Consider the following 72,089-nt stretch of genomic DNA (forward strand, 5'->3'; position numbering starts at 1 on the left):
GTCCAATCCTCTATCTCGTTATCAAAAGCATCAATATTGCCAGACTTAGGCATCCTAGAAATAAATTGGTGCTTCCCGCGCTTTTCTTTCTTTTCTGCAGAAAAGATATGGCGCTTCCCGTGCTTCCCCGCCACTGCTGCCGATGACAATGCTGTTTCCCGTGGTTTCCGTTCTTTTTATTTATTTATTTACATTTGGAGACTCGTTCATGCCAGACTCTCTCTCTAGGTCTGAACGCCGACCTGCTTGCAGCGCCGGCCGTCTCCCGAGTGCTCCCTCCCCGTCTGTTACTGCTTGCCTCCGCTTTTGCTGCTTGGCCTAGCTGTGGAGCCAGCCGCTGGAGCCCCAGCCCGACGCCCAGGAAGGATTATTTAGTACCTGCCACCAGCTTGGCTAGCTGGTGAAACCACAGCTTTTTCTTTTACTTGATTTTTCTTCAACTCTGGACGCCAGAGGAATCGATGTCCTTGAGGTGCTGCCGAATTGCAGGTAAGTCCGTTTCCAATTCGTCACCACTGTTGTGTCTGTGTGTTGATAGAGACACTGAAGACAGGAGTTGGTTTCATAGGTGTTTACTAAACAAAGTCTGGAGGGGAACTAACTGATACAACACAATATACAGGCTTATATAGCCCGAGTGGCCATTGCCGGCATTACAGTACACCTGGGGCTCTTAAAGGCACATACACTACAGTATTGTTAAATTCCATGGGTGCAAAAACTTATGGCTTACTGCGAAACCTAATAACCCCAGAGAAGCCAGTGGATAAGAATTTTGAAAGCATAGTGGAAATCCTACAGGACCACTTAAACCCCACACCGCTGCTGATAGCAGAAAGATTTAAGTTCCCCAAAAGGAACCAGCATAAAGATGAAAGTAATGCTGAGTACTTAACGGAACTGCGCAAGCTATTGAAACACTGCCAGTTTGGATTGGGACTAGCAGATACGTTAAGGGACAAGTTTGTGTGTGGGCTTCAAAGTGAAGGAACCCAGAAACGGCTTCTATCAGAAAAGGATCTTACGCTGGACAAGGCTTTCAGCATGGCAGTATCACACGAAGCAGCAGCACGGGGCGCTGCAGAGATACAATGGAGACCACAAGAATATGGCACCAATGAAATGTCATATGGAGCAGGGAAGTGTTATCGCTGCGGCAGAACAACACACGACCAGAAGGATTGTTGGTTCAAGGACCAAGTGTGCAGACAGTGTGGAAAAGCAGGACACATAGCAAGAGTCTGCAGGTCAGGGAAGAAAACCAGCAGCAAGAAATCTCCACAAGAGAAGTACAAATGGTACACAAGGTGATGGCCAGTAGTTCAGACGAACAGAAAAGTGATACAGACTCCGGAAGCAAGGAGCTGGGGTGTCTGAAACTACATAAGGTAATCAAAATGGAGGATCACCAGACTATCTGGGTCACGCTCAAGATACACGGAGTCCAAGTGAAAATGGAATTGGACACAGGATCAGCCCTAACAGTCATAAACCAAAGGGACTACAAGCGGCTATTTTCACATATACCCTTGAAAGCTACGGAGATTGACTTGAAGACGTACACGGGGCAAAAAGTCTACCCCAAAGGAAAAATAAGGGTGAACGTGATATACAAAGGCCAGGAAATACCTAAAATGGACCTATATGTATTGCCAGATGGAGGACCACTACTACTAGGACGTGAATGGATCCGGAAGATACAATTAGATTGGCATTCCATACAGGCACTGAAGGTTGAGGCCAAAAAGGATGACGACGTTACACCTGGACGACTGTCAAAAATGCTAACTGATGCACAAGAAGTGTTCCAGGAGGGACTCGGAACACTAAAAGTCATAACAGCGACGATTAAAATAGAGGAAAATGCAAGCCCAAAGTTTTTAAGGCTAGAGCGGTGCCTTATGCGATCCGACCAGCCGTCGAAGCAGAGCTGGAAGGTTTGGAACGTTCAGGAGTACTGTCCAAAGTAGACTGGAGCGAGTGGGCTACACCCATCACTCCTGTAATGAAGAGGTCGTTGAGTAATACACCTGGGGAACCAAAGAAGGTCCGCATTTGTGGGGATTTTAAGGTGACAGTGAACCCAGTCCTTCACACGGTACAATATCCGCTTCCACGTATTGAGGATATTTTCGCCTCGCTATCTGGAGGTAAACGCTTCACCAAAATTGATCTGGCCCAGGCGTACTTGCAAATGGAGGTATAAGAAGCCTCGAAACAATCCCTCACGATCAACACTCATAAAGGTCTCTACCAATACAACCGGCTGGTGTTCGGGGTAGCATCGGCTCCGGCTATTTGGCAAAGGACAATGGATCAAGTCCTGCAAGGGATTCCAGGGACCCAGTGTTATTTGGACGACATCCTGGTCACGGGAGAAAATGACAGTGATCACCTCGCCAACCTGGAGAAGGTGCTCACTAGATTAAAGGAATATGGGCTCCGAGCTAATCGCCACAAGTGCGAGTTTTTCCAGAAGCAGATCTCGTAATGTGGCCACGTTATTGATGAAGAGGGGTTACATAAGTCCCCTGAAAAGATTGAGGCAGTAGTCAAGGCTCCAGCACCGGAAAATGTGTCACCAACTGAGGTCGTTCCTTGGGCTGGTGAACTACTACCATAAGTTCTTACCAAATTTGTCTACAGTATTACACCCACTGAACACCCTACTGCAAACGGGGGTACCATGGTAATGGAATGACGAATGTAAACGAGCTTTCCAGAAGTGCAAAGAATTGATCACATCAAAAGAGGTGTTGGCCCATTTCAACCCAGCACTACCAATTCGGTTGGCATGTGATGCATCACCCTATGGTATTGGAGCGGTGCTGTCGCACAAATTCCCAGACGGGTTGGAGAGGCCAGTAGCCTTTGCGTCTCGGTCACTAACCTCAGCCGAGCGCAACTATGCCCAGATCGACAGGGAGTAAAAAAATTCAACCACTATCTGCATGGGCAGAAGTTCACCTTGCTGACTGACCACCAACCACTTGTCTCCATCTTTAATCCAAAGAAGGGTGTTCCGGTGATGACTGCACAACGGCTACAAAGATGGTCACTTTTTCTAGGGGCGAACCAATATGAAATAGAGTATAAGGGCACGAAACAGCATGGAAACGCTGATGGGCTATCACGCCTGCCATTGCCTACGGTGGAGGAAGCACCAGCAGTGGACCCTATCGAAATATTTTATTCGTCGATAATTGAACGATTGCCAGTAACTAACATGGATATAGAGAAGGAGACCCGCAATGATCCGACACTGCCTCGGGTATATGATTTGACGGTGAAGGGATGGCCAACACATGGCGACTCACTGTTGCCAGCATTCTCATCCAGAAGAGGACAGCTGTCAGTATGCCAGGGGACAGTGATGTGTGGATCCCGAGTGGTAATTCCACCCAAGTTAAGGGACAGAGTGCTCATTGAGCTTCACGAAGGTGATCTGGGAGGGGTGAAAATGAAAAGCCTTGTTAGGGCTTATGTGTGGTGGCCGGGGATCGATCAACAAATCGAGGACCTAACAAAGAGTTGCTCAGGATGCCAGAAGGTCCAAAATGCACCACCACATGCCCCTCTACACCCATGGGAGTGGCCCTCCTCTCCATGGCAACGGGTACATATTGATTTTGCTGGTCCATTCATGGACTCAATGTTCTTAATAGCAGTGGATGCGCACTCGAAATGGCCTGAGGTGATCAAAATGTCCTCAACCACTACAGAGAAAACGATTGCAGTCCTACGGACCATATTTGCCAGGAACGGCTTGCCAGAGCAGATTTGCTCTGATAACAGACCACAGTTTGTGTCCGAAGAGTTTCGGAAATTTATGAGAAGGAATGGGGTAAGGCATTGCACATCCGCCCCGTATCATCCAGCCACAAATGGATTGGCTGAGAGGTTCGTACAAACCTTTAAAAAGGCGATAAGGGCCATGTGCAATGATGAAATTCCACTACAGCATAAGGTGGACAATTTCCTGTTAGCCTACAGAAATGCGACACATGCAGTTACCAACCAGACCCCGGCCATGATGTTCTTTAACCGAAGGTTGAGATCTCGTCTGGATTTGCTCAGACCAAATGTGCGAAGAAATGTTGAGGATAAGCAATTCCAGCACATCAATGAGAAGCCAACAAGGAGCTTCAATGTAGGACAACCAGTCTTGGCCCGCGACAACCGAACAGAGAAATGGCAACCCGGAACGATATGCACACGGCAGGGGCCATTAATGTACACAGTGGATGTCGGGGAGAACATTGTGAGACGCCACGTCGACCAGATCCTAGCGTCACAGGAACGAGTCAACCCCATGTCTCGCGTACCTGGGGATGAACCCGACATACCGGTAGCATCTACCTCAGAAACAGTAGCAGCGGAAACTGATGAACTAACCGACGAAAGGGGGCCAGAATCGCCTCCGCACCAAGAACAAGAACCTCAGGAAAGGCGCTATCCAGAAAGGATCAGGAAGCCGCCCCAAAGACTGAATCTATAAATGGACTATTTCAGTTTAATGTGCATGTTAACGTGTTAACTGTTATTTGAATGTTATGGGTACTGTTAATCTAAAAGGGGAGGAATTGTAGTGTATGTACCTTTAAGAGAGAACTACTTTTACAGCTCCTGTATACTGTAGTACCGGCAGTGACCACACCTGTATATAAGCCTTGAGCATGCCTCTGTACTGTTAGTCTTTAGACTACCCTCCTCCAGTAAACTCTTGTTGATTGTTAACTTACAGCCTCCGTCTAGTTATTGGAAAACATCATACTTAAAGAATCACAGATTCAACAGCATCAATCTCAAAATACTTGTCATTTTCAAATCCCTCCATTGCCACACCCCTACCCATCTCTTTAACCTTCTGTCTCTTGCTCCAGTGCACCCCCTTTCTGCACCCCATTCCCCGTCCCTTTAGCTCTATCTTCAGTAGTGGATTCTTCAGTCATCCTGGCCCCACACTTTGGAAATCTCTTCCTAAACCACATTCCCATCTACTCCTTCAAATACCTCCTCTAGACCTATCACTTTGGATGGGCCTTCAGTCGCCTTTCCTACTCTTCTTCTACCACTTCTCATCATCTGTGTAATGTGCTCAACACACGGACATGGGATGTATTCCTTCAGCCATCAACACGAGGCTTCTTTATTCATTTCCTTTCTCTGTTTACTCTCCATCGCCCCCTACCGGGGTGGAGGGTAACTATCACCACATTTCCCTTTCTAAACAGACTTTGAATACTATTCCTTTACTATTAACATTTCAAATGATCTTCTTTCAAATCATTACTTTTTTACTGTGCTTAAGAAATAACAAACTCTAACAAACATAACATCTCTAATGCACAATGTATCTCTTCTATTTTTTTTAGAGAAACACGAATAATGCAAGCAGAGTAAGCTTGGAGGGACAAGGTGACTGCCTGAACCCTCCACCAAGTACCTCGGGTATTATTCTGACCCAATGAGGTGTCTTGGTTCTTAAGCTATTCATGTTGCAAAGTCCTGGAGGTATGAAGGAGGATTGCGGACCCTTTTAGGGTATCGTCTGGAACCCGATGGAGGTGGGGTATCCCCTGTGGGTGGAGGAGACGGAGGTGGGGTATCCCCTGTGTGTGGAGGAGTTCCAGGACCCGCATCCCCATTGTAGTCATCGGAATGGAAGGCTCATCAGCAGCGTCTGGGGGCTGCTGGGTAAGTGCGAGGTGTCTGCGGTTCCTCCGAACAATCTGGCCCTGGATATCAACCAGATATGATCTTGGGGTGTTGGCCTGTCCTTGCACAATGCCTCTTTTGCAGGAGTCACGTATCTACACATAGTCACCTGGAAGGAGTGGACACAAGGGCTTAGCTCTGTGGCGACTGTTAAAGTTGGCCTGTTGTCTTAGTTTAGATTGTTTGTCCTTGTCTGTAAAATTCTGGAGGTCGGGCCAGCCTGGGGTCAGGAGTGATGGCATAGTATAGTTGGCACGGTTGTACGAAGTTTTCTGCCTTGTAGCAACTCAGCAGGGCTGAATCTGCTAGAAAGCGGTGTGGAGCGGTATGCAAGGAGTGCCCGGTATGGGTCAGGTGACTTTTTTAAAAGCTGTTTGGCTGTCTGGACAGCACGCTCGGCAGCCCCATTGCTTTGAGGATACAGAGGACTGGATGTGACATGGGTGAAGTCCCAGCTGTTGGCAAATGAGCGAAAGGTGTCCGAGGCAAATTGGGGGCCATTATCTGTTCGGACCAGCAGGGGGACCCCTAGGCGGGCAAAGCAGGATTTCATACATTCAACGACTGCATGTGAGGTGGTGGAGAGGAGCTTGATAACTTCAATGAACTTAGAGAAGTAGTCAAACATGACCAGGTGAATTGAGTTATCCAAATGAAATAGATCAGCCCCAACCTTCTGCCATGGGCCCTCAGGGGTGTCATCTGGAATCAATGGCTCTGGTGGTTGTTGTCTCATTTGGGCACAGCTTGGGCATTGTTGTACTTTACGTTGTAGTTGACTGCTTAATCCAGGCTACCAGACAGAACACTTGGCTCGTGCTCTGCATTTTGTGATCTCTTGATGGCCATCATGCAGTTTGTCCAGAATGTCTTTCTGCATTGATGCTGGAATGACCAACCGGCACCCTTGTAGCAGCAATCCTTGTGCAACAGTGAGGTCACCTGAAACGGCCGCGTAAGGTCTAAGAGAGTTGTCAAGTTTCGCATGATCTGGCCAGCCCTCACGGCAGTATGCAAAGACCTGACGAAGTACTTCATCCGTTTCCTGTTCTTGACGAAGCGCAGCCAGGCGTTTCTCGGTAATGGGCAGTGCAGTGAGTATTGAGTGTACATAATTCTCTATGCACTGCACCTCAGGGGAATCATCCACCGGCGGCTGATAGGGAGCCCTGGAGAGGACGTCGGCAGTTGCTAGGCTCTTCCCTGGCACATGTGATATAGTGAAGTGAAAGTGCATGAGTCGCATCCGAAAGCGCTGAATGCGGGGGGACAACTCGTCCAGGTTTTTAGATCCCAATAGTGTAAGGAGGGGCTTGTGATCTGTTTTGACCTGGAATGTCATGCCTATTACAGGAAACTTTGGTTTATCCGGAGCTTGTATGTCCGGAAACCTCGATCCACCGGCAGAAATCAGGAGCCGTTTCGTTAGGTTTTTTTTCTTCTCGTGGCTTTTTTTTCAACAGTCAGGCTCTGGAAAGTCTCTCTGAAGCTGTTGCTAAGCTACAGAGACGCTTCCAAGGTACGGGCCGACTGTTTAGAAGCTGTTGCTAAGCAACAGTGTTTGTTGTCAGATACAGAGATGAAAACCTTCGTATCCTTCAGAATTAGCGCTGGTTTGTCCGGCAGTTTTGATAGATCGGCAACAGCTCGGTCCCGTCGGTGCCGGATATCACAAAGTTTCCTGTAGGAAGTCTCTATAGCGCTCACACGCCCATGTAATGGCCAGGGCCTCTTTTTCAATCTGCGCATAGCGCTGCTCTGTTTTTGAAAGGGCTCGTGAAGCATAGGCTACAGGGCGCCAGTCAGTGTCAGGTCTCTTTTGTAAAAGGACTGCACCCAAGCCAAACGATGAGGCATCAGCTGACACTTTAGTGAGTGTATTGGGGTCATACAGTGCAAGGCCTGGCGGGGTGCTTAGCTCCGTCTTTATCTCAGTGAAAGCTTGGGACTGCTGGGGTCCCCAATACCATGAGGTCTGCCGGTTGAGGAGATCCCGGAGTGGCTTGGTTTTATCAGCTAGATGGGGTATGTATTTGCCCAAGTGATTGACCAGGCCCATGAAGCGGCATATTTCAGATACATTCCTTGGCGCGGCCATGTGTGCGAGGGCCTTGACTTTGTCAGGATCTGCTCTGACACCGGTCCCATCGATGACCTGGCCGAGAAATTTCACCTGCGTTTTGGCGAATTCACATTTTGGAGTTAAGAGTAAGTCCAGCTTGCTGTAGTTTACTGAGAATTGCAAAAAGTCACTGATCGTGCTGTTCTTGGGTTGTGCCAAAACATCAACACATCATCCATTTGGCATAAGACACCATCAAGTCCCTCAAGGAGGCGGGACATGCGGCACTGGAAATGCTCAGGGGCAGAGGATATTCCAAAGGGCAGTCTGTGGAAACAGTAACGTCCGAATGGCGTGATGAACGTGGTGAGACGTTTTGACTCCTCTGTCAAGGGTATTTGCCAGAAACCAGATTGAGCGTCAAGCTTTGTAAAAACCTTTGCATCTTTCAGCTGCCCCAGAGTGTGCTCTACGCAGGGTAAGAGATGCAGCTCTCTACAGACACTTTCATTGAGTTTTGTTAGGTCTACGCAGATTCTGATTTTTTCATTGGGTTTTGGGACTACAACCATTCCAGAGCACCAGGCTGTGGGTTCCTCAACTCTTGCAATTATCCCCAGTTGCTCCATGTGGGTGAGTTCCTCCTTAACTTTGGACATAAGGGGGAGCGAGACACGTCGGGGTGTAGAGAGAGCAAAAGGTTTAGCATCCAGCTTGAGGCGAATGTGATACTCCTCTTGCAGTCGCCCAATGCCTTGAAACAGTCTGGGGAACCGCTGTCTGACCTCCCGTTCGAGGTCCGTAGATACTGTCTCTGCTACTTGTGGGTCCAACCTGGACACCAGACGCAGGGAAATGATGGCGGGGCGACCGAGGAACGCTGTTCGTAGACCGCGTACCACATACACGTCCTGTTTTGTAGACCATGGACCACGGGTCAGGGTAGCTGAAAATTTTCCTCTGACATTCAACGGGACTTGACCAGGCCCCTGAAGAATCTTAGTGGTGCTCTGAAGAGCCTTTTGACCTAGGTCATTGTAGAGGCACTCCGGGATGACAGTGACATCAGCCCTTGTATCAATTTTGAATTCAGTCATGTGACCACACAGGCTTAGGGTGATGGCCCACAGCTGGTCCTGCCCATCTCCAATTGACCCCAGGAACGCTATCTCATTGTCGTCGTCCTCTGATATTTCAGCAACCGCAGGTGTGGATCGGCAAACTGCAGCAAAATGTTCCTTTTTCTGGCAATTCCTGCAGCTAACATCTTTGGCTGGACAGATTTGTCTATTGTGTGTACTCCGGCCACACCATCTGCAACTCTGCTTTTGTGGTTGGAAATGTGTTCCAGTTTGAGTTCCAGTGTGAGGCCTCTGTACATATTCTTGTGAGTCAGTTTGTCTTGATTTGGTAGAAAAATGTTTTTGGGGGGCTGATTGTCGGGGGGCACTTATGGTTTCAATGGACTCCTACTCCTCATTACTATCTTTCTGAAGCATTGATTGCTGTTTCTTTATTGCTTCACTTTGGAAAGCCTGTGTTTTTGTTTTGCCAACTGTGAGGTCTGGATCCATCTGTAATTTTTCAGAGAGTTTAAGATCCCTTAGTCCAACAACCAATCTGTCACGAATTACTTCGTCCCGCATAGCTCCATATTCACAGTGTTCTATGAGCTCATATAGCGCTTTGATGAAGCTATCACCCGATTCCCCTCTCTCCTGCACGCGCCTGTGGAATCATGCGTGTTCGAATATCAAATTCCTCCACGGGATGAAATGATTAGACAACTCCGTTTTAACTGTGGCATAGCTTTTCAGTTGATCAGCCGTAATATTCCTACACCGGACGATCGCTTCAGCCTCCGCTCCCATGGAATGTAATAGCGTGTTGACCTGTTTTTCCTGTGACTGCTTATGAAGGCCTGAAGCGTTCAAATCTGCTGCGCCACAACGGCCACTCTTCCGGCCGTGTAAAATCAAATTCGGAGGGGGGAGAAATCTGAAAGAATGCAGGACTTTGAGTGGCCATGATAGTAAGCAACGTGGGGTAAGTACACTTTTTTTTTCTCAGTCTCTCTTGTTTATCTCCGTCCTGGCTTAACTAGCTACTATGCTACACCCATATCGTAAACTTTCACTCATCGGGAGCTGACTGGCTTCACCGGGAAAGTTAGTTCCATTGACGCGGACAGTCTTTAACATGGGTATTTCGGGTACTTGCCACTTCTGTCACCATGTAATGTGCTCAACACACGGACACGGGATGTATTCCTTCAGCCATCAACACGAGGCTTCTTTATTCATTTCCTTTCTCTGTTTACTCTCCGTCACCCCCTACTGGGGCGGAGGGTAACTATCACCACAATCTGTATTCACCATGTAAAGAGATGTAGGATCATAGTGGTACTGTGTAAATACAAGTTGTTTATGAATAATTGGCCAGCATTTCAACAGACCTTTAAAATATTAAAAGTTGAGATGCAAGTTTAGTCAAGCTATGAAATGGATGTTTTCAAAACTTAAAAGAAACCGACCTCATCTCCATCACCACTGAAACACAGTCATGTTGTCTTCACCTTCGAGCTCTACATTTCTCACCCTCCCAAAACTGCAACTCGCTCAGCCTCCCTTGGCAGTATCCTATCCTGTACAATGTGCTACTCATTTATTAGCCGGGTCCTCACTGACCTCTGCTCAGACCTCCACTTTGTCTTAGTTTGTCCCGGCTGTGTGGTATCTACAAGTAATTGGCACAAAGGAAAATGAGCTGCAAATAAACTCTTTAATAAGATGAGGGGAGGAAGTATCTGATCCAAGTGCAATGGGAGCTTTTGACCACTCCAGCTTGCATGCTTTCACACTCCACAAATGAAGTTAGCTGGTATACTCACTCCATCCCACCCCATTTCCAATTGGGCAGAGTTTCTATTCAGTAGTGTTGTGCAAATGGTATTTATGCTAAAGAACAGGTAATGGGTGTGTTCAACAATAGCTGTAAAAGCCTGGTACTGCCCATGAGGGTCCTTCCCCCCTTCACTCCGAACCAGGGAGGAGGGTGGGGTGGAGGGACCGTAAAAATCTGGGTGATCTGGCAATCCTCTCTGGTGGATTTAGCTCTCGGCATCAGCAAGCGTGCTAGAGTCCAGCTCATCAAGAACGGCAAGAAAGACACAGGCAGGAATTTTGCCTACCTCAGCGGGTCCGGTGCGGGCGGTGTCTGTGAGGGAGTCGCGATCCCTCTGCTGGCTCCATCCTGCTGTTGAAAATGAATTTATCTCAATGGGGCCTATTAAGCCCACCCAGCGTGTTACCAATCAATTAGATGCAGCGGGTCTGGTGACATCATTCATGACGCGTTTTCAACCAGGATATTTAAAGAGACCATGGGAAAATTAGATTTGAAGTTTAATCTAACATAGTGCTATCAGTGCACTTCAGCATTGGCGTGCTGCAAACACTGACAATGACTGCACAGAGGCAGAGGGCTGCACCTAGGTTCTCCGATGACTCCCTCCATATGCTTATGGAGGGAGTCACAGCACGCAGGGAGGTTCTCTTCCCTTCTGATGGGCGGAAGAGACCTCCCCAGGAGACCAAAAGAGCATGGTTGGAGATTGCAGAGGAGGTCACTGTGGTAAACCACTGTTATACCTGCCTGTATGGGTGTTTGTATTCCACTGTGTACATGTCTGTACATGCCTCGGCTGACTCCTCCCACAAGTCCAGGTATAAAGGTGACTGCTCCACAGTCCCTCTGTATTCTGGACTGGTCGACCACTCGAGGCACACCTTCATTCTCTTGTTAATAAAAGCCTGTTAGTTACTCGCTTAACCTCAGTCTTTTGGGTAATTGATAGCGCATCAATTTTATTAACAAGATTTTTAATAATGGAGAAGATCCTCACACCAGCATGCCTGGACTTAGATCATCGGGAGGCGGACGCATCCACCAAGTTTGCTCACTGGCTTAGGTGCTTTGAAAAATTCCTGATCGCCTCCGCTGCAACGGTCAAATCGGATGAGGACAAACTGGATGTCCTGACCTCCAAAGTGAACCACCGAGCGTACTCGGTCATCCAGGACGCGACCTCGTACATGGCTGCTCTCAAGCTACTCAAGGACCAGTACGCGCGCCCAGTGAACGAGGTGTACGCCAGGCACCTCCTGGGGAGTCGTAAACAACAACCTGGGGAATCGACCGAGGAATACCTTCAGGCACTGTCTGTGCTTGGCCGGGCCTGTGGTTGTAAGGATGTAAAGGCCGCCGTGTACACAGAGGAACTTATCCGGGACACTTTTGTAGCAGGCCACAGGTCCAATTACACCCGACAGCGACTGTTGGAGCAGAGTGACCTCGACCTCAACAAGGCCTCTGAACTCACACTATCATTGGACGCAGCCTACCGGGGCATGGATGCCTACTCCTCTGCACCGTGGACGCCGCGGGGAACGACAGCCTGGGACACGGTAGGACCGTCTCATAGTGCCGTCCCACCCCAGCCGCATCCCAGCAATGGCCCAACTACCGCAGCAGTGTCCCAAGGCCAGAAATGCTACTTCTGTGGCCAGGCCAAACACCCCAGAGCGCGCTGCCCGGCGAAAAATGCGATCTGCTCGGGCTGCGGGAAGAAGGGACACTACGCCAGCGTCTGCAGGGCCAAAGCCACCCCGAACCCCAGCAGCGCCGCATGTGGGCCGTGCGGGCCGCCATCTTGGGCCTCCCCAGCCATGTGCGAACCACCGGAACAGCAGCTATTTTGGATGCCTCCAGCCACATGGGGATCATGGACGCCGCCATCTTGGATGCCAGCCGGGACGCAGCAGGCCCCCAACACCGCCTCATCTGATACCCGCAGCGACACACTGACCCCTACGCTGGCCTCCGTTACGCTGGACCAAGCGAGACCGCACCAACTGGCCCGGTCCACAATGGACATTAAGGTAAATGGTCACGAAACAACCTGCCTTTTTGACTCTGGGAGCACGGAGAGCTTCATCCACCCCGACACAGTGCGGCGTTGCTCTCTCCCAGTCCTGCCTGCGCACTAGCGGATTTCTATGGCCTCCGAGTCCCAGTCGGCGGACATTGGCGGCTACTGCGTGGTGACACTCTTAGTAGACGGGACTGTGTGCGATAATTTTAAACTTCTGGTCCTGCCCCACCTCTGCGCTGCCGTTCTACTGGGGTTAGATTTTCAGTGCCACCTTAAAAGTGTTACGATGGCGTACGGTGGACCCCTCCCCCCACTCACAGTCCGCAGCCAGCAGCTTCCAAACTGCCCGCCGCGCACCAGGTGCAACCTCTCCACACTCAGAGTCACCCCCCCCCCACTGTTTGCTAACCTCACCCCCGACTGTAAGCCCATCGCCACAAACAGCAGGCGATACAGTGCCGGGGACAGGGTTTTCATTAAAACCGAAGTGGAGCGGCTCCTGAAGGAGGGGATTATTGAGGGCAGCACCAGCCCCTGGCGAGCCCAGGTTGTAGTCGTTAAGACCAGCGAGAAGCAGCGCCTGGTCATCGACTACAGCCAGACAATAAATCGCTACACCCTGCTGGACGCTTACCCACTCCCCCGCATAGCTGATATGGTCAACCAGATCGCGCAGTACCACGTCTTCTCGACCATTGACCTGAAATCAGCGTACCACCAGCTCCCTATCCGCCCTGAGGACCGCCAGTATACTGCCTTTGAGGCAAACGGCCGCCTCTATCACTTCCTTAGGGTTCCCTTTGGCGTAACTAACAGGCTTTTATTAACAAGAGAATGAAGGTGTGCCTCGAGTGGTCGACCAGTCCAGAATACAGGGGAGATGGACCGGATGGTCGATCAAAATGCGTTGCAGGCCACTTTCCCATATCTGGACAATATGACCATCTGCGGCCATGACTTGCAGGACCATGACGCAAACCTCGAAAAATTCCTCTGCACCGCCCAACTCCTGAACCTGACGTATAACAAGGAGAAATGCATATTCCGCACAACCCACCTTGCCATCCTTGGCTGTGTTGTGGAACACGGAGTCATCGGTCCCGACCCCGACCAGATGCGTCCCCTTATGGAACTCCCACTGCCCCACTGCCTCAAGGCCCTGAAGAGGTGCCTAGGGTTTTTCTCCTATTACGCCCAGTGGGTCCCCTACTATGCGGACAAGACCCGTCCGCTGATCAAGTCCACCTCTTTTCCCTTGACGGCAGAGGCCCGCTTAACCTTCCACCATATCAAGGAAGACATTGCCAAAGCCACCATGCACGCAGTGGACGAATCCATCCCCTTCCAGGTGGAAAGCGACGCGTCCGACTTTGCCCTGGCCGCTACCCTTAATCAGGCGGGGAGATCCGTGGCCTTCTTTTCACGAACCCTCCAGGGCCCGGAGACCAGACACTCCGCTGTTGAGAAGGAGGCCCAGGCTATTGTGGAGGCTGTGCGTCATTGGAGGCACTACCTGGCCGGAAAACGATTTACCCTGCTCACTGACCAGCGTTCAGTTGCTTTTATGTTTAACAACAAGCAGAGGGGCAAAATCAAAAATGACAAGATCTTGAGGTGGAGAATCGAACTTTCCACCTACAATTACGAGATCTTGTACCGGCCCGGGAAGTTCAATGAACCCCCGGATGCTCTATCGCGTGGCACCTGCGCCAGCGCGCAGATCGATAGACTGCGGGCCCTCCACAATGACCTCTGCCACCCAGGGGTCACCAGGTTCTTCCACTTCATCAAGGCCCGCAACCTGCCTTACTCCATTGAGGAGGTCAGGACCATGACCAGGAACTGCCAAGTCTGCGCTGAGTGCAAACCGCACTTTTATAGACCAGACAGGGCTCACCTGATAAAAGCCACTCGCCCCTTCGAGCACCTGAGCGTTGATTTTAAAGGGCCTCTCCCCTCCTCCGACCGCAATGTGTACTTCCTCAACATTATTGATGAGTACTCTCGTTTCCCGTTCGCCATCCCCTGCCCGGACATGACCAGTGCCACGGTCATTAAATGTCTGAACGACCTCTTCACCCTGTTCGGTTTCCCCAGCTATATCCATAGCGACCGGGGCTCATCGTTTATGAGCGACGAACTCCGCCAGTACCTGCTCGCTAGGGGTATTGCCACAAGCAGGACCACCAGTTACAACCCACGGGGGAACGGACAGGTGGAAAGAGAGAATGCGACAGTTTGGAAGGCTGCCCTGCTAGCCTTAAAGTCTAGGGGCCTTCCGACCTCCCGCTGGCAGGATGTGCTCCCCGATGCGCTCCACTCTATTCGGTCACTGCTCTGCACTGCCACTAACGCCACCCCTCATGAGAAAATGTTTGTCTTCCCAAGGAAGTCCACATCAGGGACATCGCTACCACCATGGCTGATGTCCCCAGGGCCGGTCCGACTGAGAAGACACGTGAGGACCCATAAAATGGACCCCCTGGTCGAGAGGGTCGACCTCCTCCACGCCAACCCCCAGTATGCTTACATTGCGTACCCGGACGGGCGGGAGGACACAGTCTCCATACGAGACCTCGCACCCTCGGGGGCCCCAGTAACCCACTACCCACTACCACCCCCCCCCACGATCCAATATCCAACCCCAACAGACGGCACGCCTGGGCCCCGCGACCCGCTCGACACCCACGAGGACTACACACCAGTGCCCCAGCCTACGCGGGACTCGACGCCGGAAGCTTCACTACCCCTGCCGTCGCCACATCGATCACAGCGGCAGACAAGACCTCCGGAGAGACTCCAATACACAAACTTTTAATACACTTCACCCCGCCGGACTCATTTTTAAACAAGGGGTGAATGTGGTAAACCACTGTTATACCTGCCTGTATGGGTGTTTGTATTCCACTGTGTACATGTCTGTACATGCCTCGGCTGACTCCTCCCACAAGTCCAGGTATAAAGGTGACTGCTCCACAGTTCCCCTGTATTCTGGACTGGTCGACCACTCGAGGCACACCTTCATTCTCTTGTTAATAAAAGCCTGTTAGTTACTCACTTAACCTCAGTCTTTTGGGTAATTGATAGCGCATCAGTCACAAGCTGGTCAGGAGGACCTGGGTGCAGTGCCGCAAACGTTTCAATGATCTCAGTAGGTCAGGAAACGTCAGTACAAAACCACACTCAACCTCATCCTGCTGTGCCTCTCATCACATCCCCATCACTCTGCCTTACCTACCATACTCCTGCACATCCTTACTCACCTTCACCCATCCATCTCTCTCCATCTACATTATCACATCCCCATCTCACTAGCCACCCCTCACACTCACCCTCATCCAAGTGCAATCATACCAACTAACAACACACAAGGGTAGGCATTTAGGTGTTTTATCCAATATTTATGTAAGGTTTCTGTTAATATGGTGTCAAACATAAAAATCTTTATTTTCAACACTTTGTGGTCTTGGACATATTTGTGTGCACTTTTGGAAGTGGCTTAGTGAGTTGCAGTGAATGGTGAGACTTAACGTTACCCCACCCCCGTCACCCCCCACAATGGTGATGAGTGTGAAAGGAATAACTTGGACATTGTAGGGATGCTTTATGGTGTTGGTGTGGGGTGGTGCCAACCTGGCACATCATGTGGCAGCCATATGGGTGTACAGCATAAAGTTAAATAAATCTGGCCATGGTGAGGCCATCGCTGGCCTCCCGGGCAGCAATGTGATCGGGTGCTGATGCTCTCTGTCCTGTGCAGCATCAGGTGATTGCGGAGAAGGTTGGTGTTGTTGTTGGTGCTGCTGGTATTGGGGCTCATCGTGGTCCGATTCTGAGGACCAAGCTGAAACAGTATAAAGGGCACCCATATTGATGGAATAGATGGCAGGTGAAGTACAGTTGACAGAAGCATTCTGTTACTTTTGAGAGAGTTCTTCCAATGAGGTGACACTGGATGGAGACTTTGCTGGAAAGACTTGCAGCCTGCAGAGTCTGTGCTGGAAGTGGACTGAGCAACAGCTTCTGCCTGAGGAAAGTGATCATCTGTCAGGTGGGTGCTTTTACTGTACATTTGATGCTGTCAAGTAATCAGCTGGAGCAATAGCCACTGAACTCCCACCTCAGGTTGCCATACGTGGTTCCCAAGCTGCGTGAATCCCGTGGCCATTCAGGGAAATTTAAAAATTGGAAAAAGGCTCTTAAATGCTAGCAAACTACCTGATAATTATGTCAATTGGGTCGCCTGCCACAGCCGGTTGGGTCGGCTCCGTGATGACAGACGTGCCTGGGGGAAAGTCATGTGGGGGTGGGATGACAGTGGGTTCCCGACCCGCTGTCAAAAATAACAACTTTCCCACCCGACCTGCCACCGATCGCGCCCGCTACCACCTCGCAAAATTCCGGCCAGAGCCTTTGTTCCAGACGATGGTTGCTTGAATATCATTGTGGAAATCAATGATGTTCTGGTTGCAGGGTTTTAGTCGTAAGGACCATTGCCGATATTCCTGATGCCACCTCCATGTGGTCAAAGTGTCTCTGTTGGTCCTGTACAAAGGCAAGAAGGAGAGATCAAGTTGTTAAGCTTTTCAGTGTATAAATAAAGATTAAAAATAAAACATTTTAAAATGAGGGGAAAAAAATTATATTGAAGCACAGAAATGGATGCTTCTCTGTGCAGTGTCAGGAAATCATAAATTATAGATATTAAATTAATCAACCACACAACTGGAATAAATTCAATGAAAATTGCATGGGCTGGATATTAACTTGGAGGTGGGGAGGGAGTCAGGGGGCTGGAAAACCCGGAAGAATGGGTTTCCCTCAAGCCCTGTCGATTTTAACGGCGGGACCTGACTACCATTTTTTGTCTCCATTTCCTGGCCACAGCCAAGGAGTGGAGAGGAGGGAGGGAGGGATTAGGAAGGCCGGGGCAGGGGGGAAGGAAGATCGGGAGTCATGAGACAGGCAACATTGGTGAAGTCAGAGGCCGGGATGATCAGAGTCCGGTGGCCACAAGTAATATCGGAGGCCAGAGCTGGAGGGTGATTGGAAGGGTCAGGGAGTGAGATTGGAGGCCTCGTGGAAGAGATCGAAAGGGTTGGGGGTGGAGTGTCCGATTGCCGGGGGGGGGGGGCGGCGGGAGTTGTTGAAGCAGGTAAGCTGGATCCAGCAGTAAGTAGAAGGGCACTTACCTCCTGGATCCAGCAGTAAGTAGAAGGGCACTTACCTCCTGGATCCAGCAGTAAGTAGAAGGGCACTTACCTCCTGGATCCAGCAGTAAGTGGAAGGGCACTTACCCCCTGGATCCAGCAGTAAGTAGAAGGGAACTTACCCCCTGGATCCAGCAGTAAGTAGAAGGGCACTTACCTCCTGGATCCAGCAGTAAGTGGAAGGGCACTTACCCCCTGGATCCAGCATTAAGTAGAAGGGCACTTACCTCCTGGATCCAGCAGTAAGTAGAAGGGCACTTACCTCCCGGATCCAGCTGTAAGTGGAAGGGCACTTACCTCCTGGATCCAGCAGTAAGTAGAAGAGCATTTACCCCCTGGATCCAGCAGTCAGTAGAAGGGCACTTGCCCTCTGGATACAGCAGTAAGTAGAAGGGCACTTACCTCCTGGATCCAGCAGTAAATAGAAGGGCACTTACCCTCTGGATCCAGCAGTAAGTAGAAGGGCACTTACCCCCTGGATCCAGCAGTAAGTAGAAGGGCACTTACCCCCTGGATCCAGCAGTAAGTGGAAGGGCACTTACCTCCTGGATCCAGCAGTAAGTAGAAGAGCATTTACCCCCTGGATCCAGCAGTCAGTAGAAGGGCACTTGCCCTCTGGATACAGCAGTAAGTAGAAGGGCACTTACCTCCTGGATCCAGCAGTAAATAGAAGGGCACTTACCCTCTGGATCCAGCAGTAAGTAGAAGGGCACTTACCCCCTGGACCCAGCAGTAAGTGGAAGGGCACTTACCTCCTGGATCCAGCAGTAAGTAGAAGGGCACTTACCCCCTGGATCCAGCAGTAAGTAGAAGAGCACTTACCTCCTGGATCCAGCAGTAAGTGGAAGGGAACTTAGCTCCTGGATCCAGCACTAAGTAGAAGGGCACTTACCCCCTGGATCCAGCAGTTAGTAGAAGAGCACTTACCTCCCGGATCCAGCAGTAAGTAGAAGGGCACTTACCCCCTGGATCTAGCAGTAAGTGGAAGGGCACTTACCCCCTGGATCCAGCAGTAAGTAGAAGAGCACTTACCTCCTGGAACCAGCAGTAAGTAGAAGGGCACTTACCCCCTGGATCCAGCAGTAAGTGGAAGGGCACTTACCCCCTGGATCCAGCAGTAAGTAGAAGGGCACTTACCCCCTGGATCCAGCAGTAAGCAGAAGGGCACTTACCTCCTGGATCCAGCAGTAAATGGAAGGGCACTTACCTCCTGGATCCAGCAGTAAGTAGAAGGGCACTTACCTCCTGGATCTTGCTCTTGGTGCAGAGGCGATTCTGGCCCCCTGTCGTCTGGTTGCCATTTCTCTGTTCGGTAGTCGTGGGCCAAGACTGGTTGCCCTACATTGAAGCTCCTTGTCGGCTTCTCATTGATGTGCTGGAATTGCTTACTCTCAACATCTCTTCGTACATTTGGTCTGAGCAAATCCAGACGAGATCTCAACCTTCGGTTAAAGAACATCATGGCCAGGGCCTGGTTGGTGACTGCATGTGTCGCATTTCTGTATGCTAACAGGAAATTGTCCACCTTATGCTGCAGAGGAATGTTGTCATCGCACACGGCATTTACTGCTTTTTTAAAGGTTTGTACAAACCTCTCAGCCTATCCATTTGTGGCTGGATGATACGGGACGGATGTGTAATGCCTTACCCCATTCCTTTTCATAAGTCTTCGAAACTCTTCGGACACAAACTGTGGTCCGTTATCAGAGCAAATCTGCTCTGGCAAGCCGTTCCTGGCAAAAATGGTCCGTAGGACTGCAATAGTTTTCTCCGTGGTGGTGGAGGACATTTTGATCACCTCAGGCCATTTCGAGTGCGCATCCACGGCTATTAAAAATATTGAGTCCATGAATGGACCAGCAAAATCAATATGCATCAGTTGCCATGGAGATGAGGGCCACTCCCATGGGTGTAGAGGGGCATGTGGTGGTGCATTTTGGACCTTCTGGCATCCTGAGCAGCTCTTTGTCAGGTCCTCGATTTGCTGATCGATCCCCGGCCACCACACATAAGCCCTAGCAAGGCTTTTCATTTTCACCCCTCCCAGATGACCTTCGTGAAGCTCATTGAGCACTCTCTCCCTTAACTTGGGTGGAATTACCACTCGGGATCCACACATCAAGGTCCCCGGCATACTGACAGCTGTTCTCTTCTGGATGAGAATGCTGGCAACAGAGAGTCGCCATGTGCTGGCCATCCCTTCACCGTCAAATCATATACCTGAGACAGTGTCGGGTCATTTCGGGTCTCCTTCTCTATACCAGCGTTAGTTACTGGCAAGCATTCAATTCTAGTCGAATGAAATATTTCGACAGGATCCACTGCTGGTGCTTCCTCCGCAGTAGGCAGCGGCAGGCGTGATAGCCCATCAGCATTTCCATGCTGTTTTGTGCCCTTATACTCGATTTCATATTGGTGCACCCCTAGAAAAAGGGACCATCTTTGTAGCCGTTGCGCAGTCATCACCGGAATGCCCTTCTTTGGATTAAAGATGGAGACAAGTGGTTGGTGGTCAGTCAGCAAGGTGAACTTCTGCCCGTGCAGAGAGTGATTGAACTTTTTCACTCCCCACACTAGGCTGAGGGCCTCCCTGTCAATCTGGGCGTAGTTACGCTCGGCTGAGGTTAGTGACTGAGACGCAAAGGCTACTGGCCTCTCCGAGCCGTCCGCAAATTTGTGCGACAGCACCGCTCCAATGCCATAGGGTGATGCATCACATGCCAACCGAATTGGTAGCGCTGGGTTGAAATGAGCCATCACCTCTTTTGATGTGATCAATGCTTTGCTCTTCTGGAAAGCTCGTTTACATTCGTCACTCCACTTCCATGGTACCCCCGTTTGCAGTAGGGTGTTCAGTGGGTGTAGTACGGTAGACAAATTCGGCAAGAACTTATGGTAGTCGTTCACCAGCCCGAGGAACGACCTCAGTTGTGACACATATTCTGGTGCTGGAGCCATGACTACTGCCTCAATCTTTTCAGGGGACTTATGTAACCCCTCTTTATCAATAACGTGGCCACAATACGAGATCTGCTTCTGGAAAAACTCGCATTTGTGGCGATTAGCTCGGAGCCCATATTCCTTCAATCTAGTGAGCACCTGCTCCAGGTTGGCGAGGTGATCACTGCCATTTTCGCCCGTGACCAGGATGTCGTCCAAATAACACTGGGTCCCTAGAATCCCTTGCAGGACTTGTTCCATTGCCCTTTGCCAAATAGCCGGAGCTGATGCTACCCCGAACACCAGCCGATTGTATTGGTAGAGACCTTTATGAGTGTTGATCGTGAGGTACTGTTTCGAGGCTTCTTCTACCTCCATTTGCAGGTACGCCTGGGCCAGATCAATCTTAGTGAAGCATTTCCCTCCAGATAGCGAGGCAAAAATATCTCCAATCCGCGGAAGCAGATATTGTACAGTGTAAAGGACTGGGTTCACTGTCACCTTAAAGTCCCCACAAATGCGAACCTTCTTTGGTTCCCCAGGCGTATTACTCAACGACCTCTTCATTACAGGAACGATGGGTGTAGCCCACTCACTCCAGTCCACTTTGGACAGTACTCCTGAACGTTCCAAACCTTCCAGCTCTGCTTCGACGGCTGGGCGGATCGCATAAGGTACCGGTCTGGCCTTAAAAAACTTTGGGCTCGCATTTTCCTCTATTTTGATCGTCGCTGTTATGCCTTTTAGTGTTCTGAGTCCCTGCTGGAACACTTCTTGTGCGTCAGTTAGCATTTTTGACAGTCGTCCAGGTGTGACGTTGTCATCCTTTTTGGCATCTACAGTCAGTGCTTGTATGGAATGCCAATCTAGCTGTATCTTCCGGATCCATTCACGTCCTAGTAGTGGTGGTCCTCCATCTGGCAATACATATAGGTCCATTTTTGGTGTTTCCTTGCCGTTATATATAACGTTCACCCTTATTTTTCCTTTGGGGTAGACTTTTTGCCCCGTGTACGTCTTCAAGACAATCTTTGTATCTCTCAAGGGTATATGTGAGAATAACCGCTTGTAGTCCCTTCGGTTTATGACTGTTAGGGCTGATCCTGTGTCTAATTCCATTTTCACTTGGACTCCTGCTATCTTGAGCGTGACCCAGATAGTTTGGTGATCCTCCGTTTTGATCACATTATGTAGTTTCAGACAACCCAGCTCCTTGCTTCCAGAGTCTGTATCACTCTTCTGTTCGTCTGAACTACTCTCCATCACCTTATGTACCTTCTTGTACTTCTCCTGTGGAGATTTCTTGCTGCTGGTTTTCTTTCCCGACCTGCAGACTCTTGCTATGTGTCCTACTTTTCCACACTGTCTGCACACTTTGTCCTTGAACCAGCAATCATTATGGTCGTGTGTTGTTCTGCCGCAGCGATAGAACTTCACTGTTCCGTATGACATTTCATTTGTGCCATATTCTTGTGGTCTCCGTTGTATCACTGCAGCGCCCCGTGCTGCTGCTTCGTGCGATACTGCAATGCTGAAAGCCTTGTCCAGCATAAGATCCTTTTCTGATAGAAGCCGTTTCTGGGTTCCTTCACTTTGAAGCCCACACACAAACTTGTCCCTTAAAGTATCTGCTGGTCCCGTTCCAAACTGGCAGTGTTTCGATAGCTTGCGCAGTTCCGTTAAATACTCAGCATTACTTTCATCTTTATGCTGGTTCCTTTTGTGAAACTTAAATCTTTCAGCTATCAGCAGTGGTGTGGGGTTTAAGTGGTCCTGTAGGATTGACACTATGTTTTCAAAATCCTTTTCTACTGGCTTCTCTGGGGTTACTAGGTTTCGTAGTAAGCCATACGTTTTTGCACCCATTGAATTCAACAATACCAGCGCTTTCTTGTCATCTGGCACTTCATTTGCCTTGCAGTATACTTCTATGCGTTCGACATATGTCGTCCAATCTTCGACTTCATTGTCGAACGCTGTGATACTGCCACTCTTCGGCATTTTTGGGTGTGGTTAGACTGGCTTAAAATGGCGTCTCCCGCGCTTTCCTTTCTTCCCCGCTGTGGCTTAAAAGGCGTCTCCCGCGCTGCTGCCAACGCCGCTCTCGGCAATCCTCGTGACAAATGGCGACGCCCTGTGGATTTCGTGCGCTGCTCCTGCGCTGCTGCCAACGCCGCTCTCTGCAGTCCTCGTGGCAATGGCAGTGCCTCACGTTTTCCTGCGCGCCTCTCTCCCCCGTTGACGCTGCTCGGCCCTTGACCACTGGCTGCGCTCTGCTCTCTCTCGCCTCTCTCCCCCGTTGACGCCGCTCGGTCCTGAACACCGGCTGCATCCTGTGTGCTCTGCCCTCTCTCTCTGCCCCATCGACGCTGCTCGGCCTTTTTCTGTGCCGCTCGGTCAGGCTCTAGCCCGTTGCTGTCCGAGAAGGGTCTGCGCAGTACCTGTTGCCAGCCCATTTCGCTGGACCACCGTGACTGGAAAGCCAAGGCTGGCTCTCGACAACCTCCCCTGCGATGCTCAAATCTCCGCTGGATGACTGGGCGGTTGCCCGTGGTCGACGCCCGTGCTTCTGGACTCGACCTTCTTCCACTGTTCTCCAGGAGCGAATCCCTGGGAGGTGATGCAGAGTTGCAGGTAGGTTCGAACTTGCTCGTCGCCACTGTTACGTCCGTGTAATCATAAGAAAAGGACTGCAGAGAACGGTATAACAGGTGTTTACTCAACGTGGTACAAACTGCAACTGAAATAACAGATGACTACTCAGCGTTATATACAGGTGTGGTCACTGCCGCTACTTCAGTATACATGAGCTGTAGAAAGTGGTTCCCCCCTTAAAGGTAAATACATTACAGCACTTACCCCCTGGATCCAGCAGTAAGTAGAAGAGCACTTACCTCCCAGATCCAGCAGTAAGTAGAAGGGAACTTACCCCCTGGATCTAGCAGTAAGTGGAAGGGCACTTACCCCCTGGATCCAGCAGTAAGAAGAAGAGCACTTACCTCGTGGATCCAGCAGTAAGTAGAAGGGCACTTACCCCCTGGATCCAGCAGTAAGTGGAAGGGCACTTATCCCATGATCCAGCAGTAAGTAGAAGGGCACTTACCCCCTGGCTTTGGCAGTAAGTAGAAGGGCACTTATCCCCTGGATCCAGCAGTAAGTAGAAGGGCACTTACACCCTGGATCCAGCAGTAAGTAGAAGGGCACTTACCACCTGGATCTAGCAGTAAGTAGAAGGGCACTTCCATCCTGGATTCAGCAGTAAGTGGAAGGGCACTTACCCCCTGGATCCAGCAGTAAGTACATAGATACATAGATACATAGAAGATAGGAGCAGGAGTAGGCCATTCGGCCCTTCGTGCCTGCTCCGCCATTCGATGAGATCATGGCTGATCCTTTAATTCAGTATCCCGTCCCCGCCTTCTCTCCGTAACCCTTAACCCCTTTTGCCCGTAGAAATATATCTAATTCCCTCTTAAATATATTTAATGAGCTGGCGTACACTGCCCTCTGTGGCAATGAGTTCCACAGGTTCACCACTCTCTGAGTGAAGAAATTCCCCCTCATCTCTGTCCTAAATGGTTTAGCCCTTATCCTTAAATTATGTCCTCTAGTTCTGTTCTCACCCGCCAAGGGAAACATTCCTTCTGCATCCAGTCTGTCTAGACCTGTCAGAATTTTATACACTTCTATGAGGTCCCCTCTCAATCTTCTAAACTCCAGTGTGTACATCCCTAAACTACATAGTCTCTCCTCATAGGTCATTCCCGCCATTCCTGGTATCAGCCTGGTGAATCGCCGCTGCACCCCCTCCATGGCAAGAACATCCTTCCTCAGATGAGGCGACCAAAACTGTACACAGTACTCGAGGTGTGGTCTCACCAGTGCCCTGTACAGCTGCAGCAAGGTATCCCTGTTCCTGTATTCTAACCCTTTTGCTATGAAGGCCAGCATACCGTTTGCCTTCTTGACCGCCTGTTGCACCTGCATGCTCGCCTTCAGTGACTGGTGTACAAGAACACCCAGGTCTCTCTGTACTTCCCCCTCTCCCAATCTATTGCCATTTAAATAATAATTTGCCCTCCCGTTCCTGCACCCAAGGTGGATAACTTCGCACTTGTCCACATTATAGTGCATCTGCCATTTATCCGCCCAATCGCCCAGTCTGTCCAAATCGCTCTGGAGCTTCCTGGTCTCTTCCTCTGAGCCCACCCCCCCTCCTAGTTTAGTGTCGTCTGCAAATTTGGAAATGCTGCATCCGACTCCCTGATCCAGGTCATTAATGTAAATTGTGAACAGCTGGGGGCCCAGGACAGATCCCTGTGGTACCCCACTTGTTACTGCCTGCCATTCAGAAAATGAGCCGTTTATTCCAACTCTCTGTTTTCTATCTGACAGCCAGTTCCCTATCCACGCCAAAACTTTCCCCTTTATCCCATGAGCCTCAATTTTCCATGCTAATCTTTTATGTGGGACCTTATCGAAGGCCTTTTGGAAGTCCAGGTACACCACATCTACTGGCTCTCCCCCATCTATTCTACCAGTTACTCCCTCAAAAAATTCCAATAGATTAGTCAAGCACGATTTACCCTTTGTAAATCCATGTTGACTCTGTCCTATCCTGTCCCCATTTGCTAAGTGCTCCGCTATTTCATCCTTAATGATGGACTCCAGCATTTTGCCCACAACTGATGTAAGGCTTACAGGTCTGTAATTACCTGCTTTTTCCCTACCCCCCTTTTTGAATAGTGGGGTAACGTTAGCTACCCTCCAATCCATCGGCACTGTTCCCGAGTCTAATGAATTCTGAAAAATCATCCTTAGTGCATCCGCTATCTCTAGGGCCACCTCCTTCAGTACCCTAGGATGCATGTTATCAGGCCCTGGGGATTTGTCCACCTTCAATCCTTTTAGCTTCCTTAACACCATATCCTTAGAGATATTGATTTGCGTCAGTTCCTCCTTTGCCAATGTCCCTATTTTTCCCGATATCCCAGGGAGGTTTTTTGTGTCTTCCTTCGTAAAGACTGACCCAAAGTATGCATTTAGTTGATCTGCCATTTCCTTATTTCCCATTATATATTCCCCCGTATCTGACTGCAATGGACCAACTTTGGTTTTCACCAGTCTTTTCCCAAGTAGAAGGGCACTTGCCCCCTGGATACAGCAGTAAGTAGAAGGGCACTTACCTCCTTGATCCAGCAGTAAGCAGAAGGGCACTTACCCCCTGGATCCAGCAGTAAGTAGAAGGGCACTTGCCCCCTGGATCCAGCAGTAAGTAGAAAAGCACTTGCCCCCTGGATTCAGCAGTAAGTAGAAGGGAACTTACCTCCTGGATCCAGCAGTAAGTAGAAGTGCACTTACCCATGGATCCAGCAGTAAGTAGAAGAGCACTTACCTCCCGGATCCAGCAGTAAGTAGAAGGGCACTTACCCCCTGGGTCCAATAGTAAGTTGAAGAGCACTTACCTCCTGGATCCAGCAGTAAGTAGAAGGGCACTTAGCCCTGGATACAGCAGTAAGTGGAAGGGCACTTACCTCCTGGATCCTGCAGTAAGTAGAAGGGCACTTAGCCCCTGGATCTAGCAGTAAGTAGAAGGGCACTTACCTCCCAGATGCAGCTGTAAGTGGAAGTGCACTTACCCCCTGGATCCAGCAATAAGTAGAAGGGCACTTACCTCCTGGATCCAGCAGTAAGCAGCAGGGCACTTACCACCCGGATCCAGCAGTAAGTGGAAGGGCACTTACCTCCTGGATCCAGCAGTAAGTAGAAGAGCACTTACCCCCTGGATGCAGCAGTAAGTAGAAGGGCACTTGTCCCCTGGATAGAGCAGGATGTAGAAGGGTACTTAACTCCTGGATGCAGCAGTAAGTAGAAGGGCACTTACCCCCTGGATCCAGCAGTAAGTAGAAGGGCACTTACCCCGTGGATCCAGCAGTAAGTAGAAGGGCACTTACCCCCTGGATCCAGCAGTAAGTGGAAGGGAACCTACCTCCTGGATCCAGCAGTAAGTAGAAGAGCACTTACTCCCTGGATCCAGTAGTAAGTGGAAGGGAACCTACCTCCTGGATCCAGCAGTAAGTAGAAGAGCACTTACTCCCTGGATCCAGTAGTAAGTGGAAGGGCACTTACCACCCGGATCCAGCAGTAAGTAGAAGAGCACTTACCCCCTGGATGCAGCAGTAAGTAGAAGGGCACTTGTCCCCTGGATAGAGCAGGATGTAGAAGGGTACTTAACTCCTGGATCCAGCAGTAAGTAGAAGGGCACTTATCCCCCTGGATCCAGCAGTAAATAGAAGGGCACTTACCCCGTGGATCCAGCAGTAAGTAGAAGGGCACTTACCCCCTGGATCCAGCAGTAAGTGGAAGGGCACTCACCTCCTGGATTCAGCAGTAAGTAGAAGAGCACTTACTCCCTGGATCCAGTAGTAAGTGGAAGGGAACCTACCTCCAGGATCCAGCAGTAAGTAGAGGAGCACTTACCTCCCGGATCCACCAGTAAGTAGAAGGGCACACACCCCCTGGATCTAGCAGTAAGAGGAACTGCAATTACCCCCTGGATCCAGCAGTAAGTAGAAGAGCACATACATCGTGGATCCAGCAGTAAGTAGAAGGGCAGTTACCCCCTGGATCCAGCAGTAAGTGGAAGGGCACTTTAACCCTGGATCCAGCAGTAAGTGGAAGGGCACTTACCCCCTGGATCTAGCAGTAAGTAGAAGCTCACTTACCACCTGGATCCAGCAGTAAGTAGAAGGGCACTTACCCCCTGGATCCAGCAGTAAGTAGAAGGGCACTTACCCCCTGGATCCAGCAGTAAGTAGAAGGGAACTTGCCCCTTGGATACAGCAGTAAGTAGAAGGGCCCTTATCTCCTGGATCCAGCAGTAAGTAGAAGGGCACTTACCCCCTGGATCCAGCAGCAATTAAAAGGGTTCTTACCCTCTGGATCCAGCAGTAAGTAGAAGGGCACTTACCCCATGGATTCAGCATTAAGTGGAAGGGCACTTACCTCCTGGATCCAGCAGTAAGTAGTAGAGCACTTACCCCCTGGATCTTGCAGTAAGTAGAAGAGCACTTACCTCCCGGATCCAGCAGTAAGTAGAAGGGCACTTACCCCCTGGACCCAGCAGTAAGTAGAAGAGCACTTACCTCGTGGATCCAGCAGTAAGTAGAAGGGCACTTACCCCCTGGACCCAGCAGTAAGTGGAAGGGCACGTACCCCCTGGATCCATCAGTAAGTAGAAGGGCACCTACCCCCTGGATCTAGCAGTAAGTAGAAGGGCACTTAACTCCTGGATCTAGCAGTAAGTAGAAGGGCACTTACCCCCTGGATCCAGCAGTAAGTAGAAGGGCACTTACCTCCTGGATCCAGCAGTAAGTGGAAGGACACTTACCTCCTTGATCCAGCAGTAAGTAGAAGAGCACTTACCCCCTGGATCAAGCAGTAAGTAGAAGGGCACTTACCTCCTGGATCCAGCAGTAAGTAGAAGGGCACTTACCTCCTGGATCCAGCAGTAAGTGGAAGGGCACTTACCTCCTGGGTCCACCAGTAAGTTGAAGAGCACTTACCCCCTGGATCCAGCAGTAAGTAGAAGGGCACTTGCCCGCTGGATACATCAGTAAGTAGAAGGGCACTTACCTACTGGATCCAGCAGTAATTAGAAGGGCACTTACCCCCTGGATCCAACAGTAAATAGAAGGGCACTTAACCCCTGGATCCAGCAGTAAGTAGAAGGGCATTTACCCCCTGGATCCAGCAGTAAGTGGAAGGGCACTTACGTCCTGGATCCAGCAGCAAGTAGAAGAGCACTTACCCCCTGGATCCAGCAGTAAGTAGAAGGGCACTTACCCCCTGTATCCAGCAGTAAGTAGAAGGGCATTTACCCTCTGGAGCCAGCAGTAAGTGGAAGGGCACTTACGTCCTGGATCCAGCAGCAAGTAGAAGAGCACTTACCCCCTGGATCCAGCAGTAAGTGGAAGGGAACTTACCCCCTGGATCCAGCAATAAGTGGAAGAGCGCTTACCTCCCGGATCTAGCAGTAAGTAGAAGGGCACTTACCCCCTGGATCTAGCAGTAAGTGGAAGGGCACTTACACCCTGGATCCAGCAGTAAGTAGAAGAGTACTTACGTCCTGGATCCAGCAGTAAGTGGAGGGGCACTTACCCCCTGGATCCAGCATTAAGTGGAAGGGCACTTACCTCCTGGATCCAGCAGTAAGTAGAAGGGCACTTACACCCTGGATCCAGCAGTAATTAGAAGGGCACTTACCCCCTGGATCCAGCAGTAAGTAGAAGGGCACTTATCCCCTGGATCTAGCAGTAAGTAGAAGGGCACTTACCTCCTGGATCCAGCAGTAAGTGGAATGGCAATTACAACCTGGATCTAGCAGTAGGTAGAAGGGCACTTACCTCCTGGATGCAGCAGTAATTAGAAGAGCACTTACCCCCTGGATCCAGCAGTAAGTAGAAGGTCACTTACCCCCTGGATACAACAGTAAGTAGAAGGGCACTTACCTCCTGGATCCAGCAGTAAGTAGAAGGGCACTTACCCCCTGGATCCAGCAGTAAGTAGAAGGGCAATTATCCCCTGGATCCAGCAGAAAGTAGAAGGGCACTTACCCGCTGGATCCAGCAGTAAGTGGAAGGGCACATACCTCCTGGATCCAGCAGTAAGTGGAAGAGCACTTAACCCCTGGATCCAGCAGTAAGTGGAAGAGCACTTACCTCCCAGATCCAGCAGTAAGTAGAAGGGCACTTACCCCCTGGATCTAACAGTAAGTAGGAGGGCACTTACCCCCTGGATCCAGCAGTAAGTAGAAGGGCACTTACCTCCTGGATCCAGCAGTAAGTAGAAGGGCACTTACCTCCTGGATCCAGCAGTAAGTGGAAGGGCACTTACCCCCTGGATCCAGCAGTAAGTAGAAGGGCACTTCCCTCCTGGATCCAGCAGTAAGTAGAAGGGCACTTAACTCCTGGATCCAGCAGCAAGTAGAAGGGCACTTACCCCCTGGATCCAGCAGTAAGTAGAACGGCACTTACCCCCTGGATCCAGCAGTAAGTAGAAGGGCACTTACCCACTGGATCCAGCAGTAGGTAGAAGGGCACTTAACTCCTGGATCCAGCAGTAAGTAGAAGGGCACTTACCTCCTGGATCCAGCAGTAAGTGGAAGAGCACTTACCCCATGGATCCAGCCGTAAGTAGAAAGACACTTACCTCCTGGATCCAGCAGTAAGTAGAAGGGCACTTACCTCTATTATGTCCGTGTATAATTGAGACACGGATTGCAGGAGTTGATTATAACAAGTCTTTACTGAATGGAGACAACCTGGAAACTGAAACCACAGAAGCCTGCTAGGGCCTTTTATACAGGGGTGGTCACTGCCGGTACTGCAGTCTGAGACCAGTTATTCCCTTAAAGGTACATACACAACAACCTCCTCGATCCAGCAGTAAGTAGAAGGGCACTTACCTCCTGGATCCAGCAGTAAGTAGAAGGGCACTTACCTCCAGGATCCTGCAGTAAGTGGAAGGGTACTTACCTCCTGGATCCAGCAGTAAGTAGAAGGGCACTTACCCCCTGGATCCAGCAGTAAATAGAAGGGCACTTACCCCCTGGATCCAGCAGTAAGTGGAAGGGCACTTATCCCCTGGATCCAGCAGTAAGTAGAAGGGCACTCACCCCCTGGATCTAGCAGTAAGTAGAAGGGCTCTTACCTCCTGGATCTAGCAGTAAGTAGAAGGGCACTTACCCCCTGGATCCAGCAGTAAGTAGAAGGGCACTTACCTCCCGGATCCAGCAGTAAGTGAAAGGATACGTACCTCCTTGATCCAGCAGTAAGTAGAAGAGCACTTACACCCTGGATCCAGCAGTAAGTAGAAGGGCACCTACCTCCTGGATCCAGCAGTAAGTAGAAGGGCACTTACCTCCCGGATCCAGCAGTAAGTGGAAGGGCACTTACCTCCTGGATCCAGCAGTAAGTAGAAGAGCACTTACCCCCTGGACCCAGCAGTAAGTAGAAGGGCACTTACCCGCTGGATCCAGCAGTAAGTAGAAGGGCACTTACCCCCTGTATCCAGCAGTAAGTGGAAGGGAACTTACCCCCTGAATCCAGCAACAAGTAGAAGAGCACTTACCTCCCGGATCCAGCAGTAACTGGAAGGACACTTACCCCTTGGATCCAGCAGTAAGTGGAAGGGCACTTTCCCCCTGGATCCAGCAGTAAGTAGAAGAGCACTTACCTCCTGGATCCAGCAGCAAGTGGAAGGGCACTTACCCCCTGGACCTAGCAGTAAGTAGAAGGCCATCCAGGGCAGACACGGTGGCATAGTGGTTAGCACTGTTGCCTCACAGCACCAGGGACCCGAGTTTGAATCCAGCCTTGGGCGACTGTCTGTGTGGAGTTTGCACATTCTCCCCGTGTTTGCGTGGGTTTCCTCCGGGTGCTCCAGTTTCCTCCCACAGTCCAAAGATGTGCGGGTTAGGTTGATTGGCTATGATAAATTGACCCTTAGTGTTAGGGGGATTAAATATGTGGGGTTACGGGGATAGGGTGGGATATGTGTTGATGTAGGGGTTACGGGGATCGGGTGGGATATGTGTCGGTGCAGGCTCGATGGGCCGAAATGGCCTCTATCTGCACTGTGGGGTTTCTGTGATTTCTGTGATCTGTGATTACTGCTGTATCCAGGGGGTAAGAAGTTTTAAGTGAGCTCGGGTTGCGGGACCCACTCACCCCGCACCCAAGCCGAGGAGCCCAGGGAGCCCGGCTCGAAACCTTTTTCTATCTCTCCGCCAGATCATAACAAGATGATGCCAGTCGGAGGCATCATCCTCGCGGCCCTGGTGGGCCTCAACGTCGCCTGGAGAGGAGAAACGGAGGATCACCGTATCTTTGGATGCTCCGGGGAAACTGCGCCTCTGGCCCACGACGGGCAGGGCCTGCGCGAAGCAGAGGAAGTCGCTGGGTACACCCACGAGGGCAACTGGCCCGGATGGCTGGGCTCGAACGCCACGAAATATTCAAGCGAAACTGGCTTCACATACGGGGAGGTCTCTTTGTCGTGTCCTCGGATCAAGATCCAGGCCACGCGGATCAGTGTGACTGTGGGGAAACGTATTTGCCTAACCTGCAGGGGGTACGTACCCCTGGATAGGTGGTGGTGGCTCAGGAAACTGAGCAGGGACATGGGGAACCCCAGAGTAAAGTGGGAAAGGTTAGGGAACGACACTCACCGGACTATCACAGGGACCCAGGGAGGGTTGACAGTGTGCTGGGATAAATGGTGGGAACCCGATCAGGGGATTTATGTGTGTATGTGGGGTTCAGAGAAAGTCTGCCCCACAGGTGTTTCCATCATTTTCCACAGCCAGTGGCAAGATATCGGGAGGGGGATAGACTGGGAATCGCGCTTGGACGCATGCGCGGTCCCCTACTCCCCAATCGCGGTTAATGCCACTGAGCTAGCGACCCGCCCCCGACAGCCCCTGCCCACGACCCAGACACCACGGACGGTAGCAGAGGGATGCCCCACCACCACCAAGGGACCAGGGAACGGGTTAGTATTAGTTCCCACTGACCAAATGGCCTATCAGGGGGTCCATTACGCGGTGGCCTCGGTCATCCTCAACCTGACTGAGGTGCACCTGCCGGAATGGTGCCCCGTAGAGATGGCAAGGCTGTATCAGGCCCTGCTGAAAGAGACCCTGCAGAAGTTTTACGAGTTTGACTTCGCGGGGGTCAATAGAACCGAACTCTACACCGAGGGCCACAATGAATGGGTGCAATTGGGGAGACAAAGAATGGGCGCCATGAATGACTGGTTCACAGGGTTTAACACTGGGTCGTCCATCATAAATAGTATGGACGACATCGAATTGCAACGGCAGGTTAACGGGTTAAAGACCCAGTTGAGGGGGATCCTCACGGACGAAAATTGGGTGGTGGGTTCGGAGCTCCATGAGGACCAGGCTATGACTCTCCATTTAAAAGAAATCATAGCAGAGCTGGAGAAGCAGGCTCGGACGGTCAATGCTCTCATTAGGGAGGACAGGAACGCCTCAGATCAGGCTGCACAGAATGAGGTGTGCATACTATACGGAGCATGGTTGCTGGGCGAGGGCCGCAGCAATCTGGAGGACTTAAAACAGGGTTTGGTCCCCTCCTGGATCAGTAACAAACACCTCACAGCCCTCCACCCCTTTGAGAACGCGTTGAGTCCGTGCCAGCTCCGGCTTGCTTCTGAGGCCTACCCAGTCCCGGTGGACTGTGGTCGCTCCAACCACACCATCATGGGGGTCGTCGTGCGGATCCCAGTAATGAGTAGGGCGGCCCGACCTGCGCCGGTGTATAGGGTGGTGAACATTGGAGTCACTTGGGGGGGAGCACACGTCCGTTTCGCAGAGGTCCCACTCTACGTCATTAAGTGGGAGCATGCTATGACGGGGACTGACCTCTCGGGGTGCCGTAGCCGGGGAGCACACATAATCCTGTGTCCCCAGCACTTGAATGCCTATTCAACACCACAGTGCGGGTTCAGTTCTGCTGACGCTAAGCCTATCAATTGCACCATGGAAGCCATGGCACAGGACCATGTTCCCCCACAGGTGGCATACATAGGAGGTGGGACATATTGTGTCGCCACCGCAGCGTCTCACTACCGGCATGGACAGCACGGCTGGTGCGCGGTCAGTGAAAGCAGCTTCTGTTTCAAACCCGAGGCAGTAGTTCAAGTGGCACAGCTGCAGATTATCCCGATCCCTGAACCATCCACTGTTCACCTCACTGTCAAGGGGAACTTCATCGATCTCCAGAAGTACGTGGCCCACTTTGGTTTCACAATGCCCCCTCTCCCAGAACATTTAACCAAACTGCTGAAAGCAGTTACTGTCTCTCAGAAGCACTTCTTTACTTTAGAGCAGAAAACCATCGACATAGGCGCAAAAATCCAAGACATAGTGGTTCCACCATGGTGGGACCTTTTTGATAATATAGAGATCCCATCATGGGTCAGACTGGCTTCCCACGTCTTAGTGGTGTGCCAGGTAGGGATCGTTCTGTACCTGGTCTGTGTCCAGTGTAGGAGGAAGGGACACGACAGGGAGTTCCCTAGTCAGCGGAATTGGCGGGGCCACTATGCCAGCATAAACGGGGACTCGCCCGTGTAGCTAAATGTTTTTATTCCATCTGTTTGTGGTGTATTATAACAAAGATTGTGTTGCGTCGGGTTATGACTCTAAGGTGTGTCTGTACATAGCATAAATGTTTCTCCGGTAGGGGATATCTACTCAACTCCGTTTTCGGGATGAGGAAAGTGCGTGTGCGAGGTACACTCCATAGTCAGGTAAACTACAGGGAAGGTCAGTTGAGGGGGGGAACGGATTTATGCTCACCTTAAAACATTCATGATACAAAAGACGATTTGAGATGTCCATTGTATCACAGGGAGGACTGTAGGATTCGCAAAAATCCAGGAAAATACAATCTACATTGTAAAACCCCTGAAATGGCCACATTTTATGAACACAAGATGGAGTTGGCAGATCACATGACTCATTTCAGAAGGACATACTGTTGTGTATGTACCCGTCTACCTTTAAGAGAACTATTGTATGTAACCGTTCACCTTTAGGAGAACTATTTTAGGTGTGGCACTACTTTGTTTGGCTTCTGTATACGGTAATACCGACGGTGACCACACCAGTATATAAGTGTTGTGCCAGGAGTTATTGGGCAGATTCGCCCTAACCTTCGAATAGTAAAGTCCTGTTTTAAGTTACTCTTGGAGTCTGTGTATTAATTAACTAAGCAACCCACAGACTTTACAGTGGCGACGAGTCTGATCGTACCCTGCGGCAACAATAATTCCGAAGCAGTTAACGAGCGTTGAGAAGAGGCAACCGCCCTCGTCATTCTGCTGGGAGAAACTCGAGTCTGCAGAGCTGGAAAGGAGGAAGAATTCAGAGACAAAGACTTCCATCAGCAACAGGCACTGACTGTCCCTTCTGCCACGGTGAGGAGTGAGCCGATCAGCACGAGAAGCAAGGCGGCCACGGTAACTGTGAGTAAGGGAAAAGTAAAAAGAATAACCGGAGGATAAGGGCGGTGCACTCGACCACGGTCGAGGGGGAAAGGAGCCGGACAGAAGTCGGGCCCAGGGGCGCTGAGACTGGGGCAGCGTGGAGCAAGGAAGCCGCGGTACAGACAGGCTGGGGACGCAACGGCGTCGTGAGACAGCTAGACCGCAACTGGCGAAAAAGGCCGGGCAGCGACCGAAGCCACGAAGCGCTGCGACCGGGAGCGTAGGCGCGGGAAGATATAAAAACTCAGCCGCAGCCAGGGAGGGAAGCACCGGACTGCGAGACGGCTGGGAGAGGCGTTTGGGAGCCGAGCGAGCGGGAGAGGCAGAGCCGACCAAGGGAGACTGCGCGAGAGCCAGTCCAGCGGCTGAAACTGTTCTCCGTCAACGGGGTGTACCCAGCGCCGGTAGAGCCGAGCGAGCGGGAGAGGCAGAGCCGACCAAGGGAGACTGCGCAAGAGCCAGTCCAGCGGCTGAAACTGTTCTCCGTCAACGGGGTGTACCCAGCGCCGGTAGAGCCGAGAGAGCGGGAGAGAGACCGAGCCCGAGCAAGGGGAACTGAGCGAGAGCCAGCCCAGCGGCTGAACCTGTTCGCCGTCAACGGGGTGTACCCAGCGCCGGTTGCCTTGCTGAGAAAAGGGAAAGCACTGAAGCCGACGCGCAGGCTGTGAATCTGAAAGCCAGCGGCCGTCGCCTGTGGGGGAAAGTGTACCCCTCCCGCTAGGGAAGAAACGCGGGAAGCCGCCATTAGGTGGGGAAGAAGACAGAAGCGGGAAACCGCCATTGAAGTGGGCGGGGAGAGAAGATAAGCGCGGGAAACCGCCATTTTCGCGGGAAAACCGCCATCTTAAAAAAAAAAGTTAAAGAAATAATTCGGGGTGTTATCAGAAAGAGAGGAAGATGCCTAAGCATGGTAAATTCAACGATTTTAATGCCGAGGTAGAAGACTGGGCCACGTACGTGGAACGCATCGAGATCTATTGTGAGGCCAATAAAATAGAAGAAGATGACAAAGCTATAACCTTGCTAAACTCGATGGGCGCGAAGACATACGGGCTCTTGAAGCATCTACTATCACCAACTAAACCGGCGGATCAGACTTTCGATGATATTGTGGCTGTTCTGAAGGATCACTTGAACCCCACACCGTTGATGTTGGCGGAACGATTCAAATTCTATGCGAGAACGCAACGGAAATACGAAAGCAACGCAGAATACTTGGTCGAACTGCGTAGACTAGCGAAATACTGCCAGTTTGGAGGGAATCTGACAGAGGCATTGCGAGACAATTTCGTGTGCGGGTTGGCAAAGGAAGGAACGCAAAAGCGACTACTCGAAGAGAACGACCTTACACTTGACAGGGCTGTCCTTATTGCAGCATCGCACGAAGCCGCAGCGAAGGGAACTGCGGAAATGCAGCTAAAGACAGCAGCACTAAGTGTGGATCAAATTACCTCGACAACAACAAAATGCTATCGTTGTGGGAAGACAACACACGACCAGAACCAATGCTGGTTTAAGAACCAGGAATGTAGGAAATGTGGCAAACTGGGTCACATAGCTAAGGTATGCCGGTCAGGGAAGAAGACCAACAACCAAAGGACCAACAACCAAAGGAAGCCATCACAGGGAAAGTACAACAAGGTACACAAGGTGGCTGAGAAGAGTTCAGACAAACAGAATTCAGACTCAGACCCAAACGGCCAGGAGCTGGGTAGTCTGAGAATTCACAATGTGAGTAAGGAAGCTGACCTACAAACTATCTGGGTCATGCTAAAAATAGCTGGAATCCAAGTGAAAATGGAGCTGGACACTGGATCAGCTCTATCAGTCATAAATCGAAGGGATTACCACCGGCTATTCTCACATATACCCTTAAGAGATACCAAGTTCGTATTGCAGACATACACGGGCATAAAGTATACCCCATGGGAAAGATAAGAGTCAAAGTGAGAGATAGGGGTAAAGAACACCCAAGAATGAACTTATACGTACTACATGAGGGAGGACCACCACTTCTTGGACGGGAGTGGATCAAGAAAATAGACATGGAATGGCACTATCTAAAAGCCATAATGAGTGAGGACTCGGTGCAGACAATCAGCTCAGATTCTGAAACGGATGACGATAAGACCAACCCAAATATGAAAGACAAGGCTGAAATGGACTTGCCGACGAAGGTTGGAAAAACGAAGGCATGCATAAAGGCTTATGCTCCAGAGAAGAACAAAGTTTCAGAACAGAACTCCACCGAACAACGACAACCTAGTTTGACAGAAAATTCTGAGCCTGTTCAAGTTACGGACATATCCATGACGGAAGAACACCGAGCTCGGACTCAAACTTATTTCAAATTACGACAACAATTAGAACAATTGAGTTACCGTCTTGTATAAGAGATGAAAACAATGAAAAAGTTCTATGACACCGAATGGGAGAATCTGGAAAGACAACAGAAGCAGCTAGCTCAAGCAGAGAGCGACCATAGACCCATCGTGACCAATTACCGATCACATCTCCCTTATGCTGTTCAGGAGTTAGAATATTTGCAGGAAGAAGCAAATGAAGAGGAATCTTCAGGAAGCCAGGATTTTATTCCAGTTCTTCTCTGCGACTCCTTACAAGCAGAGTGTGAGAAGTTGAAAGAACAGTATGAACAGGCCCAGGCTACAATTCTGGAAGGGGTTAACTCGGCAACCTCCGAAAAGCTAGTTTCAGTGGAACTGAAGGTTGAACATGAGCAAGAAGTCCAAAGGCTGCAGGAAATTCTTGATGAGCTCAAGGCCAAGACAGACTCATCGGTAGAAGTTCCATCCATAGATGAGAAATTAGAGGTGAAAGACATGGCAGAACATGAAAGACAAGATGTACAAGAACTCATAAAAATATTAAAGGAAACCCAAGACAAATATGGGGCGGCAATGACCGAGATTCAACAACTTGAAGAACAGATTCAACTGGGAATCCGTTCAGTGGAAGAAAAGGGAACTGTAAGAAACACAGAGACTGTAAGAATGGCCTCTGAACATGAGCTAGAGAACATCAAGGCGCAACTTCTCCGAGCGCTGGAAGCCAAAGTACAAGAGGAAAAGAAGGTGAAAGCATTGGAGGAAAAGGTGGATGAAATGGAGAAGACTCTGACCCACAGTGTTCCCGTGGAAGAGTTAACGGTCAGCCAACTCCTTCATATGCTGAAGGACAAGACTCTACAATGGGAACAATCTGAACACGAGCTTCAATCTTCAAAGGGAAGGAGTTCGGAGCTCTCAAAAGTTATGGAAATAGCTGAGGTTGCAACACAGATTTTACAGGGATGCCAAAAGTACGCTGAATCACGTCAATGTGAACAGCAGAATGTTGAAACAGCTGCTCCAGTAGAAGGATTGAATAGTCTGATCAATCAATCCCTGAGGGAAGGGGAAGTGTTGAAATCACAAACGAAGTCATTAGTGAAGGATTTGCAGGAAACCCAGGAAGAGCGGGATGAATATGAACGCATGAAGAAGTCTCTTCAGGAAAGGTGTCTAGGGAGGGAACAACAGTCAGCTAACGTCCAGTTGGGTACGGAAGAAGTAGCAGGCCCTCTCGCTAGACTAGCTCAGGACGACACCGAATATTACCATGACCTGTTGAGTGACACGGAATATTATGATGACTTGGTCTGCCCAGCTTGTGATGAAAACTCCCAAAGTGCAGAAATCAGGATGAAGCACTTAAAGTCTAAGGAACATAGGGAGATGGTGGCGCTACAGCTGGCAGCGGATAAGGGAGCCCCGAGAGTCTCCAAGAAGCAGAAAAGAAAAAGACGAAGCAGAAGACGATAACCATCTAAATCATTATCACTTCTATCAGATCATGCACGTGGGCCCCACGAAGGGGGCCAAATCAGTTGGAAAGTAGGAAAAATTACCAAGGCAGTCCAGCTGTTTGTAAAAGTCAGCACTGCTGGTTCAGCAGGACGGAAGTTCAAGCTGTTAAGCCAAGGGAAAGACTATTGGATGAGTCACGCTAGAAATGTGAACCGGCTACACCACAGAGATGTTGTTCGGACCGAGTCAAGACCAGAGACTGAATCTGTGAACTGTTCCCGCAGAGACTGAATCTGTGAACTGTTTCCCGCAGAGACTATATCTGTGAATTGTTTTACATGAAGTTGATTATATGTTATGTTTAATGGGGAATAAGTATGTTGTAAGCTAAAAAGGGAGGATTGTAGTATATGTACCCGTCTTCCTTTAAGAGAACTATTGTATGTAACCGTTCACCTTTAAGAGAACTATTTTAGGTGTGGCACTACTTTGTTTGGCTTCTGTATACGGTAATACCGACGGTGACCACACCAGTATATAAGTGTTGTGCCAGGAGTTATTGGGCAGATTCGCCCTAACCTTCGAATAGTAAAGTCCTGTTTTAAGTTACTCTTCGAGTCTGTGTATTAATTAACTAAACAACCCACAGACTTTACACATACCACTGCAGTATCTTAAAGAAACCTGAGTCACCACCGATTAGAAGATTCCAGAACTGACTGCAATTGATATAGTAAAATGGTTACAGTAGCAACGAAGTCAAAGCAAAAGTATTTACACCCCAAGGTGTGTTAATTGCTAGCAAAACGCAAACCCATCTCTGAAATCGCAGAGCACAGACAAAACCTATTATCTGTACCAAACTCAGAGGGACACAGGACAGATCCCATTAGTTTCATTTACAAGACATTAAAATAAAGTACCCGCTTTTGTCAAAGCAGCCTGCCCATTACTTTAACAAAAGAAAACCCCTGATTTGGCACCAAGATAAGGGCAAGAAAACAGTATAACTGTTGGGGGAAAAGTGGCATTAAAAACAAAAGCACAGTTTCACACAGACACGAGGTCAAAGGCAGAGCGAGTGGAGAGGTTCGATTACGGTTCGAGGAGCACGGAGGGCCTACAAGTTCGAGCAGGAGAGCAGGTTCAGGAGCCGGTCCCATAAGGAAGATTGGAGATCCCGGACGATACAGGAGCACCAAGGTCAAGGACAGTTTTAAAAACCCTGGTGAGCATAGAGGCCCAACTCCACCTAGCTGATCTAGTTGAGGTATACTGTAGAGACAGGAGGGTTTTTAATATTAAGGGCTTTGTAATTCGGGAGTGTTATTCATCCTTCGTTGTGCCGTGCGCTTTCTCCACCCCCGTTTTATTATATCGCTGATCTAGAATTGATGTATTATGATAGTCAAAGTAACTCTTGTGTGTTAAATTTTAGTTCCCATTGAGAGGCGTGTTCATGATTTTTGTCTGCATTGTTTCTTCATTCTCTATGTTTTATTCTCCTTAAAAATAAAGAGACCTTTGATTTAAAACTTACCTTGTCTCACCTGATCCATTTGTCTTCCGAGTCACAAGTTGGGCCAACACATCAAGGTGGTCTGGCAATAAGCCCAGTGTCTAGAACCGGTGAGGGGGGAGCGCTTCGGAACCGCTCACGAGCAGTGTGAAATCAAAAACCGATTTCGCACACCACAAGCTTGTTAAAACGACCCCTTACAATTTCACATGCATTATGACACTGCTTGCTGTGGTGCTTGAGAGCAGCGCCATCTCAGGATAGTTAGAATAGTAGTCAATCACTATTAGATAGTCTTTACCATTTAAATGAAAAAGGTCAATACCAACCTTTTGCCATGGTGCTGTTGGTATGTCAGCTACTATCATTGGTTCCTTTGCTTGTTTGTTTTGGTGTTTCTGACATGTCTCACATTTGCCTATCATGTTCTCAATGTCCTTATTTATGCCAGGCCAATAAACAGTGTCTCTTGCTCTCCTTTTGCATTTTTCAATTCCGAGGTGTCCCTCATGAATCCTTTTGAGCATGTCTTGACGTAGAGCCTGTAGAATGACTATTCTGTTCTGTTTTAGTAACAGTCCACTTGCGACACTCAATTCTGACCTTATGTGAAAATATTTTGGACAGGAACCTTTTTGCCAACCATGATGAATGTTCTCTGTTACTGTTTGTAATACTGTATCTTTTACTGTTTCTTCTGCTATTTGCTTTGATTTTGTGTCTGACACGGGCAGCACAGCAGTGACTATACTCACATGAACATCCACGTCTTCTTCAGTAGAGCTCACATGACTCATTGTGGGTGCTCGGGATAGTGCATCTGCTAACACTATGTACTTGCCTGGTGTGTAGATCAGTTCAAAGTCATATCTTTGCAGCTTCATCATGAGTCTTTGAATCCTTGGAGACATCTCATTCAGGTTATTTTTTAAGATGGCAACCAGTGGGCTGTGGTCTGTCTCAACTGTGAAGGTGGGAAGTCCATATATGTAGCCATGAAACTTTTCTAGTCCAACTACCAAGCCTAGACATTCCTTTTCAATCTGGGCGTATCGACACTCAGTATCAGTCATAGACCTGGAGGCATAGGCAACAGGCTTCCAATCTTCACCCTCTGCTTGTAGCAAGACTGCACCTAGGCCATCTTTTGATGCATCCGTTGACACTTTGATTCTTTTTGTTGGGTCAAAGAAGGTGAGTACAGGTGTGGTTGTCAGCACTGTTTTGAGGTTTATCCACTCTTGTTCATGTCTTTCTGTCCATGCGAACTCATTTGTTTTACGTAGCAGGTCTCGCAGACAGGCTGTCTTGGCTGACAAGTTAGGAATGAACTTTCCAATGAAGTTTATCATCCCCATGATGCGTAGCACTTCTTTTTTGTCAGTGGGTCGGGGCATTTTGAGTATGGCGTTTACTTTTTCCATATCTGGCTCTATTGCGTTACCAGATAGATTATCTCCTAGGAAAGTGACTTCCTGGATGCCAAACTGCCACTTGGCTTTGTTGAGCTTCAGTCCATTCCGGCGTATGCTCTGCAGCACTTTAGTCAGTCTCTCATTGTGTTCTTTCAGTGTGGAGCCCCAGATGATGATGTCATCAACATAAACCCGAACACCTTCCAGACCTTCAATTATGTGTTCCATCGCTCTATGAAAGATTTCAGATGCAGATATTATCCCGAAAGGCATTCTGAGGAAACAATACCTGCCAAATGGTGTGTTGAAGGTACAGTATTTGGTGCTCTCTTCATCCAGTTTTAGTTGCCAAAATCCTTGTGAGGCACTGAGCTTTGTAAAGTATCTGGCACCTGACATTTCACTGGTGATTTCTTCTCTCTTGGGAATCTGGTAGTGTTCACGTTTTATGTTTGCATTTAAGTCCTTTGGATCCATGCATATTCTTAGATCATTGTTCTTTTTCTTTACACATACCATGGAGTTAACCCAGTCTGTTGGCTCTTCGACTTTCCTGATGACTCCTAGTGTGGTCATTCTGTCCAGTTCTTTCTTGAGCCGGTCACGCAGGGGTGCTGGAACTCTTCGTGGGCCATGAACCACTGGCTGAGCATCCTCCTTTAGCTGGATCTTGTAAGTGAATGGTAGAACTCCAAATCCTTTGAACACATCCTGGAAATTATTTACTACAGAATCCACCAAGTCATCTGGTCTGCTTATGGCACAGTTTATACGATAGACTCTCTTGACCAGTTCTAAGTCTTCACAAGCTTTGTCACCTAGTAGTGAATCAAGTCCTTCAGCCACAACAGAAAACATGAGATGATGCACTTTGTCTTTGACTGTCACTTTAAGTCTGCATACACCTAAGCTATCTATTTTCTGACCATTATAGTTCTTCAGTAGTACTGACTTTTTCTGTATTTTGGGCTTTTCTTTCATGTTTTTAATGTCACTCATACTGATTAAGTTTGCTTTTGCCCCAGTGTCCAGTTTCAATGTAACTAATGCTCCATTTATCTGCAGTGAGATCATCCATTTGTCCTCTTTTACTGCATTAACTTCATGTTCAGCATTGTCCATATCTGAGGGCTGCACATTTTCTGTATTCTTTTCTATATTGTCACATGACACCATTCGTACAAAAAATGTCTCACTTAAATCAGTGTCCTCAATTACATTAACTCGTTGCCCTTTCTTAGTTTTTACTTTTGAAAAGCATTGTTTGGCAAAGTGATTCTTTCCATGACATTTTGTGCACATTTTTCCAAACGTTGGACATTGTTTTAACTGGTGTTTGTAACCACAGCGTTTACAATTAAAAATTCCTTCCTCCGATTGCTTTTCACTTCTGTTCTGCCCATGTTTCTTCCCCTTGTAGGACACAGCACCAACAGTAGCACTTACTGCAATCGCATCTTCATTGATTTCACTGAAGTCTTGGCATGCTCTTGAGCTAGCTCGCTAGCTTGGCATATTTTCACAGCAATTTCAAATGTTAGTTCGGTTTCTCTCAACAGACGTTCCCTGACTTTTTTATCATGAATACCAAACACAATCTGGTCACGAATCATGGATGCTTTCAGCTCAGAGAAATTACATGTCTGTGCTTTCAGTTTCAGATCAGTCAAAAAGCTATCAAAAGTCCCATTTTGCTGCTGTGTCCAAGAACGGATGATGTACCTCTCATAGGTTTAATTCTTTTTGGGAGAACAATGTGTATCAAACTTCTTTAGCACATCGTCTAATTTTTCTCTGTTCTCCTCTGGATTAAATACAAATGTATTAAATACCCCTATCGCCTGTGGGCCTGCAACCGTGAGCAGCAACGCTATTTTCCTTGCGTCTGGCTTCGTACCGTACCCGATGGCAGCAATGTAGATTTTGAATTGTTGTTTAAAAGTCTGCCAATTGTAGTCGACATTTCCTGTGAGTTTCAAACGCTCTGGTGGCTTCAAATTCTCCATGTCGCGTTGCACAATATTCAGCAGATCTTACCAATCCTGGTACCATGTTATGTTCATTAATAACTAGTCGTTTTTATTAAGAACAGCTAGCTTTTGCTAGACACTTTATTGAGCACATGTGGACTAGGTACAGTATCTGTAGAGGCCTCCATCTTGACTGCTGCCTTGTGGGTAGCCTAGTGCATCATGGGTAGCCCTCTCTTATATACATGCAGCACCACCTAGTTTACCATTCCAGAATGACAGGTTACTGATCATTACAAGTAATTCATAGTCACTTGAATTATCCAATTATTTAAATTAAGCAACATAAATAGCCCAAGAAAGTGGGACTTTCGGGCTAAAAATAATACTTGAATCATCTGATAGTTTGAATTAAGAGTAACGTTGCTTGCAACCGCACCCCTTCATTAGAGCAACAGCAGGCCTGGACTGTCCTTCAAGCAAATAAGTCAATATGAATAAAGTGAGCTTTCTTTCATCATTAAGGTTCAGGTTTTGAAGCCATGTTTACCATTTCAATCCAGCTCTGGACACCTCTGTTGCGAGGCAATAAACTGGCCACGGGCTAAGAAAGCTTATTCCACATCTTACTGGAAGTTTGACACAACCTGTGCCAGGGTCAAACCTTTCATTGCAGAGTTAGCAGAGCAGCTGCAGCACATTATCTGCAAGCAGCCTCATTATAAGGAAGCCACGCCAGGGATGAGCGACAGTGAGGATCAACTGGATGTGCCCGAGTACAGGTTTAAAACTGGAGGCTATCACGTGGTAGTGTTTGATTTAGCTTTACTGACCCATTAACAGAGGTGGCTTGGTTTAAAGGCTGGACAGGTGAGCGGCTCCACTCTCATGGTCAGTCAGTGGAGTCAGGCTCCTTCTGCTGCCCCTCCCCCAGCTAATTAGAAGCGAGAGTGGAAGGCCAGATTGTCCCCAAGAGACGACAATGAGACAGTGGGCTCGAATTTCACAGGGCCGTGGAGGCGGGAATGGAGGTGTGTGGAATTTTAAAATTGCAAAAAGTGGCAGGCGGGCCCAACCCCGCCTCCATCCCACCTCCAAGCAATTTTCAAGAAATCATGTTTACTGCTCCCATCTCCGTCCCACCTCCAAGAGGAGGGATAGGCCCTTAATGCCCTTAACAAGCACTAAATTGCCTCTATTATCCCATTTTGAAAGGCCTTGTTGATTTTAACCCTTTTCCGACGTGAAGCACGCCTGCTCTGAAACACGATGGTGAAACCTGGCGGGAGCACAATTGGATTGCTGACTATTACCTGCAGCTCCACTATTAAATAGGATATTTGATCAGCCATCATTTGCAGGTGGCAGGACTTTGTTGTCTCAGGTCTGGGGGAACTTTTAGAAGGCATAACCACAGCTGTGGAAGTTTGGAGCCTGACACCCATCTCCAGTGTGACCTCCTGGGAAACCCCTCTCGCCACCTTCACTGAGCGCTTCCTCAACTGAGGCATATACCAAGTAATCCTAAGCCCTCAATGTGGAAGTCCCATTAGCGAAATAACACACGCCACAACTGTAGCAGTAGCCATCAGAATTTTTATTTACAGTAACCATCTGATGGCTTTTTTAATACAAAACATCAAATTTCACCCAAGTGACTACCCTTGTGACTACCCTTGTGCAGTATCTTTCTCTTACGCATGCTCCTATGCGGTGCTTCCCTTGTGGCTTCAGCAGATGTGGAGGCCCCTTGCTCACTTTCTTGCTGCTCCTGTCTCGACATCTTTGGTGGGCGTCCTCTGGGGTTGCGAACCTGTGAGGGCTCGTCAACAGTCTGCTGATCCTACGGCTGTGCAGGAGTTGAGACGCCGATCTCAGTTGGGTGTGGACTCTGGTGGGGCTCTGACCAAGGGCTCTGCAGTGGAATGGAAGGGTGAGCGCTTGGAGAGGAGCCCCCACTTCCTTGATGTCTGCCACCAACTTACCTCTCATGGGTCAGGTCCCCCTCAGCACTTGCAAGTGGCTTGAGAGCACCTTGCTGCACATCAGGGGACCTGTACCTGCACTGGCAGTCCTACTCAGAAGGACTTCAATGAAGGTCTGGTTTCTCAGTTCAATAGATGGCCATCTCTCCTCCAGAGATGTCATTCTATTCAGAACACTCACCATGTTTTCTGCATTCTGGCGACTTATCACCTCCATGGAGGTTGCCATCCTTTCCATGGTGATACGTTCATGTTCGCAATGGACTCCTCCATTCACTCCACACTCGCAGCGACCCTGGAGATAAAACCTGCCAGAGACTCCTGCATTTGTTCCTGGAGTTCCAGCACCACTGATCTTGTGGATGGACCCAGAGGCAGAGGGTCGACATGCAGCTGAGCCGAGCTGGCAGAGTCCTGCGCCCTCCGACGAGGACTCTCCACTGCTGTCCCTGTCTCCACCATCTGCTGATGCTCACATGTGAGCTGTGATACACCAGGTGACAACACTACTCTATCTCGCGAAGGTCCCACCGAGGTGTGAGTGTCTGCGCTGGTGCTGGGTGCGCTGAATTCTGCTGATGCTGCACCCTCAGAGGTTGCAGCTTCCTCTGAGGGGTTTGGATGCTCAAGCTCTTCCTCCTGGCTAATGGGGATGGGTGCTGTCGATGGTCCTGTGGGGGAATAAAGGAAAGAGTCAGAGATGTGATGCCACGGTTACATGCCCATTGCATATTGCAGATGATCATAAGTCCATCTGTTAGAGCTTCAGAATCATTATCAGCGACTCATGCAATGTCAATGAGAGAGATGGAAAACTATTCTGTCACCAGCTTGCTGTGATGCACCCATTTGTCGATCCCCCACTTGCGCATCATCCTCCACTCCCACGATCTCCAGGACTGCTTCCTCCCAGGAGGTGAGGTGGGCTACTGAGAGTGGCCCTCCTCCTGTCCTCGCTCTTTCCCTCTAATTGTGAGCTCTCTTTTCCTGCAATGAGGGAGACAAGTGGAGTTTGAGTGAGAATGAAGCAGTGAGTGCAGGTAATCCATAGCATAGATGCTTAGGAGACAAAGATGGAGTGAGGTGGCAAGACCAAGGGCCCTCCCTGTGTTTTGTAAGTTGTTTTCGTAGCATCACAGCGATAGGGAGTATGAGGGTTGCATAGTCGAATAGTTAGGTGAATGTGACCATAGAGAGAGAGAGGGAATGTGTAAGGGTGCATGGATATCAGTGTCAAGTGGGATGTGGAGGAAGAGATTGCTAAAGCTGAGTGCTGGTGAGGAGAGGCATTGGGGTTCAGATTGAGGGTGATGGGAAAGTCATACTCACTTTTCCAGTGCGCAGGTCATGAAATCTCTTCCTGCACTGAAGCCAGGTTCTGCGGGTTATCGACAAAGAGTTAACCTCCTGGGCCACCTGAATCCACACAGCCTTGGTCTGCTGGGGAGGCTTCTTCCTTCCTGAAGAAGGGAAGAGCAGCTCTTTATTGGCTCTTGCTCCCTCCACTAAAGCTTGCAGCGCAATGTCATCAAATCTGGGAGCAGACCTAGGTCTCTCACTGGTCATTCTGTCTCCAGGTCCCTCTAACATGAAAGGCCAAAAGGTTGGCAGTCTGCAGAAGAAGCAAGTCTTGTTGCAGACCTTAAATGCAGCAGCAATGATGATGTCATCGGAGGCGAGTTTCAGACTGGAAAAACTCATTGGCCATGGGTTCCCACACGCTGGAACTCAATTGCCCACTTAAGTTAAAATCGCATCATTCTCCCACATCGATTTAGAATCAGGTGGCTAACACGAAAAGCGGATTACACGACCCCAGCCCGCTCCAGTAACAAAATCGAGCCCAGTGTGTCCATTCCCAAATTGGTCAGTCTCTCTGCTGCATTCCAGTTAATTAAACAGACCTACTGCAAATGTATGTTGGAGGATCATGTCAAAATAACTATTTCTGATGCTGGTTTTTCAAACACTTGCAATAAAGCAGCTTTGTCATCTCTGGAAATTCCCCAAACTAACTTATTTTCTTTGGGGAGGTGAGGATGAAGGGAGGGAGAGGAGAGGGAAGGGGGAGTAGAGGGAGGGAGTAGGGAGAAGAGTTTTGGGAGAGGGGTGTTTTGGGAGAGGGGGAGAGTGAGGTGGGGGGGAAGAGGGGGTATGGGGGAGAGGGGAGGAGAGGGGGAGAGGGGGAGAAAGGGGAGAGGAAGGAAGGAGGGGGGGAGGAAGGAAGGAGGGGGAGAGAAAGGAAGGAGGGGGGAGAGGGAAGAGGAAGGGGGGTAGGGGGAGGGGGAGGAAGTGGGGAGGGGGAGGGGGAGGGAGGAGGAAGGGGAGAGGGGGAAAAGGGAGAGGGGGGAGGGGGAAAAGGGGGAGGGGGGAAGGGGAGAGGGGGTAGGGGGAGGGGGGAAGGGGGAAGGGGAGGGGGAAGGAGGGGAAGGGGGGAAGGGGCGGAAGGGGGGAAGGGAGGAAAGGGAGGGGGAAGGGAGAGGGGCAAGGGGAGAGGGGAAGAGGGGGAAGGGGAGAGGAGAGAGGGGGAGGGGGAAGGGGGAAGGTGGGGGGGAGAGGGGGAGAGGGTAGTGGGGAGAGGGGGAGAGGGGGAGGAGGGACAGTGGAGAGGGGAGGGGGGAAGGGGAGAGAGGGGAGATAGGGGAAGCAGAGAGAGGAGAGGGGAGAGGGAGGAAGGGGAGAGGGAGGAAGGGGAGAGGGAGGAAGGGGAGAGGGGAGAGGCAGAGGGGAGAGGGAGGAAGGGGAGATGGCAGAAGGGGAGAGGGAGAGGGGAGAGGGAGGGAGGGGAGAGGGAGGAAGGGGAGAGGGTGGGAGGGGAGTGGGAGCGAGTGGAGAGGGTGGAAGGGGAGAAGGAGGAAGAGGAGAGGGAGGAAGGGGAGAGGGTGGGAGGGGAGAGGGAGCGAGTGGAGAGGGAGGAAGGGGAGAGGGAGGAAGGGGAGAGGGAGGAAAGGGAGAGGGAGGGGGAGAGGGAGGAAGGGGAGAGGGAGAGGGGCGAGGGAGGAAGGGGAGATGGTGCAAGGGGAGAGGGAGGAAGGGGAGAGGGAGGAAGGGGAGAGGGAGGAAGGGGAGGGGAGTGATGTGCCTTCAATAACTCAAAGACAAGGAATTTAAAGGATTCAACTAAGGCTTTTAATCACTAAGAACATAGCAGCATTACAGGTCTTCCCACATCAGGCGTCTGGTAGGAATGACTCATAAAGCTCCTGAGACCTTTATATGGCAAAAGACAGGGGCGTAGCCAATACACACAATAGGAACAAAAGGGGGCGGTTCACACAATACAAGCAGGTGAAACACACAGGTAAAACACACAGGTAAAACACAGGGGCTGATGAAGGCATATATTTCATCACATTCACCCCTTCTGCAGACTTAGTCTGTCCGGGGGTGTGATAGTCCTTCCTGAACGTCGCAACAGTACCTCAGGTTCCGACCGGGAGTCCGTGGTGCGCTCCTGGGCATACCCATGTGCTGGGGTTGTTGCAGGTACTGCTGGGGGTGGTGAGGATACCTCTGGGGATGGTGGAGGTTCTTCTGGGGGTGGTGGTGATGGGTCGTCGTCGTCGCTTCCTGCCGAGGCGAGGTCCTTTATGGACACGGTGTCTTCACGCCCGTCGGCGTGCTTGACGTACGCGTACTGTGGATTTGCGTGGAGTAGGTGTACTGCCTCCACGAGGGGATCCGTTTTGTGGCCCCTCACATGTTTCCGTAACAGGACTGTCCCTGGGGCGGAGAGCCACGAGGGTAGGGATAATCCTGAGGTTGATTTGCGGGGAGAAACAAACATCTTCTCGTGAGGAGTGGCATTAGTAGCAGTACACAGTAGCGACCTTATCGAGTGGAGTACGTCTGGGAGGACCTCCTGCCAGCGGGAGGTGGGGAGGCCTTTAGACCTTAGTGCTAAGGTGACCGCCTTCCACACTGTCGCGTTCTCCCTCTCCACTTGCCCATTACCCCGGGGGTTATAACTAGTGGTCCGACTCGTGGCTATCCCCTTTGACAGCAGGTATTGGCGCAGTTCATCGCTCATGAACGACGCCCCCCTGTCAGTGTGGATGTAGTTGGGCATGCCGAACGTGCAAAACAGGTTGCCGAGGCACTTGATGACCGGCACTGGTCATATCTGGGCAGGGGTAGGCGAATGGGAAGCGGGAGTACTCGTCCACAATGTTGAGGAAGTACACATTGCGGTCGGTGGAGGGGAGTGGTCCCTTGAAATCTAAGCTCAGGCGCTCGAATGACCGTGTAGCTTTGATCAGGTGGGCTCGGTCGGGTCTGAAAAAACGGGGCTTGCATTCCGCACAGGTGCGGCAGTCCCTGGTCATAGACCGGACCTCCTCAATGGAATAGGGCAGGTTACGGGATTTTATAAAGTGGAATAGCCGGGTGACCCCCGGGTGGCAGAGGCCATTGTGGAGGCCCTGTAGCCTGTCCCCCTGGATGCTGGCACACATCCCTCGTGATAGGGCGTCGGGGGATTCATTGAGGGCCCCCGGCCTATATATTATGTCGTACTCAAACGTGGAGAGTTCGATCCGCCACCTGAGAATTTTGTCGTTCTTGATCTTCCCCCTCTGTTTGTTGTTAAACATGAAGGCTACCGACCGCTGGTCGGTAAGCAGGGTGAAGCGTTTGCCGGCTAGGTAGTGCCTCCAGTGCCGCACTGCCTCCACTATGGCCTGGGCCTCCTTCTCTACCGAGGAGTGCCTGATCTCGGGCACTTGGAGGGTTCTTGAGAAAAACGCTACGGGCCGCCCATCCTGGTTGAGGGTGGCTGCTAAAGCGAAGTCGGACGCATCGCTTTCGACCTGGAAAGGGATGTTTTCGTCCACTGCCCGCAGCGCGGCCTTCTCAATGTCGTGTTTAATGCTGTTGAAGGCGGCGTGGGCCTCGGCTGTGAGCGGCAAGGACGTTGATTTCAGGAGGAGACGGGCCTTGTCGGAATAATTGGGGACCCATTGGGCGTAATAGGAGAAGAACCCCAGGCACCTTTTCAGGGCCTTGGGGGTGTTTGGTAGGGGTAGCTCCCGTAGGGGGCGCAATCGGTCGGGGTCCGGATCGATTTCCCCGTTTTCCACCACGCAGCCCAGGATACAGAGGCGCGTGGTGCTAAAGACACACTTATCCTCGTTGTAGGTGAGATTGAGTCTGAGGGCGGTTTTCAGAAATCTCGCGAGGTTCGAGTCGTGGTCTTGCTGGTCGTGGCCGCAGATGGTGACGTTGTCTAGGTATGGGTAGGTGGCTGTTAACTGGTTCTCATCGACCATGCGGTCCATCTCCCGCTGGAAGACCGAGACCCCGTTCGTTACCCCGAAGGGGACTCTGAGGAAGTGGTAGAGACGTCCGTTCGCCTCGAAGGCGGTGTATGGACGGTCCTCCGGCCTAATGGGGAGCTGGTGGTATGCCGATTTTAGGTCGATGGTGGAAAACACCCGGTATTGCGCGATTTGGTTTACCATATCCGCTATGCGGGGCAGAGGGTAGGCGTCTAGCTGGGTGTATAGATTAACCGTCTGGCTATAATCTATCACCATCCACTTCTTTTCGCTACCCGTAACTACTACTACCTGGGCGCGCCACGGGCTGGTACTGCATTCGATGATACCTTCCCGCTTGAGTCTTTCTACTTCCGACGCAATGAACCGTCTGTCCTCCCAGCTGTACCGTCTACTCTTGGTCGCTATGGGTCGACAGTTGGGTGCGAGGTTGGCGAACAGAGAGGGCGGCTTGACCTTCAGGGTAGCCAGACCGCACACTGTGAGGGGCGGCTGGGACCCACCGTAGGTAAGCGTGATACTTTGGTGGTGGCACTGGAAGTCCAGACCCAAGATCACGCTCACACAGAGATCTGGCATTATCAATAGTTTAAAATCTCTGTAATCGTTGCCTTTTACCGGCAACATAACCGCGCAGAAACCTGTAATTTTTGAGGTATGAGTCTTATCGGCCATGGCGATTTTGCCCTGTGTGGGGACTATCGTTAGTGAAAGTCGTTTTACCAGGCTAGGATGAATAAAGCTTTCGGTGCTCCCGCAGTCAATCAAGCATTTAACCTTGTTCCCGTTTACCTCTATGTCCATCATCGATTTAGACAACGGATGTGGCCTGGACTGATCCACTGTGATCGAGGCCACCAGTGGGTCCTGGAGGTCCATGTAGTCGGGGCAAGATGGTGGACTCCATGAGGGTGGACAAGATGGCTTCCAAGATGGCCGCTCCCATGGCGTGCACGCGGCGGTGGTGGAGTTGGAGGCGGGGTTCCCTCTGCAGACTTTGCTGAAATGTCCTTTCTTCCCGCATTTAAAACAGGTGGTGCCCTTCGCTGGGCACAGATGCCTGGAGTGTTTGTCCTGGCCGCAGAAGTAGCATTTCGGGCCCCGATGCATCGCGGCAGTAGTGGGGCTCCTGGGTGGAGGCTGGGGCTCCGATGGTGCTGGGCTGGCCTGAGGCCTGGGAGGTGATGATGGCTTCCAAGATGGCGGCCCCCACGGCGCGCACGAGGCGGAGTGGGCCGCGTGGCCTGGGGAACAGGATTCAGAGTTCCTCTGGGCCATATCCAGCGATCGCGCTATATCTATAGCCTGTTTTAAGTCCAGTCCCTCCTTTTCAAACAGTTTCTGCCGAATATAATTTGAACTGAGGCCCGCAATAAGGGAATCTCGAATCAGCTCCTCCGTGTACACGATGGCAGGCACGGCCTTACAGTTACAGTCTCTGCCCAGTACTTTCAGGTTTAGTATAAAGTCCTCTAGTGACTCACCATGCCGCTGCGTGCGAGTAGTCAGAAGGTGCCTGGCGTACACCACGTTTATTGGCCGCGCGTAGTGGGCCTTCAGGATGGTGCAGGCCTCCTCGTAGCTGGTGGCATCTTGGATGAGGGGGGAGACCCGATGGCTCACCCAGTTTCGCAGGATTCCCAGTTTCATGTCTCCGGTAGCGGTTTCGGCTGCGGCTATGGCAGTGGATGAGTTTGCAATGAAAAATTAGAAGCATTGGAACCAGTGTTCAAACTGTGTGGCTGCGTCTGAGGCATGGGGGTCCAGATCCAAGCGCTCTGGTTTCAGGAGTCGACCCATCCTGGTGTTTTAGTGATTAAAATTGATGTGCCTTCAATAACTCAAAGACAAGGAATTTAAAGGATTCAACTAAGGCTTTTAATCACTAAGAACATAGCAGCATTACAGGTCTTCCCACATCGGGCGTCTGGTAGGAATGACTCATACAGCTCTTGAGACCTTTATATGACAAAAGACAGGGGCGTAGCCAATACACACAGTAGGAAAAAAGGGGGCGGTGCACACAATACAAAGCAGGTAAAACACAGGGGCTGATGAAGGCATATATTTCATCACATTCACCCCTTCTACAGATTTAGTCTGTCCGGGGGTGTGATAGTCCTTCCTGAACGTCGCAACAGTACCTCGGGTTCCGACCGGGAGTCCGTGGTGCCCTCCTGGGCATACCCATGTGCTGGGGATGTTGCAGGTACTTCTGGGGGTGGTGAGGATACCTCTGGGGATGGTGGAGGTTCTTCTGGGGGTGGTGGTGATGGGTCGTCGTCGTCGCTTCCTGCCGAGGCGAGGTCCTTTATGGGCACGGTGTCTTCACGCCCGTCGGCATGCTTGACGTACGCGTACTGTGGGTTTGCGTGGAGTAGGTGTACAGCCTCCATGAGGGGATCCGTTTTGTGGCCCCTCACATGCTTCCGTAATAGGACTGTCCCTGGGGTGGAGAGCCACGAGGGTAGGGATACTCCTGAGGTTGATTTGCGGGGAAAAACAAACATCTTCTCATGAGGAGTGGCGTTAGTAGCAGTACACAGTAGCAACCTTATCGAGTGGAGTACGTCTGGGAGGACCTCCTGCCAGCGGGAGGTGGGGAGGCCTTTAGACCTTAGTGCGAAGGTGACCGCCTTCCACACTGTCGCGTTCTCCCTCTCCACTTGCCCATTACCCTGGGGGTTATAACTGGTGGTCCGACTCGTGGCTATCCCCTTCGACAGCAGGTATTGGCGCAGTTCATCGCTCATGAACGACGCCCCCCTGTCAGTGTGGATGTAGTTAGGCATGCCGAACGTGCAAAACAGGTTGCCGAGGCACTTGATGACCGCGGCACTTGTCATATCTGGGCAGGGGCAGGCGAATGGGAAGCGGGAGTACTCGTCCACAATGTTGAGAAAGTACACATTGCGGTCGGTGGAGGGGAGTGGTCCCTTGAAATCTAAGCTCAGGCGCTCGAATGGCCGTGTAGCTTTGATCAGGTGGGCTCGGTCGGGTCTGAAAAAACGGGGCTTGCATTCCGCACAGGTGCGGCAGTCCCTGGTCATAGACCGGACCTCCTCGATGGAATAGGGCAGGTTACGGGATTTTATAAAGTGGAATAGCCGGGTGACCCCCGGGTGGCAGAGGCCATTGTGGAGGCCATGTAGCCTGTCCCCCTGGATGCTGGCACACATCCCTCGTGGTAGGGCGTCGGGGATTCGTTGAGTGCCCCCGGCCTATATATTATGTCGTACTCAAACGTGGAGAGTTCGATCCGCCACCTGAGAATTTTGTCGTTCTTGATCTTCCCCCTCTGTTTGTTGTTAAACATGAAGGCTACCGACCGCTGGTCGGTAAGCAGGATGAAGCGTTTGCCGGCTAAGTAGTGCCTCCAGTGCCGCACTGCCTCCACTATGGCCTGGGCCTCCTTCTCTACCGAGGAGTGCCTGATCTCGGGCCCTTGGAGGGTTCTTGAGAAAAAGGCTACGGGCCGCCCATCCTGGTTGAAGGTGGCTGCTAAAGCGAAGTCGGACGCATCGCTTTCTGTTGTGTATGTAATATGTATGCTACTTTAACCCTATGGCCAGGGCAGCACTACTTTGTAGGGCGTAGTGATACCGTAGTACCACTCCTGGCCATAGGGGTATAAATAGTACTGCGGGTACTGATCTCCCCTCAGTTCCCGCCTGTGGGTATGAAGTAAAGACCTAAGTTAAACCCTTCCAAGCTGTCTCTTCCTTTTTGTATCAAGTATATGCGCATACTTTACACTGGCGACTAGGAACGTTCGAACTCACCAGTACAAGGTGCAACAAAGGATCGGTAGCAGTACGGGGAGAGAAGCTTCTTACCAGCCTGCAGAGTCCAGCGTCGACCGAAGGAGGCCACCCAGTTCAGGAGGAGCGGCAGCAACGGAGCGAGAGACAGAGGTTCCAGCGGAGGCTGCGGCAGCTGAGAGAAGAGGCTGAACGGGCGTTCCAGCCACGGGGCAAAAGTCCACTCAGGGTCAGGTAAACTGCAATCCTTCCCGGGGAACGCGAGCTGCAAGGGCCAGAACAGGCAGGCGATCTGGGGAACAAACGGAGCCACGAGGACTAGCGGGCCACGAGAGGGGAAGGTCGTTGTAATAGCGGCGGTGGCAATAACGGGAGCTGCAAGAAAAAAAAATAACGAACCTGGAGAGACGTCGTTGACAGCAGAGGGAGAAAAGGCGGGAAAAGCGCCATCTAGTGGACAAAAGGGGAAAAGTTTTTCTCTTCAGCAGTTTAAAATGAACATTGCCATCTAGTGGACAAAAGGGGGAAAGTTTTTCTCTTAGAAAAAAAAAATAACAGCGCCATCTAGTGGAAAAAGGCGGGAAAACCTCTTCAGTAGTTTTAAAAATGGCTAAAGAAGCTCGGTTGTCAGAATTTGTTGCCGACATAGAAGATTGGGACGCATATGTAGAAAGGCATGAGCTTTATTGCATAGTAAACAAGGTGAAAGATGACGAAAAGGCAGCAACCTTATTAAATTCTATGGGGGCAAAAACATACGGTCTGCTGAGGAATCTTCTTACTCCAGAAAAGCCAGCAGACAAAACGTATGCCCAAATTGTTGATACGTTAAAGGAACATTTAAACCCTAAGCCACCATTTATAGCGGAAAGGTACCGCTTTTACAGACGCGACCAAAGGAATGATGAGTCGCAGGCAGCCTATTTGGCTGAGCTCAGACGGTTGTCCAAACATTGCCAGTTTGGAGCCTTTTTGGCGGAAGCGATCAGAGACAGATTTGTCTGTGGCATGTTAAATGAGAGTACACGAAAACGGTTGCTGGCCAAGAAACAGCTCAGCCTAGATCAGGCGATAGAAATAGCATTGGCACATGAAGCAGCAGCACAGGGTGCTGCCCAAATACGACAAAATACAACCGGCTATGACACCCATGAGGTGACATTTCACAAAGGTAAATGCTACCGTTGTGGCAAAACCACCCACGACCAAAGTAATTGTTGGTTTCGTGATAAAATATGCCGGCAGTGTGGGAAAAAGGGGCATATAGCGAAAGTTTGTCGGTCGGGTACGAAACCCAATAGTGGGGGCAATCCGAGCAGTACCAAGGCAAGGACAAAAATACATAAGATATCTGACAGTAGCTCAGACGAGTCACAGGAAGGCACAAAAGCAGAGCCTAAAGGTCTGGGATGTCTCAAGTTATATGGTGTAGACAAAACGGAGGACCACAGCACAATGTGGGTTAAAATGAAGGTAGCAGGCGTCGAAGTTAATATGGAGCTGGACATGGGTTCAGCCCTATCAGTAATTAATGAACAAGATTATAACAGGCTGTTCAAACGCATTCCCTTAAAGGATACCGAAATCAAATTAAAAACATATACGGGACAAAAAGTTTACCCGAAGGGAAAAATGCAAGTAACAGTTAAATACAATGGCAGAAAAGTGCCAGGACTTTATTTATACGTCCTACCAAACGGCGGACCACCACTTTTGGGTAGGGAATAGATAAGAAAAATCCATTTCGACTGGAAGTCGATACACGAGATAAAAGTAGAGACCACCAAGGATGATACAACCATTACAAGCAGGCTGTCGAAACTATTGGCAAAAACGCCAGAGGTGTTCCAACAAGGGCTGGGGACCTTAAAGGACATTAGAGCAAAAATAACTATTGCTCAAGACGCAAACCCCAAGTTTTGTAAGGCCAGACCGGTGCCTTACGCCATTCGGCCAGCTGTGGAAGCAGAACTGGATGCCTTAGAGAGTGCAGGTGTCCTTACAAAGATTGAGTGGAGCGAGTGGGCCACGCCCATCGTCCCAGTTATAAAGAAATCTGCAAATAACACGCCGGGGGAACCAAAGAAGGTTCGCATTTGCGGGGATTTTAAAATAACTATTAACCCAGTCCTGCACACGGTACAGTATCCGCTGCCGCGGATAGAGGACATATTCGCATCGTTAGCTGGGGGTAGACACTTTACGAAGATTGACCTTTGTCAAGCTTATTTACAGATGGAGGTGGAGCAGGACTCGAAAAAGCTCCTAACGATTAACACCCACAAGGGATTGTACCAGTACAATCGCCTGGTATTTGGTGTGGCGTCCGCCCCAGCCATATGGCAGAGGACCATGGAACAGGTCCTACAGGGCATTCCAGGAACGCAGTGCTACCTGGATGACATCCTGGTGACAGGACAAACGGATAACGACCACCTCGCTAACCTGGAGCGAGTACTTCTGCGGTTGCAACAATACGGACTCAGGGCGAACAAGCAGAAATGTGAGTTTTTCCAGGAACGTATCTCATACTGTGGTCACATTATAGATAAGGAAGGCCTGCATAAGTCCCCAGAAAAGATCGAGGCAGTAGTGAAGGCCCCGCCCCCTGAGAATGTATCTCAGTTACGATCATTCTTAGGCCTTATAAACTATTACCATAAGTTCCTCCCGAACTTATCGTCCATTTTACATCCACTAAATTCATTGCTGCAAAAGGGAGTCTCCTGGAATTGGGACGAAGCGTGTGAGGCTGCTTTTAAAAAGGGTAAACAACTCATTACATCAAAGGAAGTGCTCGCACACTTTGACCCAAAAATGCCAATGAGGTTGGCATGTGACGCCTCCCCGTATGGTATAGGGGCAGTGTTGTCACACAAATTTCCCAATGGGACGGAGAGGCCAATAGCATTTGCCTCAAGGTCGTTAACTACAGCCGAAAGAAACTATGCGCAAATCGACAGGGAGGCCCTCAGTCTGGTGTGGGGTATAAAAAAATTCCACCACTATCTACATGGACAACGTTTCACACTACTGACGGATCATCAACCGTTGGTGTCCATATTTAATCCAACAAAAGGGGTGCCCCTGATGACGGCCCAAAGGCTACAGAGATGGTCACTGTTCTTAGGAGCACACCAGTACCTTATCGAATATAAGGGTACCAAACAGCATGGCAATGCGGATGGCCTGTCGCGGCTACCATTGCCTGCAGAGATCGAAGAGATAGTACAGGACCCCGTGGAAATATATCATACGGCGGTTATGGAACACTTGCCCATCACCAGCCAATGTATCGAGCGGGAAACACAGAATGACCCGACACTGGCAAGGGTTTACAAATTGACCGTGAAAGGCTGGCCGGCGCAGGGTGACGCATCATTGCCGGCGTTTTCGGCAAGGAAGGACCAGTTGTCCGTATGCCGGGGCACATTGATGTGCGGAGCCAGGGTGGTGGTCCCTCAAAAATTACAACATAAAGTGTTGCGGGACTTACACGAAGGTCATCTGGGGGGTGTCAAAATGAAAAGCCTCGCCAGAGCCTACGTCTGGTGGCCCGGCATTGACAGGGACATCGAGGAAGTAGCAAAAGCATGCCAAGGGTGCCAGATGGTACAGAACGTACCACCCCAAGCCCCACTATATCCGTGGGAGTGGCCCTCAACGCCGTGGCAAAGGATCCACGTGGACTTCGCTGGGCCCTTCATGGATGCGATGTTCCTTATTGTAGTGGACGCCCACTCAAAATGGCCGGAGGTCATAAAGATGTCATCAACGACAGCCGAAAAGACGGTCGCAGCCTTAAGGACCATTTTTGCCCGAAATGGGGTGCCCGAGCAAGTCTGTTCAGACAATGGGCCACAATTTGTGGCAGAAGAATTTCAAGCATTCCTAAAAAGGAATGGAGTGCGACATTATACGTCCGCACCATATCATCCGGCTACAAATGGGCTGGCAGAGCGATTTGTACAGACTTTTAAAAAGGCCATCAAGGCGATGGGGGAGGAAAGGTTGCCACTACAACACAAGGTGGACAATTTCCTATTCGCGTACCGTAATGCTGCACATACGGTGACCAACCAGGCCCCCGCCGTCATGTTCTTTAATAGAAGGTTAAGGTCTCGCCTCGAATTGCTCAGACCAAACATCCGGAGAGATGTGGAAAACCGAGTATTTCGTAGGGCTCCTGACAGACAGACACGGAGCTTCGAGGTGGGGCAGCAAGTGTTGGCCCGTGATTATAGAAATGAAAAGTGGCGGTCTGGTACGATAAAGGCCCGCCAGGGACCTTTGATGTACACAGTGGATACTGGGGACGGCATAATCAGACGACATGCTGATCAACTTGTGGAGTCCAGAAACCCAACTGATTCACTACCTCAAACGTCTCAGCACATTGTTCCAGCGGAATCACGGCCCAGCTCGTCGCTACAGAAGTCTCAGGATGGCGAGGAGTTCAGCACTCCAGTGAGCTCCACGGCACAGGATGTGCCATCAGACACCGACGACTCCAGCGATGAAGTGGTGACGGAAGTACCGCCGCCTACACCGAGACCGACTAGAGAAAGACGTTATCCTAGTCGAGACAGGAGGCCTCCTCAGAGACTGAATCTATAACATGTTTCTTTTTATATATATATAGGTAGACAACTCTGATGTAAATATGTTATGTATGTTGTGTTACCAAATGTTATTAGCCCTAGTTATGGTGCATCTGTTGACTTAATTGCACGGGTACGTTTTAATTAAAAGGGGAGGAATGTTGTGTATGTAATATGTATGCTACTTTAACCCTATGGCCAGGGCAGCACTACTTTGTAGGGCGTAGTGATACCGTAGTACCACTCCTGGCCATAGGGGTATAAATAGTACTGTGGGTACTGATCTCCCCTCAGTTCCCGCCTGTGGGTATGAAGTAAAGACCTAAGTTAAACCCTTCCAAGCTGTCTCTTCCTTTTTGTATCAAGTATATGCGCATACTTTACACTTTCGACCTGGAAAGGGATGTTTTCGTCCACTGCCCGCAGCGCGGCCTTCTCAATGTCGTGTTTAATGCTGTTGAAGGCGGCGTGGGCCTCGGCTGTGAGCGGCAAGGACGTTGATTTCAGGAGGGGACGGGCCTTGTCGGAATAATTGGGGACCCATTGGGCGTAATAGGAGAAGAACCCCAGGCACCTTTTCAGGGCCTTGGGAGTGTTTGGTAGGGGTAGCTCCCGTAGGGGGCGCAATCGGTCGGGGTCCGGACCGATTTCCCCGTTTTCCACCACGCAGCCCAGGATACAGAGGCGCGTGGTGCTAAAGACACACTTATCCTCGTTGTAGGTGAGATTGAGTCTGAGGGCGGTTTTCAGAAATCTCGCGAGGTTCGAGTCGTGGTCTTGCTGGTCGTGGCCGCAGATGGTGACATTGTCTAGGTATGGGTAGGTGGCTGTTAACTGGTTCTCATCGACCATGCGGTCCATCTCCCACTGGAAGACCGAGACCCCGTTCGTTACCCCGAAGGGGACTCTGAGGAAGTGGTAGAGACGTCCGTTCGCCTCGAAGGCGGTGTATGGACGGTCCTCCGGCCTAATGGGGAGCTGGTGGTATGCCGATTTTAGGTCGATGGTGGAAAACACCCGGTATTGCGCAATTTGGTTAACCATATCCGCTATGCGGGGCAGAGGGTAGGCGTCTAGCTGGGTGTATAGATTAACCGTCTGGCTATAATCTATCACAATCCGCTTCTTTTCGCTACCCTTAACTACTACTACCTGGGCGTGCCACGGGCTGGTACTGCATTCGATGATACCCTCCCGCTTGAGTCTTTCTACTTCCGACGCAATGAACCGTCTATCCTCCCAGCTGTACTGCCTACTCTTGGTCGCTATGGGTCGACAGTTGGGTGCGAGGTTGGCGAACAGAGAGGGCGGCTTAACCTTCAGGGTAGCCAGACCGCACACTGTGAGGGGCGGCTGGGACCCCCCATAGGTAAGCGTAATATTTTGGTGGTGGCACTGGAAGTCCAGACCCAAGATCACGCTCACACAGAGATCTGGCATTATCAATAGTTTAAAATCTCTGTAATCATTGCCTTTTACCGACAACATAACCGCGCAGAAACCTGTAATTTTTGAGGTATGAGTCTTATCGGCCATGGCGATTTTGCCCTGTGTGGGGACTATCATTAGAGAAAGTCGTTGTACCAGGCTAGGATGAATAAAGCTTTCGGTGCTCCCGCAGTCAATCAAGCATTTAACCTTGTTCTCGTTTACCTCTATGTCCATCATCGATTTAGACAACGGATGTGGCCTGGATTGATCCACTGTGATCGAGGCCACCAGTGGGTCCTGGAGGTCCGTGTAGTCGGGGCAAGATGGTGGACTCCATGAGGGTGGACAAGATGGCTTCCAAGATGGTCGCTCCCACGGCGCGCACGCGGCGGTGGTGGAGTTGGAGGCGGGGTTCCCTCTGCAGACTTTGCTGAAATGTCCTTTCCTCCCGCATTTAAAACAGGTGGTGCCCTTCGCTGGGCACAGATGCCTGGAGTGTTTGTCCTGAGCGCAGAAGTAGCATTTCGGGCCCCGATGCATCGCGGCAGTAGTGGGGCTCCTGGGTGGAGGCTGGGGCTCCGATGGTGCTGGGCTGGCCTGAGGCCTGGGAGGTGAAGATGGCTTCCAAGATGGCGGCCCCCACGGCACGCACGAGGCGGAGTGGGCCGCGTGGCCTGGGGAACAGGATTCAGAGTTCCTCTGGGCCATATCCAGCGATCGCGCTATATCTATAGCCTGTTTTAAGTCCAGTCCCTCCTTTTCAAACAGTTTCTGCAGAATATAATTTGAACTGAGGCCCGCAATAAGGGAGTCTCGAATCAGCTCCTCCGTGTACACGATGGCAGGCATGGCCTTACAGTTACAGTCTCTGCCCAGTACTTTTAGGTTTAGTATAAAGTCCTCTAGTGACTCACCATGCCGCTGGGTGCGAGTAGTCAGAAGATGCCTGGCGTACACCACGTTTATTGGCCGTGCGTAGTGGGCCTTCAGGATGGTGCAGGCCTCCTCGTAGCTGGTGGCATCTTGGATGAGAGGGGAGACCCGATGGCTCACCCAGTTTCGCAGGATTCCCAGTTTCATGTCTCCGGTAGCGGTTTCGGCTGCGGCTATGGCAGTGGATGAGTTTGCAATGAAAAATTAGAAGCATTGGAACCAGTGTCCAAACTGTGTGGCTGCGTCTGAGGCATGGGGGTCCAGATCCAAGCGCTCTGGTTTCAGGAGTCGATCCATCTTGGTGTTTTAGTGATTAAAATTGATATGCCATCAATGACTCAAAGACAAGGATTCAACTGAAGGCTTTTAATCACTAAGAACATAGCAGCATAGCAGGTCTTCCCACATCGGGTTCGTCTGGTAGTGAATGACTCATACAGCTCCTGAGACATTTATATGGCAAAAGACAGGGGTGTAGCCAATACACACAGTAGGAACAAAAGAGTGTGGTTCACACAATACAAGCAGGTAAAATACAAGCAGGTCTGATGAAGGCATATATCATCACAACACTTACCCCTGGATCCAGCAGTAAGTAGAAGAGTACTTACCCACTGGATCCAGCAGTAAGTGCAAGGGCACTTAACCCCTGGATCCAGCAGTAAGTAGAAGGGCACTTACCCCTTGGATCCAGCAGTAAGTAGAAGGGCACTTACCACCTGTAATCCAGCAGTAAGTAGAAGGGCACTTACCTCCTGGATCCAGCAGTAAGTAAAAGGGCACTTACACCCTGGATCTAGCAGTAAGTAGCAGGGCACTTACCTCCTGGATCCAGCAGTAAGTAGAATGGCACTTACCCCCTGGATCCAGCAATAAGTAGAAGGGCACCTACCCCCTGGATCCAGCAGTAAGTAGAAGGGCACTTACCCCCTGGATCCAGCAGTAAGTAGAAGGGCACATACACCCTGGATCCAGCAGTAAGTAGAAGGGCACTTACCCCGTGGATCCAGCAGTAAGCAGCAGGGCACTTACCTCCTGGATCCAGCCGTAAGTAGAAGAGCACTTACCTCCCGGATCCAGCAGTAAGTAGAAGGGCACTTACCTCCTGGATCCAGCAGTAAGTAGAAGGGCACTTACCTCCTGGATCCAGCAGGAAGTGGAAGGGCAATTACCTCCCAGATCAAGCAGTAAGTGGAAGGGCACTTACCTCCCGGATCCAGCAGTAAATTGAAGGGCACTTACCCCCTGGATCCAGCAGTAAGTAGAAGGGCACTTACTTCCTGGATCTAGCAGTAAGTGGAAGGGCAGTTACCTCCCGGATCCAGCAGTAAGTGGAAGGGCACTTACCTCCTGGATCCAGCAGTAATAGAAGGGCACGTACCCCCTGGATCCAGCAGTAAGTAGAAGGGCACTTACCTCCTGGATCGAGCAGTAAGTGGAAGGGCACTTACCTCCTGGATCCAGCAGTAAGTCGAAGGGCAGTTAGCCCCTCGATCCAGCAGTAAGAAGAAGGGCACTTACGCCTGGATCCAGCAGTAAGTGGAAGGGCACTTACCTCCTGGATCTAGCAGTAAGTGGAAGGGCATTTACCTCCTGGATCCAGCAGAAGTAGGAGGGCACTTACCCCCTGGATCCAGCAGTAAGTAGAAGGGCACTTACCCCCTGGATCCAGCAGTAAGTAGAAGGGCAATTACCTCCTGGATCCAGCAGTAAGTGGAAAGGTACTTACCCCCTGGATCCAGCAGTAATTAGAAGGGCACTTGCCTCCTGGATCCAGCAGTAAGTGGAAGGGCACTTACCCCCTGGGTCCAGCAATAAGTAGAAGGGCAATTACCCCCTGGATCCAGCAGTAAGTAGAAGAGCACTTACCTCCTGGATGCAGCAGTAAGTAGAAGGGCACTTACACCCTGGATCTAGCAGTAAGTAGAAGGGCAATTACCCCCTGGGTCTAGCAGGAAGTAGAAGGGCACTTAGCCCCTGGAGCCAGCAGTAAGTAGAAGGGCACTTAGCCCCTGGAGCCAGCAGTAAGCAGAAGGGCACTTACCCCCAGGAGCCAGCAGTAAGTGGAAGGGCACTTACCCCCTGGATCCGGCAGTAAGTAGAAGGGCACTTACCTCCCGGATCCAGCAGTAAGTTGTGGTAAGTCTGTGGGTTGTTTAGTTAATTAATACAGAGACTACCAGAATAACTTAAAACAGGACTTTACTATTCGAAGGTCAGGGCGAATCTGCCCAATAAATCCTGACACAACACTTATATACTGGTGTGGTCACCGTCGGTATTACAGTATACAGAAGCCAAACAAAGTAGTGCCACACCTAAAATAGTTCTCTTAAAGGTGAACGGTTACATACAATAGTTCTCTTAAAGGTAGACGGGTACATACACTACAATCCTCCCTTTTTAGCTTACAACATACTTATTCCCCATTAAACATAACATATAATCAACTCCATGTAAAACAATTCACAGATATAGTCTCTGCGGGAAACAGTTCACAGATTCAGTCTCTGCGGGAACAGTTCACAGATTCAGTCTCTGGTCTTGACTCGGTCCGAACAACATCTCTGTGGTGTAGCCGGTTCACATTTCTAGCGTGACTCATCCAATAGCCTTTCCCTTGGCTTAACAGCTTGAACTTCCGTCCTGCTGAACCAGCAGTGCTGACTTTTACAAACAGCTGGACTGCCTTGGTAATTTTTCCTACTTTCCAACTGATTTGGCCCCCTTCGTAGGGCCCACGTGCATGATCTGATAGAAGTGATAATGATTTAGATGGTTATCATCTTCTGCTTCGTCTTTTTCTTTTCTGCTTCTTGGAGACTCTCGGGGCACCCTTATCCGCTGCCAGCTGTAGCGCCACCATCTCCCTATGTTCCTTAGACTTTAAGTGCTTCATCCTGATTTCTGCACTTTGGGAGTTTTCATCACAAGCTGGGCAGACCAAGTCATCGTAATATTCCGTGTCACTCAACAGGTCATGGTAATATTCGGTGTCGTCCTGAGCTAGTCTAGCGAGAGGGCCTGCTACTTCTTCCGTACCCAACTGGACGTTAGCCGACTGTTGTTCCCTCCCTAGACATCTTTCCTGAAGAGACTTCTTCATGCGTTCATATTCATCCCGCTCTTCCTGGGTTTCCTGCCAATCCTTCACTAATGACCTCATTCGTGATTCCAATACTTCCCCTTCCATCGGGGATTCATGGATCGGGCTATTCAATCCTTCTACTGGAGCAGCTGTTTCAACATTCTGTAGTTCACATTGACGTGATTCAGCGTACTTTCGGCAGCCCCGTAAAATCTGTGTTGCAACCTCAACTATTCCCCATACTTTTGAGAGCTCTGAACCCCTTCCCTTTGAAGATTGAAGCTCGTGTTCAAATGGTTCCCATTGCAGAGTCTTGTCTCTCAGCATATGAAGGAGTTGGCTGACCGTTAACTCTCCCACGGGGACCCTGTGGATCAGAGTCTTCTCCATTTCATCCACCTTTTCCTCCAATGCTTTCACCTTTTTTTCCTCTTGTACTTTGGCTTTAAGCGCTCGGAGAAGTTGCGCCTTGATGCTCTCTAGCTCATGTTCAGGGGCCATTCTTACAGTCTCTGTGTTTCTTACAGTTGCCTTTTCTTTCACTGAAAGAATTCCCAGTTGAATCTGTTCTTCAAGTTGTTGAACCTCGGTCATTGCCGCCTCATATTTGTCTTGGGTTTCCTTCAATATTTTTATGAGTTCTTGGACATCTTGACTTTCATGTTCTGCCATGTCTTTCACCTCTAATTTCTCATCTATGGATGGAACTTCTACCGATGAGTCTGTCTTGGCCTTGAGCTCATCAAGAATTTCCTGCAGCCTTTGGACTTCGTGCTCATGTTCAACCTTTAGTTGCTCATAAGCTTCCACTGAAACTAGCTTTTCGGAGGTTGCCAAGTTAACCCCCTCCAGGATTGTAGCCTGGGCCTGTTCATACTGTTCCTTCAACTTCTCAAACTCTGCTTGTAAGGAGTCGTAGAGAAGAACTGGAATAAAATCCTGGCTTCCTGAAGATTCCTCTTCATTTGCTTCTTTCTGCAAATATTCTAACTCCTGAACATCATAAGGGAGATGTGATCGGTGATTGGTCACGGTGGCTCTATGGTCGCTCTCTGCTTGAGCTAGCTGCTTCTGTTGTCTTTCCAGATTCTCCCATTTGGTGTCATAGAACTTTTTCATTGTTTTCATCTCTTGTACGAGACGGTAACTCAATTGTTCTAATTGTTGTCGTAATTTGAAATAAAGTTGAGTCCGAGCTCGGTGTTCTTCCGTCATGGATATGTCCTTAAACTGAACAGACTCAGAATTCTCTGTCAAACTATGTTGTCGTTGTTCGGTGGAGATCTGTTCTGAAACTTTGTTCTTCTCTGGAGCATAAGCCTTTCTGCATGCCTTCGTTTTTCCAACCTTAGTCGGCAAGTCCATTTTAGCCTTGTCTTTCACATTTGGGTTGGTCTTATCGTCATCCGATTCAGAATCTGAGCTGATTGTCTGCACCGAGTCCTCACTCGTTATGGCTTTTAGATAGTGCCATTCCATGTCTATTTTCTTGATCCACTCCCGTCCTAGAAGTGGTGGTCCTCCCTCAGGTAGTACGTATAAGTTCATTTTTGGGTGTTCTTTACCCCTATCTCTCACCTTGACTCTTATCTTTCCCATGGGGTATACTTTATGCCCCGTGTATGTCTGCAATACGAACTTGGTGGCCTAGAAATTCAGTCTGGACACTTTTGGGGCGCTAAAGTCGGGCGCTCGCCAAAGTTAGCGCCCGCCGGAAGGTGCAGGCCACCTCGCCGAAATTCAGTAGAGTTGGCCAAGAGTTTGGCCGAGCGCTGAAACTGGCATTGCAATGCTCTGTTCAGGCGCTAATCTGGCGATGCGGCCTGATAACGCTGAGGCCGGGCGCAGCGCAGGTGCGGTCATGTTTTGATTGACAGCAGACACCCTGACGCCGGCCTGCTCTTAAAGGGGGAAGGGTCGACTTTGACTGCTGCCACGCCCTGCATACTGGAGCCCTGCAGCTAGGCCTCAACACTGCTGGTGGGCCAAAATAGCGCCAGGAGACATGGAGAGGGCCCGTGAACGAGCGCAGCGCTTCTCCGAGCATGCTCTGAGGGTGCTCATTAATGGTGTGGAGGACAAAAGACAGATCTTGTGCCCGGACAGTGGCAACAAGGCTCCCAGGAGCGAATACAGGAAAGCCTGGAGGAGAATCGCCCGCAGGGTGTCATCGACCTGCGATGTCCCCAGGAGTGCGGACCAATGCCGCAAGAAGTTCAACGACCTCACTCGGTTGGTGAAGGTGAGTACCCTTTCCAGTGTCCTCCTCATCCTTGCATGTGAACCTCACATTATGGGCAAAGGGACCTCAAAGGCCTAATGGGCAGCCCTCCTCCCACAGCAATGGCACTGGCATGATCATCAATAGCACTTTCTGCACTTACCACACTGGCCAAGCTATTCCACCATGGGAGGCAGTGCACACAGCAACAGGGCACCACACTGTACTTAGAGTCCGTCCTTTCACTTGCAGGCCAAGCTGGCAAGGAATTTGAGGAGCCAGACTGTCACCGGTGGAGGCCGTCCCCAGTACCAGGCGCTCACTGATCTGGAGGAGAGCGTGGCTGGACTCATGCGTTCCCGGGTGACTGGCCCTGTTGCGATCAGAGATGCGGACCCTGTACTGGAACCCACTGGTAAGGACATGACCGGTTGGACCTCTCCCGTTGCCCTAGCGCTTCAGATCTAGATCCTTTCCCACTGACCGACAAATGCGCATAATGCCACCACTCAGGCCTCCCTCGCTGACGCCGTGTCCTCACGCTAAAGCTACTCTTATGCCTTCCTGCTTTCAGCTGCTGAGGAGGAGGTGGTCCCTGAAGCTCCGAGTGCCAGGCCCTTGGAGGAGGAGGACGACGAGGACCAGGAGGAAGGCGGCACATCGGGGGAACCCTCAGCCGCGCCAGGGGATGGCAATGGAGGGGGGACGTCTGGCCTGCAGGAGAGCCAGGGGGAAGTGTTGCAGGGGAGGGCAGATCCTGTGGCCAGTGGGGTTGAGGCACGCGGGAAGGGTCCGGCAGCACGCCGGCCTGCTCCCCAGAGGGGGGAGGTGTTGCAGGGGAGGGCAGATCCTGGGCGCAGTGGGGTTGAGGCATGTGGGAAGGGTGCGGCAGCACGCCGGCCTGCTCCCCAGAGGGGGGAGGTGTTGCAGGGGAGGGCAGATCCTGGGCCCAGTGGGGTTGAGGCAGGCGGGAGGGTTCGGCCAGCTCGGCCGCCTTCTCCCCAGAGGGAGAGTCCTCCCTCCAGTCCGGAGAGGGTCCTCGCCCAGGAGGTGCGCCTCCTCGAAGAGATCTCGGCGGCCTCTGAGCGGCGCCACCAGGAGTTCATGGGGGTTGTGGGCCAGATGCCTCAGGCCATTCAGTCCCTGGCTCAGAGTGTGGTCGCATTCGGGGAATCACAGGCCAGGGGGGTGGAACAACTCGCAGCAGCCCATGACAGGGGTGTCCAGCATCTCGCGGCAGTGCAGGACGCGACTCGCGAGATGAGTGGTGCCGTCCAGACACTGGCACAGCTGATGCGGCCACATACCAGGGCAGTTCGGGCACTCACTTCTGCCACACTCGCTGTGGCGCAGAGGCTTCGCCACGGCACCCGCCGCCCTGCTGCAGCACAGTGGTCTGGCCTCCACCAGATAGCTGCGCCTGCTGCACTGCCAGGCCGGCCGAGTGCCAGTGTCTCTGGCGAACATCGCGCGCCTGCCATCAGCCAGCTTGCCCCCCTTGGTGCAGCCGACACTGCCACTCCCCCAGCCAAGGTGCGACGAGCTGCTGCTGGCACTGATGCTGGCCAGTGACAGCTGCAGCAGTCAGCAGCCGGCCCCTCCCGGGACGTGCGTCGTCTAGGCCGACCCCCAAGGGCATCTGCCGACACGCCTCAGGGCCCTCATGAGCCTTCCCCCAGCCTTGTCCCAGCCACAGGGCCCAGGTTGAGGCGGAGCAGCAGGTCGGGCAGGGGCCGGGGAAGGCTGTCTAAGGACTCGCCCTCTCGGCACACCCACTAGAGTGTGGTGAGAGCGGTTTTTTATATATGGGGGGGCTTGTGTTTTGGGGGGGATTATTTTGGGAAGGCCGAAGATCAAGGCCTTGTTTGTTTTTATGGGGGTGTTTGTGTTGTGGAGGGGGGCCCTTATTTTTGTAAGGCCGATGTTGAAGGCCATTTGGATGGCCAAGTTTTGTAAGTCCTCCCCAGGTTTTGGGAGCAACAGATGTTTTTGACTGTTTTTTGGGGCTCTTGTCTGTTTTTCTGTTTCATGTGGGAAGGGCCCTGAGTTTGTGAAATAAAGCGTTTTATTTATTCAGCATGTCCAGGTGTCATGTTTCAAGTGGTTGTTGCGTTAACCGGCTGAGGGCTTGCGGAGCGGCTGCCTTCAGGTGCGTACATTTCCACAGCCCATTCCCTGACAGGGGGCCTAGAAGTGTCGAGCAATAAGCCCCCGGTGGACGGCCCTTGGACCTTGTGGCTCCCTCCTGGGCTGGTACTCCTCCTCCTCCTCCTCCTCCTCCTCATGGTCCTCCTGCTCGTCCTCCTGAGGTGGTGGTGCAATGTCAGGTGGCAGTGCCTGAGTCCTGCGGATAGCCAGGTTGTGCAGCATGCAGCACACGACGACGAACTGGGAGACTCTATCCGGCGAGTACTGTAGAGAGCCGCCGGAACGATCCAGGCAGCGGAACCATTGCTTGAGGACGCCTATCGTTTGCTCTATGATGTTCCTTGTGGCTTGATGGCTTTCGTTGTATGCCTCCTCCGCTGGGGTCCTGGGTGCGCGGAGCGGGGTCATGAGCCATGTACACAAAGGGTAGCCCTTGTCCCCAATAAGCCATCCCCTTGGTGGAGGCTGTGCCTCGAACATGTCAGCCACAGTAATCTGGCGCAGGATGAATGCACCGTGGCTGCTTCCTGGGAAGCGGGCATTGACAGCTAGGATGCGCTGCCTGTGGTCACACACCAGCTGTACATTGAGGAAATGGTAGCCCTTCCGGTTGCGGTAATCCTCGGCATTGTGGATAGGTGCCCGCATAGCCACATGCGTGCAGTCAATGGCGCCCTGCACCATGGGGAAGCCCGCGAACCTGCCAAATCCGACTGCACGCTGCTCCTGCCTCTGTCGGGTCATGGGGAAGGAGATGAATTGGTGTCTCCTCGCGAAAAGTGCATCGGTGACCTGCCGGATGCAGCGATGCGCGGCAAACTGGGAGATGTTCGCTATGTCCCCAGCAGCGGCTTGGAAGGAGCCGCTTGCATAAAAGCTCAGAGCCACCGTGACCTTCACTTCCACCGAGAGAGACGTCCTGCACATCAGCTGTGGACGCAGATCTCTGTGAAGCAGCTGGCAGATCTCTGCAACCACCTCCCTTCTGAAGCGCAGCCTCTTAACACAATGCGCCGCAGTCGTGGTGAGATAGGACACCTGCTGCCGGTATTGCCTGAGTGTGTAAGGCCTACGTTGCCGACGCCTGATGGCCCCTCTGCGTCTAGGCATGGCTGGCCCTCTCTCACAGCGTCTGCGAGCCCTTCGCACATAATGCTGCAATTCAGGGTTGCACCCCCATACAGCCCCCATAATGAAGTTGAAAACAGTGAAATCACAATGAGTCAAATGTCAAAGCACTGGCCAGAAGCCAAAAATACCTCTCCTATGTTGTCCCAAATCAGTTAGCTCTGTCCCTTGGTCTCTGTCCAGAAATCCAAAGCAGTAAAGTCATTGCAGCAAAATGGCTGGGCTTTATAGGTCAGTGTAAGTGCCCTTTAATTAGTGCTCCCCGAGGCCCACAGGGCCTCTGTTGCGTTCCACTTCACAGTTCTTAGCAGCGCCACGCCCACATTGGGCGGGCGCCACTGAATTTCCGGTTTGGGGCGCACAAACAGCGTTGCGCGACGATATGACGTCATAAACTGCGCGCGCACCTGAGCGGGCACAAACACTTTGCGCCGGCGCTAAATATCAACTGAATTTGGGCATCGGCGCGGATCGCGCTGCGCCCGGGCGCAAAGTGCCTAGCGCTGGAAGTAGACCCCTCTTATGGTGTTAACAGCTGGCGCTATCCACTGAATTTCTCGGCCGGCATCTCTTAAGGGTATATGTGAGAATAGCTGGTGGTAATCCCTTCGATTTATGACTGATAGAGCTGATCCAGTGTCCAACTCCATTTTTGCTTAGACTCCAGCTATTTTTAGCATGACCCAGATAGTTTGTAGGTCAGCTTCCTTACTCACATTGTGAATTCTCAGACTACCCAGCTCCTGGCCGTTTGGGTCTGAGTCCGAATTCTGTTCGTCTGAACTCTTCTCAGCCACCTTGTGTACCTTGTTGTACTTTTCCTGTGATGGCTTCCTTTGGTTGTTGGTCTTCTTCCCTGACCGGCATACCTTAGCTATGTGACCCAGTTTGCCACATTTCCTACATTCCTGGTTCTTAAACCAGCATTGGTTCTGGTCGTGTGTTGTCTTCCCACAACGATAACATTTTGTTGTTGTCGAGGTAATTTGATCCACACTGAGTGCCGCTGTCTTTAGCTGCATTTCCGCAGTTCCCTTCGCTGCGGCTTCGTGCGATGCTGCAATAAGGACAGCCCTGTCAAGTGTAAGGTCGTTCTCTTCGAGTAGTCGCTTTTGCGTTCCTTCCTTTGCCAATCCGCACACGAACTTGTCTCGCAATGCCTCTGTCAGATTCCCTCCAAACTGGCAGTATTTCGCTAGTCTACGTAGTTCGACCAAGTATTCTGCGTTGCTTTCGTCTTTCCGTTGTGTTCTCGCATAGAATTTGAATCGTTCCGCCAACATCAACGGTGTGGGGTTCAAGTGATCCTTCAGAACAGCCACAATATCATCGAAAGTCTGATCCGCCGGTTTAGCTGGTGATAGTAGATGCTTCAAGAGCCCGTATGTCTTCGCGCCCATCGAGTTTAGCAAGGTTATAGCTTTGTCATCTTCTTCTATTTTATTGGCCTCACAATAGATCTCAATGCGTTCCACATACGTGGCCCAGTCTTCTACCTCGGAATTAAAATCATTGATGTTACCATGCTTAGGCATCTTCCTCGCTTCCTGATAAACACCATGAATTATTTCTTTAAAAAAAATTTTTTTCTTCAAGATGGCGGTTCCCGCGAAAATGGCGGTTTCCCGCGCTTATCTTCTCTCCCCGCCCACTTCAATGGCGGTTTCCCGCTTCTGTCTTCTTCCCCGCCTAATGGCGGCTTCCCGCGTTGCTTCCCTGGCGGGAGGGGTACACTTTCCCCACGGGCGACGGCCGCTGGCTTTCAGGTTCACAGCCTGCGCGTCAGCTTCAGTGCTTTCCCTTTTCTCGGCAGGGCAACCGGCGCTGGGTACACCCCGTTGACGGCGAACAGTTTCAGCCACTGGGCT

This window comes from Somniosus microcephalus, chromosome 1 (genome assembly GCF_052327205.1).
Source record: "Somniosus microcephalus isolate GS21.2 chromosome 1, FLI_Smic_1.0, whole genome shotgun sequence".
Classification (NCBI taxonomy): Eukaryota; Metazoa; Chordata; class Chondrichthyes; order Squaliformes; family Somniosidae; genus Somniosus; species Somniosus microcephalus.